Genomic DNA, 60948 nt, shown 5'->3' with positions numbered 1-60948 from the left:
GAAGTAGGATGAGGTCAGTCTGTTTCCCCAGCAGCATGTACGTCCTAACTGTCGTAGTCCGTTTTCTGGTGCTAACAGCACAGTGCCAGGGACTGGGCGAGCTATGAAGAAGAGAGGTTGGCTGGGCTCATGGTTCTGCTTCATGGGGAAGGGGCCGCGTCTCTGTGGTGGCCTTCTTGTTGCCAGAGTCTTGAAGTGGCAGTGGCATCTGGCGAGAGACAGGACCCAAGCTGGCTGTTACAGCAGACCCACCTCCAGATAACCTGTCCATCCACCAGCTCGGGAATCCACAGGGAGGGCAGAGCCCGCAGCACCCTTCAAGGGCCCGCCCCACCTCTTCCTATCCCACAGTGGGGTTCCACTTCCACATGAGTTCCAGGGGGGACAGCCATAGCACACTAGCATCAACTCCCACTAGTTACAAGTTCTGATTGACACATGCAACCCAAACTGCTAGAAACAGAGGGAAGGAAACAGCTGTGCAGGGGAACAGCCAAAGACAGGCGGAGGGAGCTTCAAACCCTGCAGGGTCAGCCTCAAACCCCCACCCCCAGCTTCTCCAGCCTGAGTCCTGCCCAAAACTAGAGGCACACTTCATGAAGGAGCATCTAGGTCTTTCAAAGAGTCTTATGCCCATAGGCCCATACCTATCCTGTGCACTAGGAGTGAGAAAAAAATGGAGTGGGTGAAGGGAGAGGAAGTTGCAATCAGACACCACAAGGCACGGATAAAGAGGCAGAGAAGGAAATTACCCCATATCCTCTATCAGGAGAGCTGGGCCCCGGGTGGGGAGGAGGCCAGACTAGCCTGCTTCAGGGCAGAATGCCCATCAAATGTAAAGGAACCCAAATCACTGAACTGGGGCCCAAGCAGCAGCCATTTTCACATGCAAGAATGGTGATGGAGTTGATCTCTGAGAGAGTCCATACATAGGTATATGGTATTTTTATTGACGTGAGATTCGTATGAGATGGAATCATCAATGGTGATTTTGGATGTGAAGGATTTGGGAGGCTGAGCTGAAGAGGAAACTGATAGGATGCTGGATAAGGCAGTGTTGCCAACTGCAGGGTTCCCCCTGTGGAGGACAGAGGCAGTGTAGCCCAAAGTCCTAGACTCCTGGCAACCAGGTGAGCAGGTGCCTCTAGGAGCATTCCAGAATAAGAGTGGAGTCCATGCAGCAGGGGACAATTATGAAGGCTTGGAAGTCAGCAGTGGGGGGGGGGAGTTTGAGGGAACAGGCTGAGCTGAGGGACAGCCTAGGTGTTATGACGTCCCTCCTTCAAGCTGGCTTCCATCAGGTAGGATACCTAGGTTCTGTTTTTATTTTGTTTGAATTACAGTATCTATAAAAATATTTTACTTGGGGAAATATACATAACCTAAGATTTACCCTTTTCACAATTTTTTTTGTGTGTATTATTCAGTGGCATTCAATACATTCACTTCCTGGGCAACTAGAATTTTCTCATCTTCAAACTGCGACTTTGCACCTGTGACCAACCAACACCCAGTTCCCTTCCCCTGGGCCTCTGGCAGCCACTCTTCTTCCTGCTGTCTCTGTGGGTCTGGCTGCACAGCCCTTATGAGTAGAAGGAGACACTGGTCCTTTCCCAAGGTGTCTTCAGAATCATCTATGTTGGAGCCTGCACTGGGGCTTTTAGGGCTTGGTACTAGGTCCTGTTGTGTGTGCACCTTCAGCTGATTCTTTGAAGCACTAGTGGTCACTCAGGTAGCTTCCATGCTTTGGCCATCATAGAGAATGCTGCTATGAACATTGGTGCACAAATACCCATTAGAGCCTCTGCTTTCAACGTGGAGGGGGGTATCTACTAGAAGTGGAGTTGCTGAATCATGTAGTTCTGTATTTATTTGGGGCGGGGCAGGGAGCTGCTGTATCATTTTCCCCAGTGGCTGGACCACTTCACATTCCCAAACAAGTGTTCCAATTTCTCCACATCCTCACCAACACCTGTTATTTTCTGGTTTGGTTTTCTAGTAGCCATTTCAAAGGGCGTGAAGTGTCACGTCACTGTCGTTTTGTTTCTTGTCTTTTGCTTTTGCTTCTGGTCCTGAGGATTGAACCCAGGGGTGCTTTACCACTGAACCACAACCCCAGTCATTTTTAACTTTGAGACAGGTCTTGCTAAGTTGCTGAGGCTCTCCTTAAACTTGCAATCCTCCTGCCTCAGCCTCCCCGAGTCTCTGGGATTACAGGCTCATTGTAGTTTGGATTAGCATTTTCATAGTGATCGCTGTTCATTAAAAAATCACACATGCCATAGTTTTAAACTTATTAACTATCAATTCGTTTCCAATATGTAAATATTGTGAAGTCTGTTGGAATGGTATGGGAAGACGAGCTATTCCCCCAGGGCATGGATCTGCTGGAGCTGAGCACAGCTGCTCTCTTGCTTGGACTCTCCTTCCACCACTGAGGTCCAGTCTACCTCCTCCAACAAAAATAGTACAAACAGTAATAAAAGAGAAGAACAACTGTCTTAATCCAACTGGGCTCCTGTAGCTAAATACTCGAGACTGGGTAATTTATAAACACCAGAAATTAATTATTCACATTTCTGTGTCCAGGAAGTGTGGTTCAAGATCCTGGCACCAGGGGGTTCAGTGTCTGCTGTGTAGATGGCATCTTCTCACTGTGTCCTCACAGGAAGAAGGGGTGGCACACACCCTCCTGGCTCTCACAAGGCCATTAACCCCATTAGTGAGGGCAGATCTATCAGGACTTAGGCCCACCTTTTAGTGACCTCATCTGGGAGATTCAGATTTCAACCTACATGGGGCTGGGGTTGTAGCTCAGTGGTAGAGGCCTGGCCCAGCACGTGCGAGGCCCTGGGTTTGAGTCGCAGTACTGATTATAAATAAATAAATTAATTTAACAAATGTCCCTCGACAACTTTAAAAAATATTTTTTAAAATGTTTTAACCTATAAATTTTAGAGGACACATATGGCTGTAATCTCAGCTGCTCGGGAGGCTGAGCAGGAGAATCACAAGTTCAAAAGCAGCCTCAGCAACTTAGCAAGGCCCTAAGCAACTTAGTTAGACCCTGTGTCTAAATGAAATGTAGAAAGGCTTGGGGATGTGGCTCAGTGGTTAAAGGTCCCTGGCTTCCAGTCCCAGTCCAAAAAACCAAAACAAAACAAAGTGTTGGTGTTGGGCGGAGGGACCAACCAAAGAATGAGCAGGAAACTGCAGGGCGCGGGCCAGAGCTGTGGTGCAAAGCAGGGTGCTTCAACTCCACAGAAACCCTGCCTTCTCCTCACCTGAGGCTGGGGCAGAGCCCAGGGTAACTGAGGACGCCAGGCTAAGGTGAAGCCACAGGAGAAAGTCCAGCCTCCGGGGACAATGCCCCCCAGGCCCAGCACTGGGCCCTGCAGCAGCCCTCACCCCAGGCAGCCAGCGGGATCCCAGCGGGGAGCGGGGCCAAGGGACAGCTGCAGTTTATCCCGAACCGAATTACTGCTAAAGGACACTCGGGGAGGAGCAGGGCTGACTCTGGAGCGCGGCAACAGGACGTAATGACCTTTAAAGTCCAGTCCGAAATCACTGAACAGATTTAAATCTGAACAGGAGGCCAGGAGGCGTTCTGAAGAGCCTGGAAGGAGCAGGACTGTGCACTGTGGCGGCGGACACGCCCATGGTGGTGGACACGCCCCCGTGAGGGACACGCCTGTAATCCCAGTGACTCGGGAGGCCCGGGACAGGAGGATCGCAAGTTCAAGGCTACACAGGGCAACTTAGCAAGACCCCGTCTCAAAATAAAAGTATTAAAATCGCCTGGGTCTGTGGGGCTGGGCAGAGTTGCTCATTCAATCCTAGTACTGGTGGGAGGGAGGCCCCACGCTATCCCACCAGGGTAGGAAGCCCAGACTCTGGCAATACAGAAGGATATGGTTGGAAGAGGGATTGGTGGCCCCTGTGGAAGTGGGTAAACTGGAAGGACCCAGAGAGCCATGGAAGGGTGGGGGGCTGGACATCGGTAGCCTGTGCTGGGTGGTGGAGTCAAAGGTGTGGCCACAAGGGAACTTCCGCCTACCGTGCTCTTCAGATCTTCATCTTTCTCAACTGACCTTATGCATCAAAAAATGAACACACAGGGCGGGGTCAGCTCTGGCAAGCATGGCTTAGCATGTAGGGGCGCCTGGTTCCATTCCCAGCACAAATAAAGAGAGGAAGAAAGGAAGAAAATGCACAGCAAGCCTTAGTTAAAATACGTCCAACAAAATGGAATGAAACGTTCAGACATAATTGTGTTCCAAAAACTGCTGCAGAGATTGTAAATAGGGAAATCAATTTTATGTTGCATTGTTTAATAAGTGTGTACTCATAGTTAAATGCTACAATATTTTACAGTAATTAAAATGAGGTAGTCTTCAACTGGAAAAGAAGTGCTGGGTTCAGGACGCCACGTGTATTCCGGTCTCTGCTGACCAGGAAGTTGGGAGGCCGGAGACTCAAGTGTTGAGATGGCAGGTTCTTGGTCTTGGGGCAGGGAGCCAAGTTCACTCCCTCTGCAGGGCTGGGGATGCAGGGGGAAGAGAAAGGCAGGAAAGAAGGGGTAGGTTGGTACAATCAGGCAGCGGAGTGAGACCAGCAGGGATGGGTGGGGTAGGCAGATGGGCAGGCAGGAGGCAACGAGGTGGTCAGTAGGTGAGCCCAGGGTCTTCAGAGAGAAGCTGGCAGGGAGGTCCATCTGGGCGGGGTGTCCATACCTCACTCTGTCTTGGGTAGGGGGCTCAGCCAGGCCTCTTGGCTCTGCTCCCCTGTGGACCTGCACACCTGCAGAGCCAACATGAGCCTTGGATCAGAGCCTGCCACTTTAATTCTAGCTCCAGGTGGCAGGACAGCTCAGCCCTCCTAGAACTCTGGGACCCCTCCCCGGGCTCCCTGGAGAGGGCTAGGCCAGCTCACCTGGTGTAGTAGATCCAGGTAAGGCCATAGGTGAGGAGGAAGCCAGCCCCCATGACAGCCCCCCTGACCAGCGTGAGGACCAGGGGCCAGGAGCCCTCCTGCTTCTCAGGAACACACAGGCAGGAAGAGAAGCTTCCTGGGAGAGGGGAGGAGTAATGTTCTGTCCCCAGGCCTCAGCCCTCGCCCACCCAAACACCTGGCCAGGCTGCCACCCCAGCACCCACCTGCTACTCACTCTGAACAGAGAGGCTCAGAAAAAGTTGCTGGGAGCCCAGCGGGTTTTGAACCTGGCAGGTAAACTCCGCTTCGTCCTCAGCCCCTGGGAAGGGCAGCTTCAAGACTCCAGACGCTGAGACCTGGGAGGGACTCAGGGCTCTGGTCTTCCAGGACCAGCTCAGCGAGGCAGGCGGGTTGCTGTCCGCCATGCAGACCAGGTGCAGGGACTCACCCTCCAGGACGGGCAGTGATGTGGGTCCACTTGGGACCTTCAGGGCTGGGGGGAGACACAGCAGGCAGGGAGCTGACGGGTCTGTTGCTCCCTCCTTCTTCCCACTGAGCACAGCAGAAAGACAAGACCATGTGGCAAGGACTGAGAAGGTGCCCTGGGGTCAGGCCAGGTGGTCAGAAGGACATGTGGGCAGAGCCAGGATAGAGGAGGATGGCTCTCATAGTAACAGGGAGGGGCGACTCAGAGAGCCAAGGGCCAGCAATTGACCCAGCTCTGAAGTCCAGGAAGATGTGCACATCTGCAACCAAGCGGTGAGAACCAGGTGCCCCCAAACAGCACTAAAGCTGGGACAGAGCAGGGTCAGGACTTTGGAGCCTTCTGTGCCAGGCTGCAGGCCTTGGGCTTTGTCCTGAGGTTCTGCAGAGCTGAAGGGAGCTGTGAACAGGCAAAGTTCAGGAGCAGCACTGGGACCAGAAGATCCTGCGGGGACCAGGCAGGGCCTGGACGGGAGAGATTGGACAGGAGGTAGGGAGGCTGGGAAGAGGCTGAAGCTAGGGTCTAGGTTTGAAGACAAGACTTGGGCTGGTTCAGGGGCCAAGGGGAAGGAGAGGGGGAGAGTGACCTCAGAAGGAAAGGTCTTGAACTCACTGATGCAGGGTCACAGCTGGGGGAAAGGCACTTACTTGGTGCATGTGCAGATAACCCCTTGGATAAGGGAAGGGGTGCTGGGGAGGCACCGGCTGGAGTCGGCTAAGTGTGCAGCTCGTGGCCCAGGGAAGGAGCTGGCCAGAGAGCTGTGGGGGGCATCAGGGCAGGGTGGGAGGAGAGATGAGATCACCCAGAAAGAGAAAGAGAGAGAAACAGAGGTCCCAGCACAGCAGTGGGGAGAGGGGCCACTGAAGGCCCTGGGGACATAGGAGCCAATAAGAGGAAAGGTGCCCTGCATCAGAGGGGGGTGGACAGGACTGTGGGAGCAGGGCGCAGCGCCAGCCTAAGGCAGAGAGCAGAGGCCGCAGTGGCGGGAAGGGGTCTGTTCACTGGCAGTTTCAGTTCTGCAAGGGGAAGGCTCTGCAGACTCATTGCATGACCCTGTGAATGGACCGCTGCACTGCCCAGGCCAACTCACAGAAGTGGCCAGGAGGGTAATTTGTACATTTTTTTTTTTATCACAATCAGGAATAAAATGGAAAAGAAGAGAAAAGGGATTCCCAAATGCGTTCTGGGTGTATCCATGGGAGACCTTGCTGAGGGTGTGGGATGGCCCCTGCTAGAGCTGAGGAGGGAGGTTCCCATCCCTGGGATTTGAGCCCTGGGCTTGTGGAGACCTCCCAGCCCAGCCCGGGAGGGGCAGTGCTTTCCTACCTGTGCTGTTTCCAAAGAGGATGCGGACGCTGAGGTTCTGAGGGGCATCTGGGAGGAAAGACAGGGTCCTGCTTCAGAGTGAGCAGTGGGAAGGGCGTGGGCCATGGAGGAGCCCAAGGGGGCCATGGACACCAGGAAGGGGGGGTGCTGTCCCTCTGACCCCCCCACCTGGACTCCAAGTGCTCAGTTCCACAAACAAGTTGTCTGACTTTATCCTTCTACATTCCTACACACACCCACCCACACCCACCCACCCACACACACACACACACACACCCTGCTCACAATACCCTGGGGACCCCGCTGGCCTCCTGCACTCACAGGACACATTGAGCTGGACGGTGCTCTCCGTGGTCACCGCAGATCCCTGCAGTTTCACCTGGCAGGTGAGGTTGGTGTCGTGGTCCTGGGGCCGTGGGGTGAGGCTGAGCACTGAGGACTGCAGGGCCCCGGGGGCCATGGAGCTAGTGACCGCCCCTGTCCAGGAGAACTGGAGAGGCCTTCCCCCTTCACAGGACCCTGGCAGGCGGCAGCTCAGGCTTGTGGGGCGGCCGGACTCCAGAGGCTCCAGAGAGTGGATGACGGGCTTCTCTGTGAGGGCTGAGGAGGAGAGAGCGAGATGCCTGGGCCCCAGAGAGAGGGGACACCCAGGGGGACGCTGAGAGTGACGGGAGCCTCAGGGCCCGAGCTGGCCCTGGGTCCCGTACCACCTCTGAGCACCCCGGCCCCAAGACCAGAGCAGGGACAGCTCTAGCGTCCTGACCCTGTTCTAACCCAGGGGTCTTCACTACCTGGGTACCATCCTGGGCCCCGCCTACCTGTCACCTGCAGAGTCAGCTTCTTGTCTCTGAAAGTATATCTTGTATTCCATCCTACATCTGCCATCAGGACGTAGCTTCCTGTGTCCTTCTTCTTGGCGTCTCTGATGAGCAGAGAGCAGTTGTTGTCCCTGACGTCCCCAGGGAGATGGAATCGATTCCTGTGTTCTGTTCTGACGCCCATGTCTGGGTTGTTTGTGGCCACAGGACCATCATAGTATGTCCTGTCCCCTTCCCGGATCCAGTAGATGTAGAGCTTGCTGGGGGGACTCCACCCACTCCAGGGGTAGGAGAAGGAGCAGGGCACCAGGGCACACAGGCCAGCCTGCACTGCCACCGACTCCTGCAGCTGGAGCTTGTACCCTGCATCTTCCTGCAGGGACCCTGGGGGGACACAGAGGCTCAGCTCAGCCCCGCCCCCACCCTGGCCGCCCCTCCCTCAGCCCACTCACCTGCCCAGAGCAGGGGCAGCAGCAGCAGGGGCAGCATCCTGCATGTGCCAGGGCCAGAGCCAGTCCAGGGTCCTCTGAAGCTGGGGTGGGGCAGGACAGAGGAAGCCCTGGCAGGAAGCCAGTGGTGAGTGACAGCTGTGGTCACCCACCAAAGGGGAACTCGGTGCCTCGTGCTCCTGGGGCTGAGGTGGGGCTGGGAACCAGCTGCCTCCCCAAGCCTACAGTTGCCTCAGGGATGAGCTGAGGTCCCCAGAGGGTGGAGTCTTGTCCAGACAGGAGGCTGGAAGTGGCTCCCTGCAAAATGGTGTAAGTCAGCAGTAGATCATCAAGGGTGGATGCAGATGGGAAAGAGGAAGGACAGCTGGGAGTGGAGGATGTGCCCAGACTCAAGATCCAGAACCCTGAGTGGGGACTGCCTTTCCTGAGGCTCATTGAGTCTCCTCGGGGGAACAAAGAGCAAATTCACTGTCAGGAGCTGTGACGAGGGGAGGCTGGGCTGTGTCCAGGTGGTGGGGTGTCCCCCCTCAGGAAGGGTGGCAAGTTCTTAGCCACACATACACCACGTGGATGTGAACTGGCCCATAACAGTCAGGAAAGATGTGGACCCTTCTGGTCAGTTACCATGGCGTCTCCTGGTCCCTTGGATTTGGGTCACTGACCCTGTGATCGTCCTCATCGATGTCCAGATCAGGTGACGATGTCCAGATCAGGCCTTAGAGTTGGGTGTTTGGAGCACAGGAAGTGCCCGAGGAGGAACCCAGATTTTGCCTATAGCTGTTCAACCTTATGAAAGTCACTTGCACTCTCTGTGTCTAAATTTGCTCATCTGGAAAATAGAGTCACACATGAATCATGGAACCCTCACACAGCATTTCAATGACTGACTCTGTTTTCCAAACGAGAAATTGTAATTTCTCCCCATTCTAAGCACTGTGAAGAAATCATGTATTGTCCTGCTCTATCTTGCCCAAGATATGTATTTTCCTTTTTTCTAGCATATCCATAGCTGTATAGGCTACCCTCCCATTACTAACCATTTCAGTTCTCAGACCAACTGTTGCCATTTCATGGGCTTGTGTTCAAGTAGCCCTTACTTTACTTATTAATGTCCCCAGAGCACAAGAAAAATTATGTCAACAATTTAGATTTGCCAAAGAGAAGTGCAAATTTCTTCCCTTCAGGGAAAATGTGAAAGTTCTCGATGCTTGTGGGAGACTTGGCACTATCTGCAGCTTCAGGCACCCCTGGGGTTCATGGAAGCTGTCCCTCAGGGATAAGCGTAAGTCCTGGATAGGGAATTGGCTCACACAATTACAGATTCCAAGATGTGTAGTTGCAAGCTGGAGACCCAGGACAGCCACTGGTGTTCGAGTCCACAGCTGGCAGGAAGAGAGCTAGGAAGAGCCCACATATCAGTTCCAGCTTGAAGGTAGAAAGAAACTCATGCCCCAGGTTGAAGCAGTCAGCAAACTAGATCTACTTACTTGCAGGAGGGTCTGTTAGTCTACTCAACTGGTAGGCCCAGGCCCACCCACATTGAGGAGGGCAACACAATTAACTCAAAGTCTGCTCATTTAAATGTCGATCTTATTCCAAATGCCCTCACTGAAGCACCCAGAATAACATCTGAGCAAATGTCCAGATAACCCATGACCCAGTCCGGATGACGCCTAAGATGAGCCATTACCCTGAGTGCACTGTGAGGACTGTTCTCGAACAGGAGTTTCTCCTGTTTCCAGTGATCACCCCACTTGCTGCACAAACTCGCCAGTTGCAATGCCAGGGATAGGAGATGGGGACTTGGGGTCCAGATGGGTGTGGTGCAGGGCAGAGGAGTGAGTGAAAAGACAGGGTTTGTTGACAGATCAGATGCCACAGGAAGAGGAAGAAAAGTTAGGGATGAAGCCAGTGTTTTGGGTCTGAGCCATGGTGGGCTTAAAGCGACCAGTGCCAGAGCTCAGCTTGGGACAGGCCGGGCTGGGTGTGCACTATCACACAAGTGGAGAGAAGGCAGGAGGAGGTGGATACGTGGATCTGGAGAAAGAGTTCAGGCTGGACACGAGAACACAGAATCCTCAGGATCCAGGTGGTATCTGAAGTTGTGAACCTGTTCGATGCCACAAAGGGCACAGGTCTGAATGGAAAGAGGACAAGACCATCACCAGGGGCTCTAACAGCTGGGTATAAATCCATCTCCGTGCTGGAAGTACCACGGGGAAACACTGCACTTCAGATGTCCATCTGGCTGGGCCCCAGGTGTCCACGCATTTGGCCAAACATTATTCTGGGTGTTTCTGTGAGTGTTTTGAATGATCTTAAATCCTGAAACCATGGAAGGGCTGACAAGAAACAGACCCATCCTAGGTCCAGAATCTAGGATGGGCTGCGAATGCAGAGAAGGGCACTGTTTTAGTCAGCTTTTGTGTCACTGTGACCAAAACACCCGACAAAGACAGTTTAGAGGAGGAAAAGTTTATTTTGGCTTATGGTATCAGAGGTCTCAGTCCGTAGATGGCCGACTCCTTCTCTCTGGGCCCAAGGTGAGGCAGAACATCCTTGGGGAGGGGGATGGATGGAAGCTGCTCAGTTCCTGCCGTCAAGAAAGCAGAGAGAGGAAGAGAGAGGAAGGTGTCGTGGGGAGAGCAACCCTACACTAGGGCAACCCCCAGGGACCTCCTCCCCCAGTCACCCCCGCCAGCCTGCAGTCACCACACAGGCAGTCCACCCAAACTAGGAAGGACTAATTAGGGTGCAGCCCTCTCAGGCCAACCACTCACCCCTGAATATTCCTGCATTAACACAGGAGCTTTTTGGAGGGACACCTCACATCCAAACCATACCAGGAATGGAGCCCCAAAGTCATGTGCAAACTGGGGAGATTTCGGATGTAGCAGACTGAGTTTGGGGGCTCGTGGTCCTGAGGATCAGGGGCGGGGAGCAGGGGTTGTGGTGGCGCATGCCTTCCTGCACACCCCAGACTGTAGGGTAATGGGGCTCCGTGGGACCAACCCCACCCCCCTGATCCTGCCCACCCTCCCTCTGGCCATTGTCCTCATCAGTCACAGGGAGGTCAGCGCACCGCCGGATCAGAGAGTTGACACTGGCCCCAGGATGAGCTCATTCTCTAACGTCGGCTCCGATGCACATCAGGAGCCGGAACTTAGAAATGACGATAGCAGGAAGGAAGTCGCGAACTGAAGCCGCAGGGTGCAGACACAAGGAACCCGCCCGCCGCACGAGGAGCTTCCCCGCCATGTGTCCAAGGAAGGATGGGACCACGGCAGGGCACAGGCTGGACTGGAGGCCTTGGACCAGCAGGGTCAAGGACTGAGGAGGAAGGGTGCCCAGCCCGCTCCAGGGCATCTGGGTGGTGACACAACAGCTCCGTCTGCAGCGGCCTCCCTGAGTCTGGTCCCCTCATCCTCACTCCCTCTCTGCATTTCTGGGCTTCCCAGGCTCGAGAGGAAACCCAAGTGTCCCTGTGACTCCGCAGGGCTGTCCTCCTGGGCTCCATGGCTTACTTGCTGGTTTTGACTGCTCAGGGCTGGTTCCCTTCTGACCCCGTTTTTACTTTTTGGTGAGGACCACTGTTCCATGGTGGGTCCCGCCCTTGCTCCTGGGGAGTCTGTGACCGGCACTGGCCAATTGGCAGGGCGCATCCCCCCACAACCAGGCAGGCAGTTTTACCAGCTTGTAGATGGGGCCACGTCCAATTTCCTCCAGTGAGTCGAGTCCCAGGACTTTTGCTGCAAACAGCTGCTGTCCTCCTCCCAGGACCCCTGAACTGGGAAGATGCTAGCTGGAGCCTCCACAGACCAAACACGTGGCCACAGCCCCCCCCAAGGAAAAAGCCCATGGAAGAAGGCAGAGCGGGGGGGCCCACAGGCCAGGCAAAGGATTGGGGGTAGACCAGCCAGCCTGGGGATCTCTGCTCCCAAAGCTGGGGACGTCAGAACTTTCAGCCAAATCCGGGCACTGGTGCTTCTCTCCCCCAGTAGGACAGCTGCAGAGGTGCCCATCCTGATTGCACCCCTCTGCCCTCTGCGCAACAGCCTCCTCCCTAACCTCCACGCCCACACACGTTACCTGCTCTGCCCAGCACCCGAAGGGGCAGAAGCCTCCCCAAGAAGCTTGATTTCAGTCTCAGCGTTTACAAGCCCTCCCTGGGCTTCTGGGAACGATGCTGACATACATTCGTGCTTTCTAACAAGAACCTCTCCAGAGCCCATGGATACAAAACCAAAACGAATAACCCACTGTAGAAATAAAGTCCAAGCCAATGAGGGCAGGCAAAGGACAGGCATCCGAGCTGGCTACCCGGAGGGAGCCACCACCACCACTTGTGTTTGGCAGAGGCTCCACACAGGCAGAAGAGGGGGTGAGCTATGTGGTGGCTAAGGGGCGGGCTTCGGGCACGCCTGTCGGAGGCCTTGGCGTAGCAGCAGTCTGCAGGCTAACCAGAGTGAGAAATCCTCTGGGACCCGGGAGGGGGCATATTTGACTTTCTCTGATTGGTCCCATGAGGGAAGCAGGGATGAAAATCCAGGAAGTTACCAGTTACTAATAATATTAATAATGTCAATTATTGATAGCTGTCAGTTATTCACGCCCTGGCCATTTGGGGTCAATCATTGCAGAAGTCCCTGCTGAGCTTCCTGGGCTGGCTGCTAGAGACAGGGGTCTGATCTCCTCGGAGCCTGACTTCTGGCAGTGGACTGGCAGCTGGGCTGGTTACTGGAGATGAGGATTGGCTTCCTGCTGCTGCAGATTGGTCATTGCTCATAGGTACACAGTCCTTCTTATCTGCTGGTTCTGCACCCTCAGATCAACCGATTGCTAATACAGATTTTTTTTTTTAATTGCATCTGTACTGAACACGGACAGGTTCTGTTTTATGATCATTATTACCTAAATGGCACAGCATAACAAATACACAGCATGACACTGCATTAGGTATTCTCAGTAATGTAGAGAGAGTTGAAAGTGCAGGAGGAAGCCCACAGGTTATGCAAATATGCAAATATTACACCACTCCACAGAAGGGACTTGAACCTCTGTGGATTTGGGTACCCATGATGGTATTAGAACCAGTCCCCCAGAAAAATCAAAGGACCACCATATTCGGCCCACTTTTAAAACGTCTCTGTAATCTGAAGAGACAAACCAAGCAACAGAATCAGATTCAGATACAATGCAGAGGTGTCCTAATCTCACAGGGAATCCCCCACCACACACACACACGTTTAAAAACTGATGCATTATAGTTGTACCTACTGGTGGGATTTCACAGGGAATCTAAAGATAACCACGATCCGTATGTGAAAGGGCCTGAAGAAAGAGGTAGGTAGCATTCGAGAGCAGAAAAGTAGCATGGGATGGTCTCGAAAAAACAGGACGGAGGTCAGGAACTAACAGAGATGGGTCTGGGAGGACAAAGCTCTGAGCGCTGCCCACCTCCACACCCAGGGTCTTGGAGAATTAAAATAGCACAAGTTCTGATTTATGAGCATGGTATATATTGTATTGTATATTGCTATTATTATTTCTCTCGCTGGTCTTTGAACGCAGCTACTCTGCTAAACGCACTTGCTAAGGCCCATAATCTGCGCGGTAGGATATCTGGGGTTCTCCCCACACAGGGTCTTGTTGAAAACAATGACGCTTTGTTTCTTCCCTTCCCATCCCGATTCCTTTTACTCTCTTCCTGCTTCACTGCGCCCTCTAGCCATTTCTGTACAGTACTGACCAGAGTGTGGACAGCAGACGTCCTTGTAGTTTTCCTGACCCTAGGGGAAAGTGTTGAATAACTGGAATCCCGTGCTGAGTAAGTACAGCGGGTCCCGCGCCACGCGCCAAAAAAATCTTCCAGTTCACGGTTGCATTCAGTTTGCTTGCGGCTTCTCCAAATATTTTAAATTCATTGATTGTGGTTTAAAATTTGGAGATCTTGTCCAATAATCCGAATGCTTTGCTTCCCTTGAAATATCTGAAGATCTGGGATCCAGCCCGACGGCGTTCCGCTGCAGCTGAAGGAACGGCCCGGCTCCCTCTGGTCCGGACTCCCCGCCCGGTGCCCGGTCCCCTGACTGAGCCCCGCCCCCTGCCCCCGGTCCCCTGTCCCCTGTCTGAGCGAAAGCTCAGGTGTCCTCTGCCCTGCTGCTTTGCTTACCCCAGGGCTACTGCACACACTTACGCCTGCCTTTGTCCTGTAGCCACTTGATCTTGCAACACCTGGGCAAATGGATGCACTGACTCATCAAACAAAAATTCTCCTTGTCGGAGATTTACGGTCTAACTCCGTTTCCCAGCAGGGGATTCTGCTCACGCGGAGGCAGGGAGCCCATCCAAGTCCAGGTGTGCCCCCTGCTGGACAAGAATCAGAGCTCCTGGGCAAGTCTTGAAAAGACCAAGCACTCCAGTGCAGACGCCCAGCTCCAGCACTGTTTTCGACAAACCATAAAGTATAAAAATAATAGAGCATTAAAAATTAAAAGGAGGCCGGACGCGGTGGCCCACGCCTATAATCCCAGTGGCTCTGGAGGCTGAGGCAGGAGGCTCAGCAAATTAGCAAGGTTCCTAAGCAACTCAGTCTCTTGAAAAAAAAGGAGACTTTTAAATGATCAACAAAACAAAAATAAGACAGAATAAACAAGAAAACCATACATGGACAACAATAAAGGAGAAAAATGATCATAGTGAAAAAGCCAAATCAAATCAGAGACCTAAGCTGAAATGCTTAGCACAAAAAACAAAATCAGTAGCTCAGAGTCCAGATTCACACAGGATGTGGACCAAAGGATGGAAATGATGAGCAGGAAGGGGGTCCCTGTGAAGGATTCCAGTTCATTAGAGAGTTTTGTGTTCACTTCCTTGCTTTTAACTGGAAAACTTGGAATAAACAAATGACTCCTCAGGAACTTGTAAATTATAAAAGTAGTCTCAAGAAAAGATGGACCTGTTAAAGAGACTGGGAAATGATACATGCTTACAGAATCTTATTAAATTATTTCAAAATATCAACAGGTCATTGTGATTCAACATAAAGAGAAAAAAAATGTTTTGCAGATCTTTGCAATTATGTGTACAGAGCCGGCATCACAGAAAATAAAATGTAACATGGTAACAGAAGAAGGGAAAATTGCAGATGAATCTCCCTGTGAATATCACCTGGAGAATTCCAAGCTGACAGGTGGCAACTGAAAACCTCCAGCAAGTTTTTGACATACCATGGCCAAATGCCGAGAATTACTCATATAGTTCAATGCTAGAAAATCCATTAAAATAGATCTTCAAACATAGACCAGAGGAAACTCTGCTGTGCAGGAGTTTGCTAGAGGCTGAAGGAGCATCTCTTAAAATTCAGGCACCTTTCCCAACAGAAGCCTCCTGAAATAAAATCATCTCCTTAATTTAGGATGGCACCTACCTACCTATCTAGTTGCAAAAAACCGAAAGCAAGTTAAATGCTTCTGAGTAAACGTGGCTCGGTTCCACCCTAGGATTGAGCCACTTGCTTCTGCCATCTCCACCCAGCCCCAGAGCAATCTCATCCAGCCCAAGACTGTAAACACTATCCAACTCTTGCTCACCCCCAAGTACGGCTCTTCATCTTGCTTCCTTCCCTAGAGTTCCAGACCCACTCATTTAACTGCCTGCCCAAATACCTATAGGTGACTTAAACTCGTCCCGTGGAAACCTTGCTCTAGATTTCCACTCCAAGCCTGTCCCCTGCCTCAGTAAATGTTAGCTGCATTTTCCAGCAGCTCAGGCCAAAGCTTTTGAAGTCGCGCTCGCTTCTCCTCCTCTTTACCCCACTTCCACTCAGAAACCCTCTCAGCTTGACATCAAAGTCGATCCAGGACCACCACACTGTTCCTGTCCCTGCTCCTCCCCTTCCCTCCCGGCCCCGCCCCTTCTCCCCCCTTTTCTACCTTTCCTAACCAGTACAGCCTTAGAGCCCGCAGGTATTAAAGATCAAGGTGGGCTGTATGCAGTTGGGTGTCCCCAAAAGAGTGTGATGGTTTCTATCCAAGAACATCAGAGAGGAGCATCAGAACTCAAGCAGGGAGGGCATTTGGGTGTGGGTGCACTCAGGGATGGCCCTGTGGGGGTGTCAGAGCTCCAGGAGGGTGCTGTGGGAGCCTCCTGGGGATGGTGAAGGGCGTCCAGGCAAGGGGAAGCAGAGCCTCGCAGGACCAGGTCAGCAGCCATGCAGGGAGGAGCAGCAGCTAGTGACAGCCATGGGGAAAAAGAAATGAGCAAACATATGCCAATAATGGGAAACTAGTTTCTTGAAGAAGGTATTGACACACATGGAAAGACAGAAAACCAGAAGGACCCCTATGTTGGTGGCCTGGAATGAACTTGTGGATTTCAATATTTGTTTCAGGAATGAATGGGAAGCAGAGATGGCTTCTCACAGTCAGGAACAGCAGAAAGAAGGGCACCCAATACCACGACCGTTACTTCACATTCCAAGGTTGGGGGGGTTAACTTAAGCCAATTTGGGTTAACCTAAGCCAAAAAAGAGAAGCCATTCATGGGACATTGGCATCTGACAGATCGCAGGTGCTAAAGTTCCAAGTGCAGAAAGTGGGTCAGAATCTAAGGAAACAACGACGGGAGAACCACGGCCCAGTTGACCCAGGGACAGCCTCATTCAGGGTCAAGGCCACCAAAGTGAGCACAGAGCCCTTCTCCACGTCCACAAAGCCTCAGGGTGAGCTCAGGCACACACCTGCATGCCACCTGCACGCCACCTGCACGCCACCTGCAAGGTCCCTGCAAAAGCAAAATCTAGCTCTGGGGTCCTCAGTGGGGAGACATAGGAATCTCACCATGATGGGGTCCTCAGGGGAACACAGTCTAGGGGTGCACCGTGAACATCATTCTCAAACAACCAAATCAAAACTCTAAGTACTGGAAAGGATTATTCTATGCAATTAGTATGTATATACTTTTATATTATGTGCAATTGGTATGATTATATACCTAGAAAATTCAAAGTTAACTGGGAAAATGACTAGAGGCAACACAATAACCCATTCAAGTGTCAGGTTACAGCAGAGTTTTTAATTCAGCATTGTTGCCATTGGAACTGGACAGTACTTGGTTGTGGGGGAGAGGGGGATGCCCTGTACATGGTAGGGTGCCTAGCACACCCCTGGCTTCACGCAGTAGACACCAGGAGCACCCTTGCCCTCACCCAGTTGTGGCAAACACAAAGGTCCAGACTTGCAAATCACCCCAAGTTGATGTAAAATTAATTTATGAAAATCAATGACCTAAAAAATGAACCATGGAAAATTTCAATGCAAAATAATTTATATTTAAATCATCTCAAAATCATGTGAACCCATCTGGAATGGCTTTGTGTATGGTGTGAGACAGGGATCGAATTCTACTTGTTGATTCATTATAAGATCCTGATTAGTATGCAGAGCTGTGTCTGCTAATTCAAACAACTTGGTTATGAATTCTAAGATTTTTCTGTAAATTCTTGGGTTTTTTAGGTAGATGATCATATTGTCTGTGAAAGTTGACAGTCCCGTCTTTTCGTGGCTCTTATTTATACTGCACCTTCATTTCCTGTCCAGGTACCTTTCCTGGCACTTGCAGAGCAATGGCTCCTGTGGGACTCTGCCTCGCTCTGAGGATTCACGCGTAGACTTCCGGGTCTCACCACTACTGCCAATGACTGACGTTTCTTTAGCAGTGGAGATTACTGTATTCTATTGTTGCTTGATACATTTTCTTCTAGGTATTCTGCAATACTGATTTTGATTTTCTCTTTGGTCTATTGTCAGAGAATGCCTTTTCCCCATTTTTGCTCTGAGTTTTACTGTTTTGCTCCATAGCTCCATGATTCTCATGTATAGTGTGTCTAGTAGTGCTTTTTACAATGATGGCCATGTTCTCTCTGCTGTCCAGTGCCGTGGCCACTGGCCGCAGGTCGCTTTTGAGCACCTGAAGTGTGCCTGATAAGACTGAGCAAAAACATTTTTCTTTTGGTACCTGGGGATTGAACCCCGGGGTCCTTAACCAGTGAGACGCTCCTCTAGCCTTTTTTAATATTACATTTAGACATAGAGTCTTGCTAAGTTCTTTAGGGCCTCACTAAGTTGCTGGGGCTGGCTTTGAACTTGCAATCCTCCTGCCTCAGCCTCCGGAGCCACTGGGATTATAGGCCAATGAAAATTACCACCACACCCACCTGAGCAAATACATTTCTGCTATGACGTATTCACCTATTGATATTTAAATCAATTTAACTTGCTAATTTTGGTTTACTATTCACACCATATTTGCCTGATTAACTTCTGTTGAGTTTTGGTATAAATTTTACATTAGCCTCCAAAAATAAGCAAAGCATTTGGAGAAGAAGGGATTCTTTGTTTCTCCCTTGAGTTTTGATACGATTTGCTGGTTAAACCCTTGGGACCTAGAGTTTTCCTTGTGAGATGATTTTTACCTGATTCTTCTCTACAGTTATAAAACCATTCAGGTTTTCTGTATTTTTCTGACGTTGTTATCCTAAATACTTTAGAAATTCATGTCTATCTATTTTAGAAAACTTATACATTTAATCTAAATTTCAAAGGCATTTATATAAAATTGTTTAAAACATTATTTTCTTATTTTTCAATGCATGCAATATCTGTGGCTATATCCTTTTATGTTCGTGACATTAGCCAAATGTGCCTTCTATCTTTTCATTGAGATTAGACTCACTAGAGGTTTATCAATTTATTACTCTTTCAAAGAAAAGAGCTCTGTTGATTCTGGTTTATGGGTTTTAAAATTTTTATTATTTACTTATTATTTCTTTCTACTTTATTTTTATTTATCCCTTGAGAAGAAATGCCTAATTTAATCTGGCTTATTTGTCTTCCAATAATAAGCATTTTAAGCTATTAATACCCTCAAACTGTTTTCTAGTCTCCAATATGACTGCATAGTTGACCCAAGAATTTCTAAAGTGATTTATTAATTTCCAAACCTTCAAGATCCAATCATCTTTTAAAATTTCTACCTTAACTGGAAAGTGTTCATAAAATACACTTTCTATGCTGTGAACCTTGTGAATAAAGTTGAGATTTTTCTCTGTGGCTCAGTCTCTGGTCAATGTTTATAATAGTCCTCATGAACTTTAATAACACATGAAAGATGATGGATATTTACAGATTAAAAATAATGTATGTATCTGACAGTTACGAGTACAATGTCTGTCTTTTGCTTACATCAATTTATTAATGATATTGTTTAGATTTTCTATATATTCACTGATTTTTTTCATGTTCAATTTACTCATTAAAGAGAAATATGTTAAAAACTCACCACTGTGATTTTTATTTCTTTTTGTAGTTCTGTCAACTTTTGTTTTATACATTTGGGGAGCTGCGATTCAGTGTGTACCAAATGAGTATTTTAATACTCTGATGAGCTGAGACTTTTATTGTTGTGATACTACCTTTTTTTTTTGTTTTTGTTTTTGAGGTGCTGGGAATTGAACCCAGGGCCTCGTGCATGCCAGGCAAGCCCTCTACCCCTGAGCTACACCCCCAACCCTGACACGACCCTCTCTACAGTCTATTTAGCAGACCTTACTACGTCCCTCAGCTCCTCTGGTGGCCACTTGCCACTCTGTTATCTTTTCAGTCCAACATTCCTGTACCTTTACATTTTAGATGTGTCCTGTGAAAAGCGTACATTTGGATTTTGAGGGGGGTTCAACCTGGCAAACTGATTTTAACAGAACCCTTATGCTACATTTAATGCAAGTACTAACATATTTGGGGTTAAATACTCCATTTTCAGTGATTCCCTTTTTATTTCCTCCTCCCTTCTGGCCTAGGATTGGGTGGCTGGGCTAAAATTTTTCCTTCCTATTTAATCTCTCTTCTATTAGTTCAGAACTTTTATACTCTAAATTTGTTTGTTATCCTAAAATTATAATGCACACACTTAACAATCTGCAGCTAATTTATTTAAACTTCTCCAAGATAGGACATTAGAACACTTTAATTTTTTTGTGCATCTCCGATATATTACTGTTTCTCTTACTTTATACCCACCCTGCGGTTTAGCCCCCTAGTCATTGTTAGTGTGTTGTGAGTGCTCAGATTGTTACCAGTGGTGGAATAAGACAGAGGGCAAGGTACTGGGAGATTAAGTGACACTCAGTCACCTTGGTGACAAAGGCCACCATGAAGACCATATGGCCTACAGTATGCCTCTGACCGACTTGGAGACCAATAAAAAGAAAGATAAGGCCTGGCACGGTGGCACTTACCTGTAATCCCAGCAGCTCTGGAAGCTGAAGCAGGAGGGTCGTGAGTTCAAAGCCAGCCTCAGGAAAAGTGAGTTGCTAAGCAACTCAGTGAGACCCCCGTCTCTAAATAAAATAAAGGCGCTAGGGATGTGGCTCAGTGGTTGAGTGCCTCTGAGTTCAATCCCTGGTACAGAAAGAAAGAAAGATAAGCTCAGACCTCGCATTCCCATCTCAAGACACAGGTGGCAGATGTCAGAAAGCCTCTGTGGTACCTTGGAAGAGTCCCTTATCTTTACCGTGATGGCGGCTGAAGGGGGAGCCCCAAGGGTCCCCCACACTGAATCAGAAATGAACGTGGAGGACAGAGAAGTGAAATTATGTCCCATCACCCAGAAGCCAATGAGTCAATGTCATGGGGGAAGGACTTACTGAAGGCTCAGCTGTGGTGCCATCTGGGGGACCCAGGGAGGGGCAGGGTGGGGTCCACAGAACAGCATTTGCCCTAAACCACCTCCGGTGCACTGTAGCATTTCCAGAGCCCGAATACACAGTGTCCAGACTGAGAAGTGGAAGCAGGACTGGCCCTTCTTGCTTATTCCACCTGGAAGTAGAATGTACAGGAGGCCATTGGTCTGGCTCAGTCCCCACACTCGACCCAGCAGACCAGACCAAAATGGCATCACTCACGCTAAAGTTCCACGTCGCCAAGCCAAAACCAAACTGTTGATCTGACCTTCTGAATAATTAGGAGAGACAGATAATAGCCAAATCCCTAACAGGCCAGCGCTAGCTGGCACCACCAGGAAGCCCCCTCCTTTAACCTTTACGAGGAAAGTAACTTTGAAGCAGCAAAACCACTTTTTGTCTGTCTCTGCTTTCCTCAGCCCTCCCGTCTATAAAACCAGCCTCCTGTGCTCTCATGGGATCGCTCGTTCTATTTTGAAGAATAAAGTGTTGTCCGATTCTAGAAGCGCAAATGGAGCCAATCGAGAGCTTTGACTTTGTTAAGATCTTTACGTTTCTTTCAGCCTGTGTTTTGAGACACCTAATTTCATGCTTAGCCGTTTACGCTTCCTGAATTGCAACCTTGGAGCGGGTGGGTTTGGGCTCCTAGTGCCTTCAGGAGAAACACTTGTCCCAGAGGACACAGTCTTGGTTCCTTGAAGAGGGAGCAGAGAGAGCCTCTGGGCCATCCGGGGAGAGTCGTGATGCTGGACCAAAGGCAGAGGGAGGGCCCTGGCTACTGGGCTAGGGTGACTGGTCCGGTTACTAAGAGGAAATTGGGTTGCTGCTACACCAGGGGATGAAGGAGAATTAGAAGTGGACCCAGAGTATTCCCTGGGCAATCTCTTCACACCTCCATCTCCAAATAACGCCCACGGGACCCTGTGGCAGGATGATAAGAGGAAGCACTGATGACTTGGGTCCTTGGAGTCACCCTGACATTTTCATCTCAGTGTCTCCTGTGACAAGCACAGTGGTGGCTTAGTTAGGAGCGTAACTCAGAGGGCCTCACTCCACTGTGACAGCTGAGCTCCTGGGATGGCGCCCCTGTGTGTTAGACAGGTGAGCTTCTCTGTCTGAACAAAGGACAAGGACGGTGCTAAATGGCAAGGAGGCACGAACCCTCCGGTCTGCTAGTCACTCTTCTCTGCTCGGTGTTCCCAGGAAGGCTGGCCTCTCAGGACTGTGTCCTTGGCCTCCCCTTGCCTTCTGGGATTAGCAGGAGGCAGCGCTGGGCTTTTGGAAAGGCAGGGTTTTTAGTCCCCTGGGTCCCTCCCCACAGTCCTGGCTGCAGCTGCACTGTCCTGTGTCCACAAGCTGGACTGGTACCCACACTCCTTCCTGCCTCAGGTCCCGTCCTTTTTCCCTGCCCATCAGGTCCAGGTGGTCATGGCTGCCCACCACTGCCTGTCCCGTTGAGCCCCTTCATGCCACCTGCACGTGGTTTCTAGTCCTTTCTTTGATCTATGTTCCCTTAAGTCCTTGGAGTGCCCTTGATTTCTGCAGAGGTCCAGACTCCTGTGCTAGCACACTTCCTTGGTGCTTTGCCTGAGCCCATCTGTCTGGGATCCTTTTCCTTCTGCCACTGAAGAACCTTCTTCCGGAGGCTCCCGTGTGCCATGTTGCCAGCTTGGTACCTTCCAGGAGACTGCTGAAGACTCTGCAGTTCATTTTCTGTCGTCAGAATAAGCAAATGCTCCCGGGTCTGAGCAGCTTCCAGTGCCCTGTGTGCTTCTCCAAGTTCTCACTTTCTAAATCTCAGCTGGGAAATTCCTCCCCAGAGGAGCGTCTCTGTCGTGATCTTAAAGGCTCCCTTAACGTGTAAACGTTCTTTGGGTTTTTGTGAAGACCCTTTTAGTCCTCTAACCAACACTCGTAACTGTCTTCGCAGAAGGGTTGATTCACCTGGTGCAACACTGTCAAAAATGAGAAAGTCCTGCCCTCTCGTTTTTTTTCCCTAAGATTTTTGCACACACTTGACACATCACATAATCACTTGGGTAGAATCTGTCCTTAAATCTTGGATGAGAAATAGGACAATAGAACAATCCAACTGACCTTCAAGATCTCAAAATCATACAAGCTATCCACTGTTACGTAACAAATCACCCCAGAATTAAGCAGCTTACAACGGCACACATTCATCATCCTATAGTTTCTGTGGGTCGGGAATCTGGCATAGCTTAGTTTGATCCTCTGCTCACAGTTCCTCACCAGGCAGGCATGCTGACTTGGGGTCCCCATCTCCCCTGAAGATGCTACTGGAGAATGACCCATTTCCAAGCTCACACACTGGTCTGTGGCACCATTTGTTTCCTCATGAGGTATTGGAATGAGAACTTTGGCTCCTTTCTGGCTGTTGGCCAAGGGCTTCCCTCAGTGTCTTGACACATAGGCATTTCCAAAATGGCAGCTCACAATATAACCACGTACTTCATTAATCATTCATATGTGAAAAACCAGGGAGCCCAAAGAGTTTGCCAACAAGACAGAGGTCACAGCCCTTGGTAATCCAATCTCGGCAATGACATCCCATCCCTTGCCATGTTCCAGGTTATACTCAAGTCAGCAGGGCCAGTGTGTACTTGGGGAGATTGCCTAAAGGAATGAATGACCACCAGGAAGTGGAGATCACTGGGAACATTCTGGAAGGCTGACAACATTGTGAATATGATGCCTCGGTTTCCATCCCTATCTCAACTTTCAAGAGCTGCACGCCTATTTCAGCACCTTAGTGGAAGCAGAATAGCAAAGCTTCTATAGCATGCATCATGTACTTCCACTCTCTGAGCATGTCGGTCTGAGGCTTCTTCAGGAAGTTCGCCAAAGAAACCATGTTTTCCACAAGTACCTCTGGCCATCGGTAAGTCCTGCTACGTGGGGATTCTCTTCTGCAGAGTATACTGTCTCCTTTTTGTGCGGGTAGCTCTTTGAACATAGAAGACCTGCTTCGCCATGCTGCTCGGATGCTGTGGGAAGGCCATGCCCAAGTCTCCCTTAGGTCATGAGTCAATTTTGGTTGAAGAATAATCAGATGTGATGTGACCATCTTTCTGATAATGACCAGCAATTCTTCTGCCCGATGCTGCTGTCTATTTCTGGACACAACTGAAGAGAGAACAAATCATAATATGCTTGTAATTTCTAATTCACTCAGCCTCTTTCTTATTCCATCATCAATGATGATTTTCCTTTCCATGTACATCCATGATTCATACGTGCTGTGTTGTCCATTACGGGCGAGACTCAGAAATATCGCAGCAACAAGCAGAGTCACAGTTAAGGTAGTCATAAATCAACTAAAAAGGCACCTCATTGTTTAATGCCCAAATGTTTCACATACAAGATCCTGAGGCAGTACATACAGTAATTCTATGTATAATTTAAATAACACTTTTTCAAAACACGTTTTCCAGAAAGAATAATTTTTTAAAACATGATTTCCAGAAAGAACGTTTAAGAATCATAGCTCATGCAAATTTTGAAAATTCCTCATCTTCTACTTCTGAAAACGGTGGTCAGTAGTATGCAGCAAACTTGACAGTTTCGATTTAAGGTTTTAGCTTCAATGGACTCAAAACTATAAAGAATGTAGTTTTAAAAGTATTCTTTTAAAAATCTGTTGTTTTGAAGTTTGATTAGTGAGAACAAAATGCGTTTGAGGCACCTCATTCCCCAAACTTTCCTGTTTCTTTTATGCTCTCTGTATTCGTTACAATGTCTGGATCAAAGATGATTTTTCATAGAAGTTGCTGTACATGATATTAGAGGGTTTTACTTCCACTTCAAGAAATTTTAGCCAACAAAGTCATCCATCTTTTTAAAATTCATCTTCAGATACATAAAGAACTTTCAAATAACATCTTTTCTTAAAAGATGTACATCCCAAAAGGAATTAAATGATTAAAAAATTAAATACAGTTATTAAAGATTATTTCCTTTAGTAATATGAAAGCTGGAATGCCAAACCATTGTACAAAGGCTGCCTAGCGCAAACACGAGGTCTGGGTTTCTGTCTTCTCTAGTCTTTACTGTTCTGCCTTGTGTTATCATTTACAGTTTTTATATCCACGTGTTGGTTCCAAGAGGAGAAAATATTCTTCCTAATTACAGTATCTAATTGAGTCACCCTTACTATTGATATCATTATTGATATATCAATGTATACCTACACACACACACACCACTCTGTTTTATTTCATGAGTTGTTTGATTATGTGGAAGTTGTTCATTGTTCCTGGGTGTCAAAGACATGGCATAGAGGGTGGACTGCCCCCTCTGGACATGAGTACTGTCCATGCAGTTGCTGGGAGTATTGGTGACTGGGAGCCTGCAGTTGAGTCCTCCCTCACAAAGACCCCCTTCGGAGCAAGGGAGCTGCCTGACGGAGGTCACAGCCCCTTTCCGGTCAGCACACATCCAGTGATGGGTCTACTGAGTCAAAACAAGCAGGAGGCCATGAGCCTAAGGCTGGCTGCCCTTTGAGTTCCCTAACAAACCACCTAACTTAGTATGCAAACAAGAGAAAAGCTAACAGTCTTAGTCCATTTTGTGCTACTAAACAGAATATCACAGACTGGGCCATTTATTTTGTTAAAAAAAAGAATTTCTTTCTCACAGTTCTGGAGTCTGGGAAGCCCAATAGCAAGGTGCCAACATCTGGCCAGGGCCTTCTTGCTTCATCATCACTCGGAGGAAGGTAAGAGGGTAAGAAAGACCAGGGAAATTGAACCTGTGACCTCAAGCTCTTTTATTTTGTTTATTTAGTTTTTGTATGCAGCACTGGGGATCAAACCCAGAGCCTCAGGCATGCTAGGCAAGCACTCTACCACTGAGCCACAACCCCAAGCCCTTTTATAATCAGTATAAACTTATCCATGAGGATGAATTTCTCATGACCTAAACACCTCCCACCAGGCCCACCTATCAACTCTGTTGCATTGGGAATTAACCTTGCAAAACATGTGTTTTGGGGGGATACGCTCACCATAGCACTAACTTGGCAGTAATATTGTAACAAACAGCCAAGCTTCAGGGGATCACAGGCAGATAATTGATCAGACCTGCTGAATCAATGCAAATGGTTAACCATACCACGCCCAAGCAAGGCAGAAACTAGGCTGTAGCCAATCAAGTGATTTCTGTTTTGCTTCTGTGTTCAGGCTTTGAAATTTCTCTGCTAACACTGCTGGACAGAGCTCTTTGAACCTCTTCTGGTTCTGAGAGCTGCCCAACTCATGAATCATTCTTTGCTCATATTAACTCTGCTAAAGTTTAATTGGCCTAAAGAGTTTTGTTTAACAGGTCAATGAGCAGTATAAGGCCTAGCTATATTGTTCCAATTCAGGATGCGTCTGTGGAGCCATCCAGCTCCCCAGCTCCCTATGGGATTGGTTGAGGCCTTTACTATAAGTGCACACCATTCAACCTCTCCTTGGCTCACCTGTTTGCTCCCCTACACAAGTGAATTCTGAGGGCTCCCCCAATTAATTTGCTGAACTCTAATCTACTTCAGAGTCATTCTCCTGAAGAACCCACCTGCATCCTGCTGGCTTTCACAATCATTAATTATTTCAGCCTCTTACTCCTGTAATTATGTAATTACACACACACACACACACACACTTCAACTGAATGATAAAATTTGACCTTGAACAGACAATGATTTCTTCTCCAAGTTACATTAGAATGCTTACATTTGAAAGTGACTATTAATATATTGACAGTAGATAGGAACAACACGACTTGTTCTCATTTCTAATGTTATTGTTCAATAGAAATTTATTCTCTTACAGTTGTGGAGGATGGGATTTGGAAATCAAGGAGGCTGGTAGGAATCCTTTCTGCTCCATGGCATGTAGACGCCTCGCTCCAGTCTGCATCTTCACGTGGTCTTCTTTCCAATGTCTCTTCTGTGTCTTCAAACAGTCGACGCCCTCATCACTGGGAATACATTGCAAGACTCACGGTGGATCTGAAACCACAGATAGTCCTGAATCCTAGGTAGACTCTTTTTTCTCTGTACATAGTTATTATAAAGTTTAACTTGTAAATTGAACGCCGCAAGAGATCAACAATAATAAAAACAGAATAATTACAACAATATACTATATTAAAAGTCATGTGAATGTGGGCTTTCTTTCAAAATTAGTAGGTATGGCCCATTGCAAAGAGGAAGGCTGTGGGGAGACCCTCCCCAAATAACCACACCCATCTCCCAGGCTCCTTGACCAGAAGAGATAATGGGAATGGGATTTGTCATTCACCAAAACAAAAATGATGCCTCCATCTCCAATTCCTACAAGTCCACAGGAGCAAGTGACCATTTTGGATTATTTAATAGTGCCATGGAAGCATCTGTGGCCTTTGGATCATCTGCGTTTTTATGTTCTGCTGGTCTGAGGATTATCCCACCTGTAAGGATTATGTGCTGCTCAAGGATTACCCTGGGTTTGGATTTGATCTCTCATTCGAGGAGGATTCTGCATTACTTTGATGTTCTTTATGACCCACTGCCTCCTGTTTCATGGTATCAATGTCAGAGTCCTAAACTCAGACCTAGTTTGGAACAGGTTCAGGGTGTCTTCCTGTTTAGCTGTTCCCATTTCAGAAATTTGGGGACGGCCTTGTGAAGGGCAGAAAATTTCTATTTTCCATTGGAGTATGGTTCCAACCCAGGAACAAGAATGGTGGCACTTGGGTGTCAAGAGAATAGCAGTCTCTATGTGTAAGGGCTGTGGGAATTACGGCTGTAGGGAGGCAGAGAAGGTCTAGTATGCCTGTGAGCCAATGTCTGCCAGGAATGCCAGCCTCGAGTCTCAGAGGGATGGGAGTGAGGGGTCCCTGAGTCCCCAGGGCTGATGGGAGTGTCTCAGTCTTTGTGGAAATTGTTACAGCTGAGGCTCACATGCTGAGGGATTTGGAACTGTATACATTAGAGAATGGTGGCAAAAGTAGTCTCCATGACTTACCAACTGATAGGAATGGAGGCCTCACGTTTCAGGAAGTTATGGGAATGATGTTCTCTTATCCCAGGGACTTCATCAAAGTTCCAGCACAACCCATCCCCCTATTCATTCACTTATCATTTTCCTGAGACCCTGCTCTGAGCCACACCTATGTTGGGTGATATTTTGAAGATGCAGAGATGACTCAGACCTAGACTGTGCCCTCAGTGTATTCCCAGAGACAGACCCAGACACTGAAATCACAACACACCAGGATCAGGGCAGGACAAGGTCAGCATGGTTGTGCAGCTGCTGTCCTGTCCTGACCACAGGGCATGTAAGGTGAGTGCAGAGGGACAGAATTCCAGATACCAAAGTACAGGGTCTGACAAAGGGTCCTTTGGAATCACACGTGAATTTGTGGGCATGACAAGTCCACATGTGCACAACATCAAGCCCTAGAAGTAGCACATTTTCACAGAGGAAGAACCCCCACCCCAAGTCAGAGAGGCCTGGGTTCAAGTCTCCAGCTCTGTCACTGACTTTGTAAGTTTGGGCAACTCATTATTCAGAACCTCAAGTCCCTTGTTCTTACATGGAAATAATAACTGTTTCTAATAACATGATGGCCATGTGAAAAATTATGTAATGCATAGCAAATACTTAGTGTAGGGACTGCCCTTAGCAGTCATTCAATAAGGGTATGGGTTCTCACATTATTATTTCTGTCATCCAAGTATTCCCCCCTTACCATGGGGGGAACACGATATGTTCCAAGACCCCCAATAGACATCTAAAACCTTGGATAGTACCAAATGCTCTATGTTTTCTTTTTTCTATACATGCATACATATGATAAAGTTTAATTCACAAATTATGTACAGTTAAGAGCTTAACAACAATCATAGAACAATTATAACAATATTTTGTAATAAAATTACCAGCATCACTATCCTTGTACTTGGGGACCACGATTAAGTATAATAAGGCTTGTGTAAAACACAACCCTGAAGTATCACAAAAGGCAATCTGCTAACTCAATCTGAAACAGCTACTGAAAGTCTGAATGGGCATGTGGCATACACAGGGGGATACACCTGTCCACAGGATGACAGAGGTTCCGGAAATGATGGTGCAAGATTTCGTTACACTGCCTGGATGAACGCACGATTTAGAACTTGTCAATTATTTCTGGAATTTTCTGTGTATAATGTTTCAAATTATAGTTCATTGTGGATACCTGAAACTTTGGAAAATGGAACTAAATAAGGGGGCACCACTGTAGTAATTATAAAAAAAATTAAAACATCTGGAGGTATTTATCAAATAGCTGGTTTCAGAGGCTTAAAAAACACTGAATGGAATCAATTTTAAAAAAACACACAAACCAGAAGATTTGAATAGGCAATATTCATTAGTTTCAACTCCCAGTCTCTCAACTGATTGCATGAATTATGGATAAATAAAGGGAATACTATAGAGCCATTTAAACAAACGAGGGAGCTCTAATGGCATGGATGTGGGTGAATCTTTGGGGCATAGTGTTTTTTTTTTTTTTTTTTTTTTTTTTTTTTTTTTTTTAAGCAAGGTGCAGAATAACGTGATTCCATCTAGGGACAAGAAAGAGGAGGATGGTATAACATATTGCATAGGTGTAAGAATTCCTCTGGAAAAAATGCGCAGGAAATTTGTAAGCATAAGTTGTCCCCAGAGAACTGGATGTCTGGGGGCACGGTGGGAGGAAGCCCTAGAACCATAAATCTATACTGCCTGAATGTCCTCCCGAAATGTGCCCAGCCCCTAACGTTCCCCTAGGTTCTAAGCTGCCCACAGCGTCGTCTTCTCTCTCCTCCACCCTCTTCTTGGTCCTGGTTCCCCGCTGGGAACAACTCCCATCCCCTGGCTCCTCACCCTCACCCACAACCCAGCAGTGCCCAGTCCCTCGGGGTCCTCTCTGCCCGCTGGTCCTACCCCATCCATCTCTCCCCGTCCCTCCCCTTGCTCACAACCCTCCGTGGCTCCCTGTCACTCTGGGAAGACTAAGTTCCCAGCCTGGCCTTGGACACGCTGAGAACGGCCCCGCCCACTCACCCCAGCTTCTTCTACGCTCCTTGGCTCCCGGCCCCTACCGCTCTAGTCAGACTTGACTGCTTTGTTGTCCTCCGGAATCACCTTGGTTTCCTGCCTTTGGGCCTTTGCTTAAGCTGTGCCCTGGGCCTGGAACGCCCTTACTGCTGCCCCTCTCAACAATTCAGGTCTAACTTCTGGTTCTCGGAGGTCACGCCACAACCACGCCTTCTCTGGAGGTCCCCCCTGGTGGACCTGCCGCGAGGATTCCTTCCGCCCCGGCTCTCTCAGCCTCTGGTCTCGCCCTCGGTCACACCCCATCACCCCGGAATGGGACTGTCTGCGGCTGGGTCTGTCTCTCCCATCGCACCGTGAGCTCCCGCTGCAAGGGCACGTTTGGGTCTGATTCACCTTCGAGTCCCCAGTGGGGGGCGGGGGTGCCGAACCTCAGCGAGGGGAGGGAGGCTGGGAGAGCCGAGAGGGAGCGGGAACTGCAGACCCTGCCTGGGGAAGGAGGAGGCCGGAGAAGGGGAGGACGGAGCCCCGGGAGCAGGCAGGGGACACACAGGGAGGGGGACCGGCGGAGAGAGAGAGTAAGACGCGAAGACCCGTCGCCCCAGCGCGGAGGACGAAGACACGCCGGCAGTGGAAGGACAGACGTACCGAGACAGGAGCGAGGAGGAAAGAAAGAATGACACAATGACACGAGCGGAGGGAGAGGCACGGGAGAGCGCGCAGGGCCAGGAGGGAGGCTGGCGAGAAGAGGGAGGAGGCCGGAGAAGGGAAGGAGGAGAGGCGGAGGGGACCGAGGGAAAGCCGCCGCGAGAGGACGGGGACTGGCCAGGGAGGAGGGAGGGAGCAGTGGGCGCGCCGGCCGCCCGCCGCCTCCCGGCCTCTCTTTTGTCCCTTCCCTCCTCCCTGCGTCATGCTCCCCTGGCCCGGCCTCCCCTCCCCGCTCCCTCCTCCGCCCCGCTCCTCCTCCCCGGGGCTGGATGGAATTTTTTCCCCTGGACCGGGGCCAGCTCCGGGGCAGGGGGGAAGCCAGGCCGGACTGGGCTGGGCAGCGGGGAGGGGCCGGGCGGGGGCCCCCCGGGGAGGGGGCTGGTCCGAACCGCGCCGCCCAGCGGGGTCCTGGGAGGGGAGCCCCGGACCGCAGAGCCGGGAGGCGCCGGCCGGAGGGAGCGGGGACCGGGAGGAGGATGGCGGGGCGGCGGGAGGAAGGGGAGAGGCCGCGGGCGGCGGAGGCGGGAGAGGATGGAGAGGACTCGCGGCGGCGGCCGGCCTCCCGCCGGGCCTGGGGCTAGTGGAGGAGACCCCTTCCCCCGACGCGGGAGCCGCGGGAGCCGTGAGTCTGCGGAACCAGAGGGGGATGGGGCTTGGGCCGGACTCCAGGGTCCCCAAGGGAGGAGGCTGCGGGGCCTGGATTTCTGGGTTCTTGGGGCTGGGGGGCTGGGAATCACTGAAAGAGGGGGCTAGGGACCTGAATTCCGGGGTCCAGAGGCTGCAAAAGCTGGGAACATCTCCTAGATTCAAGAGGGAGGAGAGAGGTGGGCTGGGATAGGTAGGATCGGAGGGTGGAAGGGACTGAGGGACCGCTGGGGAGGTGGAGGAAGACAGTCTGGCGTTGGAGGTGCCTCCGGCAGCGGAACGGTTAACGTCTGGCTGCAGGGGAGGGGGAGGGGGAGGGATGGGGCTGCGGGGCTTTGAGGGGTCAAGGGTGAGCCGTGCAAGTGGGAGGGGGCTGAGGAGGAGGGGGAGGTTGTCTGGGCTGCCAGACAGGCCCGGGTCAGCGCCGGGGGCAGGGGATGTCTGGCGGAGGAGAGGCCCAGCGTCCAGGCTCCCTTGGGGACCCGGGATTCCAGGCCTCAGCCCCCTCCTCCCTCAGACCTGGGAGTCCACCACCCTGCCTCTTCCCGAATTACAGAATCCGAACCCCTAGCCAACGCTTCCCAGGACCCAGGAGTCCACCCCCACTCCGCCTTCTGCGCTCAGACCTAGGAGTCCACACCGTAACCCCCACCCACTTTGGAAACCCTAGTTCAGAACCCCAGCCCCTCCTCCCTAGGAACGGACCCCAAACCCCTCCTCCTCTAGAACCCAGAGTCCAGATCCCCAGGATCTAGCAGCCGGGATTCGGGTAGGGGGTGTGGGGGTCCTGCCCCGGAACCCAGGGGTCCCCACCTCCTCCCTCGCCCCAGCTGGAGTCCAGCCCTCCAGGGGTTAAGGGGGCGGGGCCATCCGGTTGCTATGGTGCCAGACTGTTTGGGTCTGCTCTCTGACCCTTGGGGGCTCCCCAGGGTCCGCGAAGAGGGGGAGGGGGACCCAGGCCTGGGGATGTACAGTGCCGACCCCTTCCCCGAGCGGGCCTGCGGACCTAGGGAGCTCCTCTACGCCTCGCCCGGTGACCTTGAACGAGCCCTGACCCTTGTCCCTGGGCCTCAGTTTCCCGGGAGAGCCCGGCGGGGAGTGGGGGCGATGCCCGGGTCCCAGGAATCTCTGGGACGCGCTTCCCGGCTCCCCTCACCCCCTCCCCAGGCCCCAGGCAGCCCCGGGGCATGCCGGGAGCCGGCCGGGCGGCGGGCCAGGTTGGCTGGGGGGGCGCCTCCCTTCCCCTTCCTCCCCACCTTGGCCTGACTCTCGCCCCCGCGGAGGGTCGGGGAGGCCGGGAAGGAGGGAAGGGGGAAGGAGCCGGACCGCAGGCCGCCCCCGCCTCCCTTCCTCCTCCGCCCCTTCCCGCCCTCCGCCCTCCTCGGCAGGTCGCTCCCCAGCCCGGGCCCCTTCCCACCCCCACCCCACCCCCAGCTCCAGACCTGGCTCCGAGCGCGAGGGGGAGGGAGGGAGGGAAGGAGAAAGAGAGGGGAGACGAGGGGAGGGGGAGGGGGAGGGGAGGAGAAAGGGGGAGAGGGCCGGGCCGGGGAGGAGGCCGGCGAGAGGGCGCGAGGGAGGCCGAAATGGTGGGGAAGGCGCCGAGGGTCGCGGAGAAGGAGACAAAGCCGGGAAGGGAAGGAGGATGAAGGACAGCAGAAGGGGCAGGGAAGGAATGGAGGGGAGGGAGGGGAGAAGCCCGGAGGGGCGAGGCAGACCGGGACCCAGGAGCCCCGCAGCGGAGGGGTGAGCCCAGAGCCAGGTAAGGTACAGCTGAGCCGGCGGGGATGGGAAGGGGCAGGTAGGAGAGAAACAGGACGAGGGACAGGGCTGAGGAGAGTGAGCTGCGGGGCCCGGTGAGACGCGAGGCCCGTGGCTGAGGTCCAGTGGGGAGGGTGGGTGTGGGCTGCCAGGGCCCCTCCCACCTGCAGCCGGCAGACCTTGGCTGGGTCTCTTCCTCCCTCGGGCTCAGCCTCCTCCGGCTCACCTGCAAAAATGGGAGAGAGCTAGCACCTCCTTCCCTGGGCTGGGAGGTGGCCCAGAAGACTGGGCTGTGCAGAGTCAGGGGTTGGGGGTCATGCTGTCATCACTGTGAATGCCAAGAGGTCAGGAGGAGGAGGAGGTCCGGGATGAAATGCCCAGGTTGAAGGTTTCCTCTCCCCAGTCCTGGAGTCCAGGCAGCCTGTCTGGGAGGGAGAGAGCAGAGATGGCCAAGAGCCAAATTCCCAGACTGGTGAAGTTCTGTCCCACTGGTACCTGGGAAGCCAGGGACTGGTACCTGGCCACTTCTCTCAGGTTGTACCTCCCCTGGAGAGAAGTGGACAGGTCCCTGGGTCTGAGGGAGGAGGCTGGGCCTGGACCCCTGGAGAGAAGTGGCCAGGTCCCTGGGTCTGAGGGAGGAGGCTGGGGCTGGACCCTGGGTCTGAGGGAGGAGGCTGGGCCTGGACCCTGGGTCTGAGGGAGGAGGTGGTTGGGCCCTAGACTCCTAGGTTTCTTGGGGAGGAGGGGGCCGGGGGCCCGGACTCCTGGGTCCTGGCACCCACCCGTAGAACCGACCTTGCGGGGCCTTCGCCGCACACAAGCTCGTGTCTGTGGGTCTGTGTCGGGGGCTCACCATCGCGGCTGGGACCTCCCGGCCCTCCCCACCCTCCCTGTCCCTCCTTGCCCATCTGTCCGGTCTGTCCACCTACCGCGCCCCCCGGGCTGAGGTAGGAGGTTGTATAGTTGAGGAGGACACCCACGGAGATCACTATACGGCCTCCTAGCTTTCCCCAGGCTGCGCCCTGCACAGGACGGGGCAGCAGGGACCCCAGGCCTGTACCACTGCCCTAGGGACCTTGGAAGGATCTGGGCTGTCTGCTCTGTCCATGTCCCTGCACCTCGCCCCTTCAGTCTCTCCCACCAGGAGGTGGGTTGGTATCTCTCCCTGTCTCTGTTTGGTCTTCTTTCTGGCACTCAGTGTCCCTGTGTCTGTCTTCTTCTTTCCCCCACCCCCATCCTAGGGTCTATTGGGGGCCACCACACACTGCATTGCCAGCCTCTGGGTCCCTGAGACCCTTTAACCTGTGAGGACGTCCAGGGTCACAGGTGAGGTTCTTGGGAGCCTGGCGTCTGGACCAACTACAAACCTAGGGACTGTAGGCTGACCCCTGGAACCCTTCATGGGAGCCTGACATTTGACCACCAACTGAAACCCAACCTCTGTCCCCAGGCCACTGCCCCTCCCCCACTGCAGTGACCTCACAAAGGTCACCAGCTTCTCCTAGGCCTTGAGACCTTCCTAGATGGCCCCACTGTCCCTGGTGAGCGCTGTCCCGTCTGCCCTGCTGGCCCTGCTGGTCCTCAGGGCATCCACCTGGGCCTGTCTCCTCTGCTTCACATCCTATGCTGAGCGCTTCCGCCTCTGCAAGATGTGGGCCCGGGGCCCCCAGGTCGAGCAGTGCCAGGAGGCCTTCACGGCTGCCTTCAGGGGCCTCTCCAACGTGGAGATCAGTAAGGACTCCACCCTGCCTGGACCAGGGCCCTGAGCAGGGGCTGGTGAGGCCGGGAGAAGGGCAGGGAGAGGGAGAGACAGACACAGGCAGAGGGAGAAGTGCCCGCCCAGAGGGCCGCCACAGCACAGGAGAAGGGAGTGGATTGCTCAGAGAAGGGAGGCCACAGACCTGGAGAGGCAGGGGCTGGAGGACAGCCACCGAGGCAGTGATGGGGAGGGGCAGAGAAGGCAGAGGCTGGCGCCTGGTGCTGGTGGAGCTGCCTCCCAGCCCCGGCGCGTCCCTCACCCTCAGACTACTGGGAGAGAAGCCACCTGCAGGACGCCTTCACCCAGATGGCCCATTCCCTCCAGGAAGCAGCGGCCGCCCAGGGTGAGTGTCTTGTGGGATTGGCCCGAAGCCCCCAGACTGAGAGGGCTGGAGGGACCCCTGGAGTTGGGCAGTGGTCTGGGCGGGGTGAGCCCTGAACTTGAGTGGCTTAGGTTATTCTTTGGGGAGAGGGAAAAGTGCAAGTGCAAACCAGGCCACAGATGGCGACAAGGAGCCCAAGAGTGGTGTAGAAATCCCCCCCCCTCCCCCGCGAGGTCTGCTGTATCACTCGCCTGGCCTCTGCTTACCCATCTGTAAAGTGGGACAGCCTCCTGCCTCCCAGGGTAGTCATGGAGACAGGACACACAGACATGTAGTCCTGACAGCCCATGCAGCAAGTCTGCAGCCGTGATGTATGAGGCTTATGGGGGGCAGGAAGACAGGTGGGGACAGCGGTGCCGATCATTCAGGTGATGGTCATGCAGAATGGCTCCTGCCAGCGTCGGGGTGGAAGCAACGCGTGTGGCTCCCCAGGAATGCACAGAGTCCTGTGCAGAGACAGCCTGCTGAGGACACAGGGTGGCCAAGAGGCAGTTTAGCAGCAGTCACACCTGGTCACCTTGCCCACACGGCCCGTGTTCCCCAAACGTGCCAGACAGTGGTGCCTGGTAGGGAGGGCGTGCTGGGGAGGCCACAGAGCCCTGTTGCCAGGATAAACTGCCTCCTCTGGGGTCTGGGAGCCCAGGGCTCGACTCTGCATCGCCAGGGTACCTCTGTTCCCACCAAGCTTTATGTCAGAGAAGCCGAAAAGAGGTTCCCGTCCATCCAGGGGCATCCGGGGGCAGCCTGGAGAGGGTCTGCTGTGGATTCCCCACCCACCAAGGGAGCCCAGGAGTCAGAAGGAGCGGGAGCGGGATTCCCGGAAACGCCCTTTCCACGGGGCGGCCTATTGCAAAGGTTTTATGAAGACCGGGCACACGGGAGACCTCTCTAGGCCTCGTGTGGGACTTACCTGGAGTGGAGTGCGTGGCTCTGGGGTGAGGGCCAGGCCAGCGGGGAGGAGGCCTGAGCAGAAGGGGACTCCGAGTGGGCCATCGGACTGGCTGCGTGGGGAGGGGGAGGCCGAGTTGAGGACAGTGCCTGGGGTTCCGCTCCATGCCTGGGTGGACTGGGGTCACTCCTGAGATGAGGGGTGTGGAAACACGAGCTGGGGTGGGGACAGTCATGGGCCGTTAGGAAGGACATAATGACTTAGGGGGACATCCAGGAGGCAGCAAGATACCCAGATGCCAGGTTCAGGAGAGGACTCAGGAGACAAAGACTGCCCTGGGGGAGCTGGGGACCTGGGACGACCAGGTCGGGTGAAGAGGGTCGACTCTGATGTAGCAAGGACCTCCAGGGCCCTGTGGAGGACAGACCGGGGGAGAGGCTGGAGGCTGGGACAGGCGGTACAGTACGTCAATTGGCGGTTACTGAATGTGCCCGGAATACCACTGGGGACACAGCCAAGCCCCAAACTGCCCACCACCTGCCCTCGGTTGCTTACTGTTGAGGGTCAGAGCACAGACAGTCAATGAAATAATGTCAGTAGGTGATCTGTGCTGTGGAGGCAATCGGAGAAGGGAATGCAGAGACTGTGTAAGATGTGGGTTGGTCAGAGTGGGTGCAGATGAGAGGATCCAGTGGAGCAAAGATGGGATGAGGTTGAGTGAGAGCCAGAAGACCTGGAGAAATAGTCTCAGGAGGAGAAAACAGGGCCAGTGGGTCTGGAGTACAGCTGAGCCTGGAGAGGTGGCAAGCGACTAGGTGGTATCAGTCCACGCAGACCAGTGGTCCTCAAGCCCTAGTAGATGTCGGAACCTCTCGGAGTTGTTACAAGGCAGGTTGCTGGGCCTGCCCTCTGTTTCTGACCAGCAGGTCTGAGGTAGGACCCAAGAATAGACATTTTTACCAAGTTCGCAAGTGCTGCTGATTCTGGCTTGGACTCACCGAGGAGGCCTGTGTGGGCCGGGGAATGGCCTGGTCTTCTGTTTTAAGGTGGGGAGCTACGGCAGGATGCTACCCAGAGACACAGGACTCCCTCTGGCAGCCATGTGGGACACAGCGAGAGGTCTGCCAGTGGTGGCCTGCCAGTGGCAGTGGTCCAGGCCGGCCAAGATGAGGTCTGGGACTCATCGGGTGGGGCAGGAGGAAGGCCAGGGAGGGCTTGACCTGGCGCCAGGCCTGCCCCGCGCATGTGCATGGGAAAGGAGTGTGTCCGCCCTGTGGCCTGTGCTAATTACCGCCCTAAAATGCATCCTTGTACCAGCTCCGGGAGGTGCGGCATCACCGCCCCACTTTCCAGAGGGGCAAGCTGGGGCTCCGCTGGACAGGAAGGGCAGACTCAGATGTCTGGAGATGGACAGGTCCAGAGGCATGTGGTTGCGGGGAACAGGAAGAACAGATGACTCCCCAGGGAGGACCGGAGAGATGGATGGCGGGACTAGTGCTGCTCTTAGTGGCCACTGGGAGACCGCTCCTGTGTATGCACCGTGGGGTGGATAGTGGGGCAGGGTTGGCGTCCTTCACCCCCAGATCTGAAATCTGACGTGCTCCAAAACTGAAACTTTGAACACCAACTTGACTGCACACCTGATCTCACATGACATGTGCACTCAAAATGCTGCATATCAGGTGTGCATGAAGCCCAAGCGGGGCGCCATGCAGAGACTCGCGCCCCCTCTCTGACATCTCTCTTATGTACAAGCAACTATTCCAAAATTTATAAAACTCTAGAAATCGGAACACTTCTGGTCTCAGCACTTGGATGAGAAATGCTCAACCGTGGGGAAAGAGGACAGTCATAGGTCACACGAACGAGTGGGTGGAGAGGCCTGCAGGGCTCAAGGTGGCCGTGTAACCCTGGACCACTTCCCTGACTTCTTCAGGTCTTGCCTTTCCATCTCAGATTGGGAGGTGGTGACAATACTAGCTGCCCTCCTGTGTGTCCCCCGGGTGCCCTCTGCATGTCCTTCTGAGGGCTGATAGACACTACCTCAGGCTGGCGTTAAGTGGTGCCACTAGACAGCTTAGATATCCTGGGGCACTTAGCCCCCTCCCTGCCCTGGGAGGCAGACACTGTGTCCACCTTATGAAGGAGGAGACTCAGGGTCAGGAAGTTAAGTGGCTGACCAGGGTCGCCCAGGGAATCCCTTGGGTGTGAGACAGGTGCTCTCAGACATGCCAGGGCTCAACCCCAGGTGATGTGAGCCAGAGATGGAGCACCTCCCTCTGGCCACTCCCTGGGGGACACTTCCCAACACCCCCACCCTCTCTGGGTCACACCCCTGCCTCCCCGGCTCACTGGGCTGTCCCCCACTCACTCTCCTTGTGAGTCACTGGTTCGACCCGTAGATAGCTCACGGTGATTCCTCCAATTCCTGGCCTCTCAGGAGCGTCCCATGTGACCTCATCGTGTTGGTCACCCTGCCATTGCAGACCACACTCCTGTTCTGTGGCCAAGCAAAGACCTCTAAGTCCCCGACTTCTCATTTGGAACCCACTCCTTGGCTTCAGTGGTACCCCTCTGAGTGTGCACCCGATGATCACGGCTTAAGCCACTTTCCTGCCAATATCCTCACTGAGTCACAGAGGAACCTTTCCTCCTTCCCCACCATGGCTTAAGCAAACTAGAAGTTTATTTTTCTCACATGAAATAAGTCTGAGTTAGGCTCTTAGGGCGAGCTCCAGTTTCATGGGGAACTAAGTTCTTTCCAGCTTTCCGCTCTATCATCACCTTGGTCCTCATGGTCCTGTGTGGCTACTGGAGCTCCAGTCATCAAAACCAAGTTTCAGGTAGCAGAATGGAGGCAGCGGAAGGAATCAGTAATGTGACAGTACCTCCCTTTTAAGGCTGTGACTCACATGACACTGTCACTTATATCTAACAGCCACAACTTGATCATATGACCACAGCCTTTTAGCTAGATGGGGAAGGGGAGTGCTTTCCCAGGTGAAACCCAGCATTCTGTTATTAGAGGGAAGAATTAGGTGTTTGGAGGCAGCGTACAGTGCTTGTGGCTGGCTTGCTAGGGCTGCTGAGACAGGCGCCGGGGCGGACGGGCCGCTTAGACGACATTCATGTCTTCACAGTGTTGGGGGCTAGAAGTTGGAGGTGAAGGTGTGGCTGTTCTGAGGGCTCCCATGGCTGTCTTCTCCCGGGTGCATGTGGCCTTCCCTCCTGAGGGTTTGCATCCCACTCCTCTTCTTTACAAGGACACCAACCATTCTGGACTGGGGACCACCCTAATGACCTCACTTGAACTCTGTCACCTCTCTGGATGCTCTCCAAATACAGTCACTTCTGAGACACTGGGGACAAGGACCTCAACACATGAATTTGGGGAAGGGGAGGGTACATTCCATCCCATAGCATCCTGCCACATTTCTGATCCCAAACCACCACCACCGTGAGATCAATCCAGCCGTCCAGGCTCTCTGCAGAGGTCCAGCAGAAAGAGCCACAACCCAGCAGCCTGGACATGGCAATGGTCAAACCCCATTGAGCACCAGGGAGCAAGGCAGTAAGAGTGGAGGAGGGGTAGATCCCAACAGGGCCTGGGCTGGGGACAAGCAGGGATGGGCCTCTTAAGGCGGGGGGGGGGGGGGGGGCACGAAGCTCCAGCCCATCACTGCCTCGTGGAGATGCAGCCTCTGCATTTCAGCCTTTCCAAAATTTTTAAACGCAATGCCAAATATTTTATGTGACTTTTCCAAATTTTATATCTTGGCAACCAGTTCATTTAAAAAAAAACACTTTCCAGGCCAAATATAACACATCCGAGGGTGGATCTGGGCCATAGGCCATTGCCTGTGGGCTCCAATTCCAGCTGGATTCTGGAGTTCATTGTACACATATTTATTGAGCTCTTTTTAAGACTCAGGGCCCGCCCCCCATCTAAACAAGGACATATTACTAAGATAGATACTTCGATGATCAGCATAGACCTCTGTATATGCGTGTGTGTGTGTGCGTGCGCGGGTGTGAGAGAGAGACTGCAAACTGATGAAAACTATGCATGGAATGAATGGGGAGCTATGACAGATAATAATAGGGAACTCAAGAAGACTATAGATTTATGATTGTGGAAAAAATCGTAGGGAGGTGACCCTTGAGGTGTAAACACTGGAGAATAATCATTGGGGAAGATGTGCTGGAATCAGAAGCCAGCTTGTGCAAAGTCCCTGGGGTGCTAGGAATGTGGTTCTTTTCATGTGAAAGAAAAGAGGAAGACAGAACTCGGCCAGACCACCTAGGACCTTGTAGGCCTGGGTGAGGATTTTGTCATTATTTTCCCTTTTCTCTCAACAAGGTAAGGGCAAATATTTCAGGACAGGGTTTCTGTCTGAGAGAGAGAGACTCCCAGGAGGCACAAGGAGGGACTTGCCAGGCTTCCCAGTAGACAGATGAAGAAGGCAGGAAGACAGGTGTAGTAGTAACAGATGAGTGCAGAAAGGACACGGCACGACAGCGAGCCCTGTTGAGTGGGTCAGAGGAAAAGGCCGCCTCTACAAGGGCCCCTCCACCCTCCAGGGTCCTTTGAGGACGCCTTTCCTGCTGCTGCAGAAGAAATGAAAAAGGCCATTCTACAGCTTAAAGAAGGTAAAATAGATTCCAGCCTCCTCCCGGCCCCAGATACACACAGCTGGAAAACCCCACTCCTGAAAACCCTGACCACTCGGTACAATCCCCTGGTGGACTCTGAGCTGGAGCCCTTGGTAGGCAGCTGTCCATCCCGCCTGCACCACTCTGCATCTGGCCCTGCCCCTTGGACTGCAGGTGTCCTTCCAGTTCCATCAGTCTTAGCACGGTGCGGACCAGACTTGTCCAGGCCTCTTCGTGGATCTCAGCGTGTCCCCAACCCCTTGCCTGCCCTCTGAAAGATTCCCTCTCCAACTGGATCTCCTTAGTGGACTAGATTGGCCTTACCTCTTTAACTCGGCCTCCTAATAATTAGGTCTTGGCTTCTCCAAGGATCGCCAAGCATCTAGTCCTGCTCCCCCTGTGGAATACACTTATGATGTCCCCTCACTCCTCCGGGCACAGGTGTGATAGATGTCCCCTCTATCCTGAACAGGCCTAAGTCTGACTTCTTCACGGGGCCCTGAGGACGTGGCCCCGCCCCTAGGTGGAGCATTGAGGGCCTAGCCTCGCCCCTTGGGTGGCGCTCTGAGGACCTGGGCCCGCTCCTGGGTGGGGCATTGCAGATCTAGGCTGGGGGAGTGCCCCAGGCCTGGCTCCGCCCCTTGAGGGAAGGTGTCCGGCCTGGTGCCACCCTCCAGCGGAACTTTAGATTGAGTCCCTCCAGCGATTTCTCGGGTAGTAATGCGTCCCCTCTCTCCGCAGTTCAGCCCTGCGTCCCTCCCTGCGGTAAGGTCTTAAATACAAATAGGATCGCGGAGAACAGGGGCGGTCGGGTCGAAATCTGGGAGTTAAGGTGGCAGGGCATGGGTGGGCTTCAGACCCGAAGGAAGCCAATAAGAACCCTGGAGAGAAGTCAGCCAGGTTGCTTTAAAAGCTCAAAGAAGACGGTTCCGGGGTCCCCAAGTAAACCAACGGGAGGTCTAGAGGGTGGCCAGGAGTGAGAAGCACCTCAGGAATGACGCGGGGAAGGCGGGTCACCTTCCACCTGGCCCAGAGGACCCAGGGAGCCCACAGTTGCCAAAAGAAGAGTAGATCCTGCGTCCTCGCCCCACAGGGGTCCAGGAGGTCGCCCGGCGTTTCTTTTGCAACAAGTGCTTCTCCAGTCTCTGCAAACTTCCGCTGGACTGTCCAGGTGAGGGGCGGGGCCTGAGGTGCCAGGACCACCACTGGAGAAAAGGGGCTGTTGTGAGGAAGGGAAGGGGCCCAGGGCACCCGTGGCGGCCCGCGGGAGCGCCCCTTGGTCTTCAGTTCAGGACGTGACGGTGAATCGGGGGGAGCAGGCTATGTTCTCTTGTGTCGTGGGCTTCCAGCTGCCGCCCGAGGAGGTCACCTATACCTGGAAGTTCGCTGCGGGAGGTGTGAGTCGGGGCGGGATCCGAAGGGTCTGGGGAGCAGCTGGTGGGGCGCTCGCGGGGCTGCCCCGCGAGCTGCGACCTGGGCGTGGCCGGAGGCGGGGCCTGGCGCGGTGCGGGGCTTGGGAGCAGCGAGGGGACGACCTGGCTCAGGTGCGCCCCGCCGCCCCCGGCAGATGCGCACTCGGGACGTGTCCTACTTCCGAGAAGTGCCCCAGGCCCGAGGGTACCTGGCGCGGATCCGGCCAGTGCAGCCCAAGCACCGCGGCACCTTCTCCTGCGTGATCAAGCACGACCAGCGCCCCCTGGCGCGCCTCTACTTCTTCCTGAACGGTGCGGGGGGGGGGGGGGGGGGCGCGCGGGGGCGCGGGGCCGCGGGGGCGGGGCTCTGCCCGGTGACGTGCGCGCCCCCCGCAGTGACGGGCCCGCCCCCGCGCGGCGAGACCGAGCTCCAAGTAGCGTTTCGGGAAGTGGTGAGCTGGGCACCGCAGGACGCGGAAATGATCGAGCCCTGGCGGCCCAGCCTGGGCGAGCTGCTGGCCAGGCCCGAGGCTCTGACGCTGGGCAATCTCTGCATGCTCGCAGCTGTAGCCGCCCTGGCATCTGCGATGGCGACCATGCTGGTGTGGTGAGTCCCAGCGTCCAGCTGCCCCTCCTGCAGACCCAGGGAGCCAGGCTCAGACCCAGGACTCTAGACTCCAGCCCTCCTCCCTCAGACCTAAGAGGTCCAGGTCCCACCAAGCCCCCTCCCCCGGCCAAGAGACCAGGTCCCCGTCCCTCCCTCAGACGCAGGACTCTAGATCCCAGTGACTCCTGCCTCAGACCCAGGGGTCCAGACCCCAGCCCTCCTCCTCAGACCTGGGAGTCAGGCCCTGCTCACCTTTTGAGATCCCGAAATCAAGGCTTCAGTACCTATATTTCTCTTACGAATCCCTCCTCCAATACATGTATCTCCTTGTGTCCCCAGGATGTTCTTTCGATGGTACCTCAGTGGCAACTAACAAAGCTATCTCTTCCTTATCCTATTTCCAATCCTAAAATAAAGAATATATTTCGGATTCTGGATTCATTGATCTTTGAAGTGGGCACTGTTAACTCAGGAGCAAGGGCAGCATACTCCCAATATGCTCCCGCGTCTCGCTGCCCCATGGTGGCTGCAGCAGGCATTGCAGTCATAGTGCAAGTCTCTGCGCTGAGGGCTTTTGGTGCCAAACTCAGTCCCTCCCTTTCTCTGTCAATCTCTCTGACATCTCCCTGCAGAAGACACCCAGAGTCCTAGATGTCTCCCTCAAAGCCTTCATCTCCAAGAAGGATGAAGCACCCACGTCCTTCTAGCAACTCAAAACCCACAAGCTTAAGTGGTGTTTTATTCTGCCTCCACTTTGAACCCATTTCCAAGCCTTGGACTTTTTGACTTCCCCCATGAGCTGCTCTTTGGGTGATGAGTCTCCCTCCGCATCTCTGCCTGGATCGCCATAGCAGCCTCTGCCCGGCCTCCTTGCCTTTGCTTGACCTTGCTCCACTTGGCAGCTGGAATGATATTTTTCAGTTTTTCAGACTGGGTCATTTCTCTGCTCCAAACCCTTCAGTGGCTCCCTACTGCCATTGGAACAAACCAGTTCCTCGACAAAGCCTCCAAGGCTCCCAGGTTCTAGCCCTTGCTGACCTTGCTGGTGTGTCTACCAGCCACCCAGGGTGAGGCACCACGCGTCTGCCCTGCAGTTCCTCTGCCCTGTTCTTCTTCCTCTTTGCTCACCACTGTGCTTCTAGTTCTGTGCCTTCTTTGAACTCTTCCCAGCTGGGGTGACCCTTTGACCTGCCCTTGAACTGGGCATGCAGCTCATACTTCCTTCCGTTTGGGGTGGTCTTCTCTGGTCCTCATGTACTCATTCCTGTTCTGATGTACGCCCCTTCATTGACTCATTCAGTCTATATATTGACCATTTGCTGTTGCCGGGTATTTTCAATGTCTTCTAGAATCAGCACTGAAGAAATCAGAAGAGAAAAAAAAAATCTGTGCTCTCATTGAACTTAGATTCTAGTGGATGGTAAAGAAAATTATTTCTTGGAACACTTCTGACACCCAACATGGTTTTTTTCCTCTTTTACCAACTAATTTCCCAACTCTCTAGACACCAGTTGAGTATTGTATAGTTTAATTCAATTTTGAAACCAGCTACCTAGAGTTAGTGTCAAGCTCCGCTGGTTTTAAGGGATCAGGCCCAGGAGACTACTCTCACTTAGACACAAGTCACAAAGAGTGGGTCCTCAGGGTACCTTCACTTCTGTCCAACTTGGCTTCCCTCCACCCCCAGTTCAGTACTTTGCTGGAGTAGCTCATGTAACTCAGGGGAACATTTGCTAACATTTACCAGCTCATTATAAAAGCTGGTAGAAAGGGAGCATTCACAGCCAGAAGGGGGACACAGGGTGAGGGCTGATAGGGTCCCAAGTGAAGGCATTTCAGTGCCTGTGGAGTTGGGGCACACCACCCTCCTCACACATGGGTGTGTTCGCCAACCCTGGAGCTCTGTGAACCTCCTGTTAGGGGTTTTTCTGGAGGCTTTGCCTTGTTGGCATGGTCATCAGTTATCCTCAGCCCTTCTCCCCTCCGTAAGGATGGCAGGTGGGGCTGAAAAATACAAGGGCCTCATCACGGTTGGCTTAGTCTTGCTGGTGACGAGCCCTATCCAGGAGCCAACTGAGACAGGAGAGCAAAAGATGCTGTGGTCACCAGAAGGTCCAAGGGATTCAGCTGCTCTATGACAGGAACTGAGGGTAGACACCACATATGTATTTCTTACTATGTCACAGACAGCTAAAAAGCAAGAAATTAAGCAGAGTCATGTATCTATCCAGCTATGACAGTACACAGGGAGAAGGCGGGGTGCGGGGTGGTGGGGGGGCTGCGGACCTTAGGAGAAGGCCTGGCAGAGAAGGTGGTAGCTGAGCAAGACTTGAAGGGGAAGGGGGTGGTGTGAGCTGCCCTGATAGTTCAGGGCAGTCTAGGCAAGGACAGCCGGGGCGGAGCCCTGAGACTGGCATACTAGGAATGCCAGGTATGCGGGGGAGTAAGGAGGCGGGGGTAGCTGGAGCTGCAGGAAGTGAGCACCCCACAAGATCAGGGAAGTGGGTCAGAAGGGGCCAGATGGTGCCGACGTGGGCACGGCAAGGTCTGTGGATTTTCCTCTGAGAGTCATGGCAGTGTTGGAGCCAAGGGAGGTCAGGATTCCATGTGCAAGGGGCAGGGTTGGCACAGGTGTTGTTAGGGGTCACTGTTAGGCACCGCAGTGATCTAGGCAAAAGTGAAATTCAGGGACAAGGGAGGATGAGGAGCAGTAGCTTCATGTGTGTCCCGGAGACAGACAAGGGGATTCACTGAGGGATCAGGATGTTGGGTGTGAGAGAGAGAAGGGTCAAGGTCACTCTGTGGCACTGTCCAGCAGAACCGTCTGCATTAATGCAAATGTTCTAGAGCTGCACTCTCCCTATGGCAGCACCAGCCACCCATGGCCACAGTTTACTTGAAAGGTGCCCAGTGCAGCCAAGGAGCTGCGTTTATAACCTTGGGTGGCTTTATTTACTGTCAACAGTCCCCACCCCAGGACAGCAGACGTCATAGAGACTTGTCCAGGCATTCCTAACTATGGATCACAAGCTCCCAGCCCACTTGGCTGGGAGCTCGTCAGATGCAGGAGGACTCACTCGTTTCAGTTCTTGCAACCCTGGCAAAGCATGTGGCACTCAGTAGGCACTTGGTAAATGTGTCTGTGACTGCATCAATGAATGACTGAAAAGAGTGTTTTATATAGTTCCGTGTAGTGGTGGCTTTTGTTGGGGACAGGACAACAGTACATTTTTGGCCTGGGCAGCTGGAGTGATGCAGTTGTTTCCCAAGACGGGGACACTGTTGGAGGACCAGGTTTTGTGGGCTTTGGGGGAGGAAGGGGAGGAGAGATGGTGCTGGGTGCCTCTTGGGTCTCGAGGGGAATGTGTGTGAGCGGTCAGATATACAAGGGAGGAATTTAGGGGCAAGATCTCATCTGAAAATGAAAATATGGGAGTCCCATTTCCAGGCACAGAGCTTAAAGGAGACACTCAGAACCATAACACTAGACACACCCAGGAAGCAAGTGTGGTGGATAAGAGGGGAGACCAGGCTTCAGACAAGGAACCTGGAAAGAGAACGGGGTGGGGGAGGACAGCAGGACACCTGTGGCATCCTGAAAGCCACGTGAAGAAAGCACTCAGGAAGGAGTGTGAGTGACTGTGCCACCTGCCTCCAAATCATTAACAGGAGGCCTGAGAATCACCGCTGGCTTTTGCAATGTGGACATCGCTGGTGAGCTGGACCAGAGCAGGCAGTGGAGTGGGGGAGGAGTCAGTGCAGCTGCTGGCTTGGGATTGAGTCAGTGGCACTCAGCACTGTCCGTCATTAGGGAAATGCAAATCAAAACCACAGTGAACTAGCACTTCACACCTGCTAGGATGGCCTGCAATCCAAAGGTCAGGTTATAACCAACGAGGCGATGATGCAGAGCAATTGGAACCCTGGTGACAGTGCTGGTGGGGATGTAAAATGACAGGTACCCTGTGCATGAGTTGACAGTTCATCAAAAATTAACGGAATTTCCACAGGACCCAGCAATTCCATCCTAAGTATATACCCAAGAAAGTGAAACAATGTATGTCCACCCAAAAACATGATGAATGTTCATAATGGCATCATTCCTGGTAGCCCCCAGGAGAAACCTCCCAAATGTCTACCCACTGATGAATGGATAGACGAGGCACGAGATAGACATGCTATAGAAGACTGGCAATAAATAGGAATGAATCAGAGACACCTGCAACCAGGTGGATAAATCTTGGAAACATGTTGAATGGAAGAGAGCCACAAAGAGCGCATGCTCCAGGTTCCAGTTATATGAAATGTCCACAATATACCTGTACACAGGAGCAGACCAGTGCCTGCCCGGGTCTTGCAGGGAGAGTAGTTGAGGAACAAGAAGGGATGCAGTGGGGATGGGGCTCCTTTTGGGGGGTGATAAATTGCTCTAAACTTAGATTGTGGTTGCTATAGGTTGGATCTTAAGTGGTCCCCAAAGGCCCATGTGTTAGAGGCTTGGTTGTCTGTCCTGCTGCTGGGAAACAGTGCAGCCTTTAGAAGGTGGCCTAGTGGAAGAAGGTAGGTCACTGGGGGTATGCTCTTGAAGGGGATACTGGGACCCAGCATCTCCTGTCTTTTTTGTATGTATGCTGGGAATTGAACCCAGGGTGCTTTACCACTGAGCTACATCCTACGCCCTTTTTGTTTTTATTTTGTGACCTGTCTCCCTAAATTTCTGAGACTGGCTTCAAACTTGCACCACTCCTGCCTCAGCCTCTGGAGTGAGTCCCTGGGTTACCATGTGGCCTCTGTGCCTGGCCCCCCTGCCTTTCTTTGCTTCTTGACCTCATGGAGGCCAACAGACATCCTCCCACCATGATTCCTAGGCCACCTCGGCCCAAAGCAACAGAGCAGAGCCACCAACCAGGGACTGAAACCATAAGCAAAACGAAACCTTTCCTCATTTTAAGTTGATCGTCTCCAATATTTGACACAGCCACAGCATGTGATGGCTGCCCCAATCTATGAACTTAGTAAACACGTTGGCTGTACACTTGGAAAGGGTGAACTCTGTGGGAGGGAAATTGGAAACACATTCAGACAACAGAGCAGAAATGGAGCAGCCGCTCCAGGGGAAGTGGAAGTCCAGAGAGAATCTTTGAAATGGGAAAGTGAAAGCGTGTTTTGAGGCTGATGGGGAAGACCTTGGAGGGAGGGAAGAGCCCATGACTGTGGATCAGGAGCGAGATGTCAGAGGAGAGGAGGGGGCTGGCCTTGGCTGGACCACTGACAGTTCACCTCAGCAGTAGGATGGAGGTGGCCGTGGTGGGCAAAGATCCACGTGAGAGGTCAGGTGTGGAGTGGACATGCTGATAGGTCTCCTCTTGGAGTCCATTCCTGCTGGGTGAGGCGGGGGAGGCAACACTGGCGGTTGAGGACAGCAGGGTGGCTTAGCCCACTTAGGGATCAGGAATGGGGGAGAGCAGAAGGGCAGCAGCCGTCGCTGCCGCCTGGTGGAGGTGCTCTGCAAGCATCTGCGAATGAGCAACTTGAACCTCACAACCACCCTACCCCAGGATCAACGTCCCTTTCCACACAGGGATCCCAGGTTCCAGGAGGGAGAGGTGCCCGTTTGACAGTCGGCACCCTGCGATCGGCCCAATGATCCTCCCTTCTCATGTAGAACCCCAAGTTCCTAAATAAAGTGGGAGTGGTCACTCAAAGGAAAATAAATAGAATTCTTTATTACATCCTAATCACAGTACAAACAGAGATTAAATAAGAACAGGGAGAAAGTGGGGCCCTTTCCCCCATCCTAAAAACCCACACCTGATCAATAAATACCCCTTCCCAAGACCCAATATGGTCTCAGCCCCAATATAGTCCTGACTGAAGGGCCTTGTGTCCACCCCCTCACTTCACAGAGGAGGTAAACCGAGGCCCAGAGACTCCTCCAGAGAGCCGCAGGCCCTGGCGAGGCGGCGGCGAGGCGCACTCACACCTGGACGCGGTAGCCCCCGCTGCGCCGCCGGCAGAGCCTCCGCACGCCCACCCAGTACAGGGTCAGCATCACCACCCAGTAGCCCAGGTAGGCGCCGGCGCCGGCCGCCAGGTGGTAGGCCTCGGCCACCCGGGAGGGGCTGCACCAGTCGGCCCTGGCCTCCTGGGCCACGCTGCGCACCAGGCCCCCGAGCAGCAGCAAGGCCCAGAGGGCCAGCGGCAGCAGAGGGACGTAGTTGGCGGCCAGCTTGCGGCGGCCCGAGGTGCCCCAGCCGCTCTGGTTCATGGTGACCAGCGCCAGGAACTTGGAGGGCAGCAGGCCGCACATGTAGAGCGGCGCGTAGAGCGAGAGCAGCACCATGCGCAGGCAGCCGCGCAGCCAGGCCGCGAAGGCCGCCTTGGCCAGCGCCACGCCCTGCACGCACAGCAGCACCCAGAGCAGCGCCCACGGGCGCCCGGCGTAGAAGAGCCGCAGCACGGTGGCCGCCACGAAGAACGGGAAGAGGCCGGACACCACCGCCTCGTAGGTCATCCACGCGTGGTGCCGGTGCCACCACAGCGCGTTGTAGAGCCACTCGCGGAAGTAGGACTTGGACCAGCGCGTCTGCTGGCTCAGCCAGCGCAGGAAGGAAGAGGGCGTCTCCGAGTAGCAGCGGGACCGCGAGGTGTACCTGGGCGGTGACAAAGGAGGGCCTCAGCGCGGCTCCCTGAGCCCGGGGAAGGACTCCCGAGCCTGCAGGACCTCCGCTGGGACAAGTTTCTTAGCCTCTCTGGGCCTCAGTTTTCTCATGTGTAAAATAAGGCCAATAAAGGTTCCGTTCTAATAAGGACATTGTGCAGACAGCCTGAGGCGTAAATGCCAAGCGCTTAGGACCCATCTATACTACTTGCTCAATAAACGCTAGCTGCTTCTGTTTTTACTGTGACTAATACATCACTATTGGCATTACTCACATCAGGGCAGTTACACCATGACTAATACCATCACTAACACATTACTAATGCAATTGTGCGCACTGTTACTGGCAGTCCCTGTAGTGAGAAACAAGACGGGTGTGGTGGCTACCTAAGGTGGGCCATGTGTTAGACATTCTCAGGGGAACCATCAGGTCTCCTTCCTGTGGCTGCCACAGACATCATTAATAGTCCCTGCGCAGTACCCGCCAAGCCCACATAGGCCAGAGAGAATCAGCAGTCAGCTCATCAGGCAGGTCAAACTGTTCTGTCCCCAAGGGCCTTAACTGACAGTGTCCAGTCCCCCTCCCCTGTGTCACCTGGCATCCTCAATGGCTGTCTGCTTCTGCCCTTGCAGTTTGCCCTCCGATGCTCTGAGGACACGCAGGTCGTCTGCTCACACCCAGGGCTCCCTCATCTTAGTCCACGCTCTATAGGCCTTCCACACGGGAACCCTCTGCCCCTCTCCTGATGCCCTGCCCCCATGCAGTCTCTCCTCACTGGCTCACCGGTCCACCACACCACTCGGCCTCAATCCCCATCCTCAGACACCCCATTTTCTTCTTCCTTTTTTTTTGGTACTGGGGATTGAGCCCAGGGATGCTTCACACACGGAGCTACTTTCCCAGTCCTTTCCATTTCTCATTTTGAGACAGGCTCTTGCTAAGTTGCTGAGGCTATCCTCGGATTTGCTATCCTCTCACCTCAGCCTCTGGAGTGGTTGGGATCTCTGGTGTGGGCCTCTGCTCCTGGCTCAGACTCTGCATTGGACACCTGATTCGGTCCCCTAGGATGTCCCCTTTCCAGGCTTCATCTCCACAGTATGCGCTGTTAACATACTATAGTCTACGGTTTCCTCACTTATTTTCTGTCTCCTCCATCTCTGTAAGCATGAATTTGTATCCCTGTGTCTACTGCTGTGTCCCAGAACTTAAAACGCTGCAGGTTCTTGATGAACCTTGCCCAGTGCCTGCCTTCAGTCACGTGCCTGTGGTTCCCTTGGTATGTCCCACCTTCTCTCAAGGCTTTCCCTGTGTCTGACCTGAGGCTACCACCCCCTGAACGACTGCACGACGACTTCCGAAGGCTTCACTTCTGAATGACGCTCTCAGCCAGTCCAGGCCCTGCCCCTCTCTACTGGACTCCTCCCACTCCCCACTAGAGCCGCCCCCTCTGCTCACCCCTCACCCTGCCTGCCTCACCCCACTCCTCGCTGGATGGGTGCTGTCCTGGTCTCCATGTTAGATCCAGCTCACCCCCTCCCACCTTGCTTCCTCCAGGTGGGATCCCCACCCACCCCTGCTTCACTTGGTAGAGTCTATTAGGTCACATGGCTCAATGCAAATGTCACTTAGTGTCCCTTAGGGTACCTTGTCCCCCAACTAATATCTCACTAGGTGGAGCAGGCTCACTGCAATGTCCCTCTGCCCTGTGAGGAATCCTCCTGTCCCCTCCAGGGTCTCCCCTGGTAGACAGTGTCTCACCCATTGTCCTGCAAGCTACTTTGAGTTTGGAGAGTTCCCACCACACACCTCTCTCTCTCTCTCTCTCTCTCTCTCACACACACACACACACACACACAGTGAGCCTTCACACACCCCACACCCTCAGCTTACTTGGTAGCGTAGCCCATGCTGAGCATGCGGTTGGTGAGGTGCCGGTCATCCCCAAAAGTGCAGTGGGTGCCCAGGAACTTCTGGTTGTACCAGGCCTCCAGGAACTGCTGAAGGAGGTTGTTTCTGTATAGGCCTAGGTAGGATCAGGGGATTTGGGCATCAGTCTTGGCCACTGCCAATGACATCCCCAACCCCATCTCCCATCCCATCCGTCACCATCTCCATCCCAATCTCAGCCCCGTCTGTCTCCCAGCACAGCTCCAGTCCCCGTCTGTCCACCACACCATCGCTATTCCAGCTGGCCTGTCACTGGACCACACCCACTTGATGTCAACCCACCCAATCTCATCTCAAATGCCACAGCCACTGTCAGCCCCATCTCCATCCTCAAGACCATCTCCAGCCCAACCCTGTCCCTAACACCAGCCCCATGGCATCCTCTCCCCAAATTCTTCCCCAGTCCCAGCCTCAATTTCCACCTACATCCTCTCCCCAAGCCCACTGGATCTGGTCTTACCCCATCCCCAGTTCTCACCTCAACCCTATCTTTCTCCCCAACTTCAATCACTCCTCAACCCTCTCTGCTCCCCTTCTCCCCTCCCCAAGCCATGGCCCTCCCAAGCCCTGGGGAGCTTGCTCACCGAGGGGACCACTGATGCAGGACACGCAGTGGAAGTAGCTCTGACAAGCACGCTCCACGTTGAAGGCTACCCAGTACCGCAGGCTGCTCAGGAAGCTGACCCACGAGTCCAGAGGGTTGAGGATTCGCACATCCCCCCCAACAGCCCCTACCCGGGGGTCCTCATCCAGCACCCGCACCAGCTCCAGCAGTGCCATGGGGTCCAGCCTGGTGTCTGAGTCACAGACCTGTGAGGTGGAAAGGCCAGGATCAGACCAGACCTCTAACAGGGCTGGTGCCCGGAGGGAGTGTGCCCAGGGCAGGGGAGGGCAGCTGGGGCACTCTGCAGACAATCTAAACATAATGTTGAATGTTCAAGGTCTAGCCACATTTTAAGATGTACTCCAAGATGCCCTTATATGATACCCTCCACTGGTGTATGAAAGAAACCTGTAACTTGCTTCTAATCAACAGAATATGGCGAAAGGGATGGGATACAATTTATTATGATTTTATTATCCTATATGGAAAGGGTTGACTGGGTTTTGCAATGTAATTAAGAACCCAAATCCACTGACAATAAGTTAATCAAAAGGAAGCCATTGCTGGTGGGTTTGACCCAATCAGATGAGGCCTTTACAAAGGGGTCTAGAAGTCAGAGACTCTCTCTTGTTGGCCTTAAAGAAGCGAGCTACCATGAGTTCCACTGTAGTTTAAAAAAAAAAAAAATCTGCCAACAAACACATGAGCTTGGAATGGACTAAGACCCCCTTGGATAAGACCTCATTCTAGTTGACACCTCAATGGCAGCCTGCTGGTGATACCCTGAACTGAGAATCCAACTAGTCTGTACTCAGATTTCTGACTCATAGAAACTGTGAGGTAATAAGTTATAATAACAAATTAGAGATAACTGTTTTGTTTTGAGTTGCCAAATTTATAATTTGTTATGCAGCGTTAGAAATATAATGTAATGTATTTGTGAAAAAATCTCTACACTGAATGGGTGAATGAATGAGTAAATAAATAAACTCATCTCTAAATTAAGTAAATAGATGCATGAACCCCCAAATTTCCACACATAGATGAAGGAAGAAAGATGGAGGAAGTAAGGGAACAAATCTCTACATTTAATGGATAAATGAGTGAATAGTTGAGCAAATGACCTCCATACTGGGTGGATGGATGGATGCATAAATAAATGAGTGAAAGAATTTCTATACTGAATGAATGAGGAAAGGAACTGATATTATATTAAGTAAATGGATAGATGACTAGATGAGTGAATGAATGGATGACATAAAGAATCTCTGCCTGCAGTGGGTGCCTGGAGAAAGAACTCTGTCCATTGAATGGAGAAAGGAGTGAATGATTCCATATTGAATGAGTAAAAAGATGAATACTGGAAGAGTGAAGGAAAGAATTTCTGCATTGCCAAGATGAAGATATTGTGTTGAACAGATGGATAGATGAATGAATGTCCATATTAAAGGAAAGACTAGATGCATGGATGCATGAATAAAGCAGAGTTTCTGCCTTAATAGGTAGGTGGATGGAGAAATGAAGGAATGTCTTTATCTGTATACAGAATGGGCAAATGAACGCACGATCTCCATACTGGATGGATGAGCGGATGGATGAATGAATTTCAATATTAATAAATGGAGGGATGAATGGGTGAGTGAATGAAGGAATTAAGAGCTTCTATTTGGAACGGGCACATGAATGAAGAAAGAAAAAAAGAATGTCTGTCTATATGGAACCAATGAATGAAAGACCAATCTCCGTTCTGGATGGATGGATGAATAGACGCATGTATCAATGAGTGAAGGAAAATCTCTCCATTGAATGGATGAATGAATAAAGAAAGAAGAGGTTCATTACAATCTCCACCTGAATGAAAGAACCCAGGGAAGTGGGGGCGTCAGGATCACGGGTGGGCACCGTCCACTCACCTGCACATAGTCCACAGAGTCGCCCAGCGCCTTGAAGGCCGTGTACATGACCTCTCGCTTGCCGCCCCAGCGCTGCGCCACGCACACGCACCTGCGCGTCCTCACCAGCGCCTCCACCGCCAGCCGTCCGGGATCTTCGGCCTCCACCTCCCGGTAGGCGCCGGCGCCGGCATTCACCGCTCCCGCAGCCGCAGGTTCCCAGGGCTGGTGGTAGTTGCCGTCCCACACATAGGTGGCGGGGTCCTCGTCGGCGAAGACCTCGCGGAACATGTCGACCATGTAGAGGTCCTCGGCGCGGTTGCCGTCCACCACCATGAGCACGCGCAGCCGCGCGCGCGGGTACAGCAGGGCGCGAGCGGACGTCAGACACTGGCGCAGGTACGCCGGGTCCTCCTGGTACGCGGAGATGGTTAGCGCCACGCTGCGGGCGGTAGCCGCGTCCAGGGGCCCCCGGGCCGCCGCGCGCCGCGCCGCAGCCGCCACCCGCCGGTGCTCTAGGTACGCGAAGAGACTCTGCGCCACCAGGTGCGCCGAGAGGAAGGCTCCGTAGAGGCCGAAGGCCAGGAGACCGTAGCTATCCGAGGCCAGTGGCACGCCGGCGGCATAGGCCCAGGTCATGAGGCCCAGGATGAGCAGGGCGAAGGCGATGGTCAGCACCCGCCTGGCCAGGCCTGAGCAACGGCGCGCTGCTGCGGTGGGCTTGGGCACGTCCTGCTGGGAGCGGAGAGAGAAAGGAGCCAACTGAGTCCTGAAGGCCTCCTTTGAGAAGCCCAAGGTTATTCCCCGCTCCCAGCTGAATGATAACATCCCCTTTTTGTAAAGATCCTTGTAAGCACTGCAAAGTTGTTTTCATTAATGAACACAACTGTGAAAACAGTCGTCTATGCTTAATGCCTGATTTTCTCCCTTCCATTACAAGTTATTTTTCACAGGCTGACACCTAAAACATTAAAGATAATGTGCAGTGGAGCGTGGCAGGGTTCCCTCCCTCTTTATTTATTTATTTATTTATTTTTGTTGTTGTTGTTGTTCTCTGTTTTGCTTTTTTGGTTGAGGCGGGGTCTAACCATGTTGCGCAGGCTGGTCTCCAACTCATGAACTCAAGTGATCCGACCGCCTCAGCCTTCCAAGTAGCTGGGACTACAGGTATGCCACCACACCTGTGCCCCCTCTTCCTTGAGCACATAAAATTGAGATTTGCCTCACAACCACAGGATTCTTAGTATTGAGACAGCAACAGTAATAACGGTACTAAATAGTAATACGCAATGGCGGTTACTGCGCACTGCCCGCCTAAGCCTCTTATACGAGCTTACTTATTTTAATCCTCACACCAGTCCTGTGGGTTTAGACTATTATCAGCCCCATTTTATGGATGAGCAACTGAGTCACACAGAGGTGCAACAACCTGCCCAGGTCACACCTGCAAAAGGTAGGATCTGGGATTAGAACCCTGGGGATCCAGGCGCCAAACAACCTTATCTCCTGGATTTATCCCTCAGGAGAGCCGCAGAGGACAGCAGTAGCAGCCACCATAGAGAGGGCAAAACTGAGGATGATTAGGCAGGAGGAGGGGCTTGTGCAGGTGAGCAGCCCACAGATAGGAAATCTGACCTCTCAGAGGCCTGGAGGGTTCTCCCTTTCCACTCCAGCTCCCTGGCAGGACCAGGTGCCAGTAAGTGTGGCTGGGAGATGGGAAGAGTGCCTCCACTTTCTCATCCTTAAAGTGAGTATTTAGTCCCTTCCGCAAGCCAGGCATTGTGACTCTCATTATGATGATGGAGCAGAGGCCCAGAGAGACAGATGCTGCACCCCACAGTTATTGAGGTAGGAAGTAGAGAGTTGTGCTCAAACTCAGGCAGTGGGCTCTAGGCCCCCTCTATGCCCAGCTACCTCGTAAGCTACCATGTCCTGCCTCCTTGGTGATTGTGAGTTAAATGAGTCATTACCATGCAGATCTTTGAGGTCTGAAACAGAGGTCACTTGTCACCTGTAGCTACCAGTACTTGAAACGCAGCCAGTCCGACTGAGGTACTGAATTTTTAATTTTAATTAATTTACAATTTAAGACCTATACTCCATTCAGTTATTAGAACGCCTTTAAATGGGGAAAGTCGGGCCTTTGAAACTTCTTTTTCAATGGCAAATTTTTACAAAAATCTAAATCCAGATCAAGTATTTAACATAAAAAGGTAGCATCTGAGTAGAATGTGCTATGAATGCTCACTGGTTTTGAAGCCTGAGTCTGAGCAAAAGAAAGTAAAATATCTCATTAATATTTTTGTGTTGATTACCCCTGAAATGATCATATTTTTTATGCATAGTGGAGGTCGGCATGCTAAGGCCTGCTATAGTCTACAAAGTAATAAACAGCTTTTTACATTTTCAAATGGTTGAAAAAAGCCAAGAGGAAAATAATATTTTGTGGTACATGAAAATTATATGAAATTCAGATTTCAGTGTCCTTAAACCAAATTCTTTTGGCATATAGCTTCACTCCTCTATGAATCGTCTGTGGCGAATTTCTCACTACAAAATCAATGTTGAATAGTTTCAACAGAGAACATCTGGCCCCCAGATCCTCAAATACTTACTGTGTGATGTTTCATAAAAATATGCAGACCTCTGACACAATGGGTTAAATAAAATATATTACTAAAATTAATTTCACATTTAAAAACATTTTTTAATACTTTCATTTTATTTATTCACTTTTATGTGGTGCTGAGGATGGAACCCAGGGCCTCACACATGCTAGGTGAGCACTCTACGGCTGAGCCACAACCCCAACCCCATTTTCACATTTTTAAAACTTTTCTGAGAAGATTGTGTGCACACACACACACACATACACACACGGCCACTCATTTGATGCTTCTGTAAGGTAACAGGAGGTAGAGTTTTCATGTGATTTTTCTTTTCTTTTTTCTTTTTCTTTTCTTTCTTTTTTTTCCTTTTTCTTTTTTTTGAGACAGGGCTGGCTCTGTCCCATGCTGGCCTGGAACTCCTGGCTCAAGTGATCCTCCCACCTCAGCCTCCTGAGTGGCTGGGACTACAGGCACATGCCATTCGGCTTGAGATACAGGTTTTAATTGCTCTGTAGCAGTTATTTTTTCTTCTACAGCCCTCCTTCTCTGACCTTTTGCCTCAAACCTGCCATCTCCTGAATTCCTGGGGGTGGCCTGCTTTGTGCCACGTAGTGCCAAGGAAGATGGGGTCCACAGCTTGTGTGTCTGGCAACTCAAACATAAATGAGCTCACACACCCCTACGCGCACTCGCCCACGACCAGTGACGCACAGACTGAAAACACCTGTTTGCTCTCACACGAACCCAGAACCAGAGATCCTCCACCCCCAACAACCACCAAGCAGGTGAACCCCTTGATGCAGGGACCCAGGAGGACCCACGCCCTTCAACACTAAGGAGCAACATGGAGAGTCGCCCACCTGTGGGTCTGGGGGGAAGGGATGGGCCAGGAGGGCTTCAGAAGAAAGCATAGTTAACGGTTGAGAAGGAATCCTAGGAAATCGACATCTTTACAGGTCAAGAGCCGAGTATCAGTGATTTCATTTGGTTCCGCCCAACATTTATTGAACACATGAAACCCAAATCCAAACTCAGGTTACAGGAAAACAAAGCTCGCACTTTTCTCTCAGTCCCTTTTCTTGCTCACCCTCTTGCTCTGACCTCCTCTCCCCTGCTAGGGAGCACGCACACGCACAGACTAATAGCAAGATAAAAGGTAGAGAGACATGGGCGTGTTGCATCTCACATGCGTGGATGCAGAGCGCAGCCCACCCTCGGCAGCGAACAGAGGAGACGGGAACCACATGCTCAGCCACAGGTGCTCACCATCCCGCACAGGGGGACTCGCAGGAAATTTTTCTCTCTCTCTCTCTCTCTCTCTCTCTCTCTCTCTCTCTCACACACACACACACACACACACACACACGCACCACACGTGCAGTCAGCCCCAGCACCCATGGGCACACCCAGGGCAGTATTCCCCGCCTGGCCGCGGTCACCCCACGCACCTGTGTCATGGCGGTGGGTCCAGCTAGACTCCTCTTGGGCTGGTTCTCAGAGTCTCTCTGAGGCTGCAGAGCTGGAGGGGGTCATTTGAAGACTACCAGGGGCGGGGGCGGAGTAGGAGCTGACATCAGGCCCAGGCCGGCCAGGGGCTCTGAGGTCACAGCCATCACAGCTCCACCCGCTTCCCAGCAGCCGGCCTCCCTTCCCAGCCGCATCCCAGCCCCAGGTCCTCTCACCCCACCCCTGCTCTCCCGGCCCCTCCTCCTTCATCTCCCTCCCCCTCCTCTCCCTTGCATTGGGGGCTTCCCTGACCTCTGTCTTGTCCCCAGCCCACATTTCTCCCTGTCCCTCTATTTCTCCGCCTCTCTCTCCCCGTCGGTCGGGCTCCCTGTTCTGTATTTCTTCTTAGCTCTTTCTTTCTGCCCCATCGTCTCTCCCCACATCGTTCCCCTCCTCTCCTCTCCTCTCCCTCAGTCGCCCCCCACACTGCCCCTTCCCCCGGCCCCATCCCAGGTTGGTTCCCCAGGGACGTGTCTCAGGACCTGGCAGATGGAGCAGAAGGCACACTGGTGCGTGTGTGGGTGTGGCCGTGTGCTGGCTTGGGAGGCACAGCTGTCTGGAGCAGAGCCCTGAGGGAGCCTCGGCCGACCCATGTGGGTCTCTGTGTGCGTGTGGGTGTGTGAGTGTGCGTCTGCACATGTGTGTGCCAGGGTCTGGGCAGGGCTGGCTGCTGGAACTCATCCCTCCAGGGACTCAAATAACTCAGAGCCGCTGATCAGCTTCCGCTGTCAGGACCCTGGACCATCAGGGAAAGTGAGTCAGAGGAAAGGCAGAAAAGAGACGGAGATCTGGGGTGTCTGAGCCCCAGCCCCGCAGGGTCAGAAGACCAGTGACAAATGTCGCTGTCCCTAAGTCTTCATTTCCATGATTACAAAGCAAAACAAAACAGAAAACCTATCTGGTGCATTTTCTTTTGGTACCAGGGATGGAACCCAGGGGTGGCTTAACCATGGAGCCACACCCCCAGCCCTCTTTATTTTTTATTTTGAGACCTTGTCTCGCTGAGTTGCTGACGGCCTTGCTAAGTTTCTGAGGCTGGCTTTGAACCAGCCATCCTCCTGCCTCCGCCTCCTGACCCCGGGGAGCACAGGTGTGGCTGCACGTCAGGCTGTATGATGGTGTCCCCTTCACTGTCCCCTGGACTAAGAACTGACAACGTCTAGCTTCCCGCCTCAGGAACTGTCCCTCTCTGTACCTCCCTGTGTCTGTACCTCATCTTTGTACACTCCTCTCTCTCCCTCTCTGCCTTTGTCACCTCATTTCCAATTCCCTGCCTCTGTTTCCGGGTCCGTCTGCCTGTCTGGGTCTCTTCTGTCCTGTTCTCTCTGTTCATTTCTACCTGCTTCTCTCTGGATTTGTGTATGTCCTTCCGTCTCTCTAGATCTCGAACTCTTGGTTTTCCTGACTTTCTCTTTCTGAGTGTCTCTCCTGACTTTCCCACTGTGTGTGTGTGTGTGTGTCTGTCTGTCTGTCTGTCGACTCTAGCTGTCTTTCGGTGTGCCTCCCTCCCTCCCTGTCCCTCTGCTCTCAAGCTCTCTGTCTGCACCTCTCTCTGCGTTTCTGTCTCTCATTCACTTTTTCTCCTGACTTTTGCTCTCTCAGGCTTCCTTTCTCCCTCTGCTCCACCTCTTCTAGCCTGACCTTGACCTTCCCCTGGAAGAGCCAAGTCCTCAGACCCTGGGTTTCCCCCTTCAGGCAGGGGGAGAAGGGCAGCCCCAGCCATCAGGGAGAAGGCCCCACGATGCAGGATGCGGGAGCCAGGGCACCGCCCACCCAGCAGGTCGGGCCTGGCCGCGTGTGACGCTAACCCTGGAGCCCAGGCCGCCTGGTGTCTGGCTGTGTCAGGATGATGGATCCTCTGACGGAGGTGAGCCCAGAATAGGGGGAGTGGATTTCTCACCAGTGGGAGGGGACAGCCCAGGCTCCACCCAGAAGCTGGGCATTGGGCTGCCTGGTCCTTACCTCACCCTGCCGGGTGGAGCAGCTGTATAAAACCAGATGTTTCTAAAACCAGAGTGTGTGACAGTGAAGGACCAGGACTTTAGGTTCCAGGGGTTGCCTCCTCCAGGAGACAGACCCTGTCCCTCCTCCCTCAGACCCAGAGGCCCAGACCCCAGCCCTTCCCCTTGGCACCCAGATGTCTAGTCTCCTAGAAGTCCTCTAAGGGTGGCATGACCACGGCTGAAAGCAGCCACAAGACAAGGGCAGGTGGCACTGGGGCCTTCTTGGAGCGGGCAGGGACCTCCATTACCCCTCACTAGCGTCATCTCTCCCAGAACTCTTCTTGCCAAGGGTGGCTGATTTCCCTGGGTCTTTCCGAGATACCTGTCCTTCTGAGAAAACCTCAGGTGTGGTTGACAGAACATCAGGATAGAAGGAGCGAAGGATTGGGAGATCAGGCAAAATGGAGAAGAGGCAGAGGAAAAACATTTATGGTAGGGACATCTCTTAGGATGCTGGGGAAGGCCTCTGGGCTGGGCGATGCCTGGGCACACAGAAGTGACTCAGAGGGGCCCTGCCCTAGAGGAGATGCCAATCTGGTGGAAGAGACAGCTGTGTAAACACAGGACCACACCAGTGCAGGGAAGTAGCATCCCAGCCACAGAGCCAGAGAGGGCTTCCCGGAGGAGGGGGTCCTGACCGCTGAGAATCAGCCATGGATGGGTGGAAGGTGGAAGGTGGAGCCGGCAGAGGGCATCAAGGATAAGAAACGGTGTGGCCAGTCCACAAACTCAGGCGCATGGACGTTATGGAAATATGATGAGTGTTGTAAGGAGTTTGGGATTGGGGTGCATAGCTCTCGTGCAGGGTTTTACATTTTTTAAAAAATTTTAATTGACAAATTTAAAATGTTATGGTTTGGCTATGAGGCATCTCCCCAAAGCTCCCGTGTTAATGCAGGAATATTTAGAGGTGAAATGACTGGATTATGAGAGCTGTAAGCTGATCCGTCCATCCTAGTGTGAATAGACTGGGGTGGTAACCATAGGCAGATGGGATGTGGAAGGAGGAGGGGAGTCAGTGGGGGCTGTGTCCTGGAAGGGGGCCCTTCCCCTTGCTCTCTCTGCTTCCGGCCACCAGGAGTGGAGTAGCCCTCAT

General features: G+C 52.6%; 3 protein-coding genes and 1 non-coding gene across 9 annotated transcripts; 1 reads left to right on the top strand and 3 right to left on the bottom strand.

Annotated features, from left to right (window-relative positions):
• Window positions 1-4310: 4310 nt before the first annotated feature.
• Window positions 4311-8119, bottom strand: LOC114080062 (sialic acid-binding Ig-like lectin 14). 4 transcript variants are annotated; one of them, XM_027921599.2, is made up of 8 exons: window positions 8013-8119; window positions 7561-7944; window positions 7064-7342; window positions 6743-6790; window positions 5168-5425; window positions 4933-5068; window positions 4734-4800; window positions 4452-4540 (listed from the first exon to the last, which is right to left on the bottom strand). In XM_027921599.2, the coding sequence occupies exons 1-7, from the start codon at window positions 8047-8049 to the stop codon at window positions 4758-4760; spliced, it is 1185 nt and encodes a 394-aa protein (XP_027777400.2). In that variant the 5' UTR covers window positions 8050-8119; the 3' UTR covers window positions 4452-4540; window positions 4734-4757. The 4 variants fall into 4 exon arrangements, with proteins under 4 accessions (XP_027777401.2, XP_071460480.1, XP_027777400.2 ...); XM_027921600.2 differs by lacking the exon at window positions 4933-5068 and having other exon boundaries at window positions 4311-4540; XM_071604379.1 differs by lacking the exon at window positions 4933-5068 and having other exon boundaries at window positions 4311-4800.
• Window positions 8120-19503: 11384 nt separating this feature from the next.
• Trnaa-ggc (transfer RNA alanine (anticodon GGC)) lies at window positions 19504-19576 on the bottom strand. Its single transcript has one exon. It is a non-coding gene; the product is annotated as a tRNA-Ala (tRNA).
• An 11464-nt stretch (window positions 19577-31040) lies between these two features.
• Window positions 31041-43059, top strand: Spaca6 (sperm acrosome associated 6). Of its 3 annotated transcripts, none has more exons than XM_071604407.1 (8): window positions 31041-31146; window positions 34952-35029; window positions 40539-40607; window positions 41352-41375; window positions 41704-41781; window positions 41898-42007; window positions 42178-42334; window positions 42419-43059. In XM_071604407.1, the coding sequence occupies exons 1-8, from the start codon at window positions 31056-31058 to the stop codon at window positions 42631-42633; spliced, it is 822 nt and encodes a 273-aa protein (XP_071460508.1). In that variant the 5' UTR covers window positions 31041-31055; the 3' UTR covers window positions 42634-43059. The 3 variants fall into 3 exon arrangements, 2 of the variants coding, with proteins under 2 accessions (XP_071460508.1, XP_071460507.1); XM_071604406.1 differs by lacking the exon at window positions 31041-31146 and adding an exon at window positions 34290-34658; XR_011705240.1 differs by lacking the exons at window positions 31041-31146; window positions 34952-35029; window positions 40539-40607 and having other exon boundaries at window positions 41354-41375; window positions 41704-42334; window positions 42587-43059.
• A 5384-nt stretch (window positions 43060-48443) lies between these two features.
• Window positions 48444-54642, bottom strand: Has1 (hyaluronan synthase 1). Its single transcript, XM_027921589.2, has 4 exons — window positions 53756-54642; window positions 51823-52048; window positions 51182-51314; window positions 48444-49282 (listed from the first exon to the last, which is right to left on the bottom strand). The coding sequence occupies exons 1-4, from the start codon at window positions 54560-54562 to the stop codon at window positions 48607-48609; spliced, it is 1842 nt and encodes a 613-aa protein (XP_027777390.2). The 5' UTR covers window positions 54563-54642; the 3' UTR covers window positions 48444-48606.
• Between the last annotated feature and the right edge of the window lie 6306 nt (window positions 54643-60948).

This window comes from Marmota flaviventris, chromosome 18, assembly GCF_047511675.1.
Source record: "Marmota flaviventris isolate mMarFla1 chromosome 18, mMarFla1.hap1, whole genome shotgun sequence".
Taxonomy (NCBI): domain Eukaryota; kingdom Metazoa; phylum Chordata; class Mammalia; order Rodentia; family Sciuridae; genus Marmota; species Marmota flaviventris.
The sequence above is the reverse complement of the archived record's forward strand: the minus strand, read 5'-3'. Positions and strand labels throughout refer to the sequence as shown.

Excerpts from the sequence above, each read along its gene's own strand:
- Has1 (XM_027921589.2), bottom strand. The coding sequence starts at position 54,562 with ATGTTATCATTCAGCTGGGAGCGGGGAATAACCTTGGGCTTCTCAAAG. Across the intron at positions 52,049-53,755 it reads ACTCTGTGGACTATGTGCAG|GTCTGTGACTCAGACACCAG; the intron begins GTGAGTGGACGG and ends TCCACCTCACAG. Across the intron at positions 51,315-51,822 it reads CTGCATCAGTGGTCCCCTCG|GCCTATACAGAAACAACCTC; the intron begins GTGAGCAAGCTC and ends GATCCTACCTAG.
- Spaca6 (XM_071604406.1), top strand. The coding sequence starts at position 34,451 with ATGGCCCCACTGTCCCTGGTGAGCGCTGTCCCGTCTGCCCTGCTGGCC. Across the intron at positions 34,659-34,951 it reads CCTCTCCAACGTGGAGATCA|ACTACTGGGAGAGAAGCCAC; the intron begins GTAAGGACTCCA and ends CCTCACCCTCAG. Across the intron at positions 41,782-41,897 it reads ACTTCCGCTGGACTGTCCAG|TTCAGGACGTGACGGTGAAT; the intron begins GTGAGGGGCGGG and ends CTTGGTCTTCAG.
- LOC114080062 (XM_071604379.1), bottom strand. The coding sequence starts at position 8,049 with ATGCTGCCCCTGCTGCTGCTGCCCCTGCTCTGGGCAG. Across the intron at positions 6,791-7,063 it reads CGTCCAGCTCAATGTGTCCT|ATGCCCCTCAGAACCTCAGC; the intron begins GTGAGTGCAGGA and ends CTTTCCTCCCAG. Across the intron at positions 4,801-5,167 it reads TCTGAGCCTCTCTGTTCAGA|GTGTGCAGGTCCACAGGGGA; the intron begins GTGAGTAGCAGG and ends TTGGCTCTGCAG.